Genomic DNA, 59,426 nt, shown 5'->3' on the forward strand with positions numbered 1-59,426 from the left:
TACTGTTATCATCTAATGTAAAATTGTAACTTATTTATTTATCGCACTTATTACGCCAAAATTGTATTTTATCTCATCTCTCTAGGTATAGATAGCGCAAGCTAGGAGTACCTTATTGTATTATAAATAAAAAAAAAAAAAGTTGTCCAGCCGACCAGCCCTGTACTATAATGTACGATTGAAATACTTAGCTGGTATATAATATATAGTTTATTTAATCATAATTTGATTTAGGGTTTTCCAAACCAAACTAAAGTACCTATATTAGATATAATGTGTGAATAGAAGATTTCATCTTTTTATCAACGTATTTTTCAAAAAACTAACATATTAGGTTTATAAGTTTTTTTTAAAATGCTCTGAATTGTAAAAATATTTTAACCGTAGTATGAAGTTTGTTTCGCTCCGAGACCTTTTTTCCACCAACATTTTTTTCCTTGACACTTTTCCCGATTCTTTTTTTCGGGACTTTTTTTACCAAGATTTTTTCAGAGTGACATCCACTTAACAAGTTTTATTTTTTTTTAGATTGGCCTAATGATGAAAATGATGATTATGATAGATATGAAAAAAACATCAAAACATTTTGTAAGTAATTTCAAATAGTACAAACATGCATATAAATATAAGTAACGTACCTATAGTGTACTTTATAAATAAAAGCTAAGATTACATTATACACGTATAAAAGTTATTAATTTAAAGAGTCATAGAAAATAACAATGTTACTTTTGTAGTCAATATTGAATAATAATTATCGATAGAACAGTTATTATTAGACTATAATTCTATATCATGTTTAAGCTAATTTAAAGAATATTGGCTATCGAGTTTGTCTATATGAGTTGGATTGGAATCATAATGTTAAAAAAAAAACGATTAAGGTTTACGTTAGTATAAATATTATTTTAAGTTCTTTGTGTACCTACATATAAAAGTAACATTTATTTTAGAAAAATTACAATTTAAGTGTATTTGAATATATTTTAAAAATGTATAATTTATAATTGCTTTTTACCAGTAATATTTGGATACCAGATTATTGTGTAATCCCAAATACCTACAATATGTGCATGTGTATAAGATAAACTGTTTTTCGGGAACTAATATCAATTAATTATACATTAATACAAAACTTTTAACTAATATTTATAATTGAATAGGTACCAAATTTAATTTATAACAATATATGTAATAGTAAAAGGCGCCATTAGGAAAGGACCTTGGGGGCTTGCCCCCAACAGGTTTAACCTAACCTAACTTGATAGGGTCTGAGAGCCTACGTTCTGTCCTCAACCGTACACGCTGCCCAAATGGGAGAGTATACAGAACTATAAAGGTGACTCACGGTTACACGTCCTACAGTCAGAAGACGGTTCAAATCCCGTACCATGCTTATTTTATTCATTTTATTTTCAGTTTCCATCCCAAGACTTTTCACAGCACATGTGGCTGCATCACACAAATAGTTTCTTAATCGTATTTTAGTTAAAAATATCAATTATCGGCGTCTATGCTACTAATACAATCATAGCCTCAACAGACAAATCTCCCTAGTTGAGCCTATGATAATAGTAGCATTTTAATTGTGTTGTAGTGTTCTATATTTTTACCGCTCAATATTGTACACATTATAGTTTAATAAAATGAAATAAATTTGCTTATGTTAACGTTATCGAAAAAAATCTCAAATGATGATTATTTCTATAAATCTATCCATGACAAAACATAACCATTATCAGATATAACATGTACCGAATTGTGTTGGATTGAATACATTAAGTTATCACACTCAACTTTCGTATGTATGATATCCTGGAAATTCTGTGTTCTTAATGGGATACCTACTATTGATTAACTACGATAATAGTATGAACCTTTTATCATCATATGTTTGTTATAAATATTTATACTTAGGCAAAAAGGACTATGTACCGTACACACAATTTAGTAAGTTTATGAAAAATCTATTGATCAATTAATTTAAGAAAGTGTAAGATTATAAGTGAAATTTGAATTTTGAACCATTATTTAAATAACTAAATATAAATGTACAACACCACAAACCACAGCTTCTAATAAAAGTCATAATTATTATTTTCTAAAATGGATGCTGACACGTATACAGTGACGGGGTTCAATCCCCCCCCCCCACCGAAAATTAATGTTGTGTTATTTATTTATATCAATAATTGATAATTACATGGTAGGTGACAATTTGTGTGTTGTATCCTAACACCAAACAAAAAAACATTTTGTTGTGTACGTGCCTGAATGAATGTATAATAAATAATAATAGATAGATGAACTATAATGTAGATGGGTTCCTATTGAAAAAAAGAATTTTGCATTGTCACAGGATCATCCTTAAGTGGTACAAAAAATCACAAGTATTCAAAAGTATTAGCCTTAAAGTGACGTTATTATGTTAGGTTTAAAAAATTCGAAAAATTATAATTTGAATGTATTATGTGTAATTTAATTGGATCGCAAACGAACAAATATTTCAACCAAAATATACCAATTTTTCGTCAGCCATATCAATGAACCTGTAACGTGAAAAGGCTTTTTAAACTGATTATATTTCGTTAAATTATATCTACTTGATATCGACCAGGCCGCTTGATTAACATTTGGTTTTTCTCGACTTTGATAAAGTTTGTTTGAATTTTAAAAATTTCAGAAAACTTTAATATTGATTAGGTATTAGAAATATAAATTGAACATCATAAAACGTGGCCTGTTCATACAGCCTTTAAACTCATAGACGGGGCATGCCAGACCGACAGGATTGGTTGTGGCGGACATATTAATGGATTCAAATCAGTTTTCAAAAGTTTATTTATGTATTTTGTATTCATACTCTCTGTTATCCGTATTTAACTAATGTTTATAGTAATTTCTATTAATAATACATTATCAATATAAATACATCATATAATCGTATAGTATTACGTATATTTTTTCATGATATGTATGAACACATTGAATATTATATATGTACTAAAAGAATTCCCAATACATGAATGGTCCCGTTTCTGAAGTAGGTGTGGTCCCAATTACAATCAATGTTCTACTGTATACTTAAAAGTATAAAAAACCAGAATTCCAATAAAATGCACTAATACAATGGGATGAAAATACTTTTATTAAGTATTCAATATTTATTATACCATATTACTTATTAGAGTCAGGTATCGAGTATCTTTAATAATTCTTTCATTTTTTTCTTTACAATTTAACTTAATTTCACAATCAAATTATGTCATCAAAATAATAATTCTTGATTCTATTTTTAGAAGTATCTTATAAAATCGTATTGTTTGGATCCATCATGAATGATTTCAGAGAGTGTCTATATAGTAAGTAATTAAAGATATGTATATTTATCTTGAAATGTATGAAATTTAAATCAGAAAAATCAAATTATTAACATATTATTTAACCTAAAACTTCTTTATCTTATTACAAATTTACCTTGTTTAATATATAGCTAAACGCCATTAGGGGAAAAGTATTCAACCACTCAGATGTACAGTAAATGTCTACTGTCACGTGTATTATTGTCATTGAGCAAGTCACTGTAATAATGCATATTATCTTCAATTATATGAAAAATGATTCTGTGCGAAACAAAAAACTGGAATATGAAAGACGAAAAAACAAAGATCTGGAAATGTTAGATTATTATATTAAGCCAAAAACTATATTGTTTTTAAAGAAAAAACGCTTGGGGATCTGGCGAAAATCCCAAAATAAATATCTACATCAAAAACTCCACAAAAAAGCGACCAATAAAAATACCTCGACAGCGATGGCTCGATAATGTGAAGAACGATACACACGAGTCAATAAGATTTGATGACACAGTGGACAGGAATAGATGGAGAAATTTGGTAGAAACATGCAGAAGGCCTGAAAAACAAATGTCACCCGAGGGCTGTAAACTAAATTTAATTAAACACGATTTTCTTTTATAACATATTTTTTGGTTTCCAAGAATATGGATCCGGGATCACCCAGCGGCGAGTGGTATATAAAAAATAACTTTGAATACAAATCGTAGAGGAGCTTTATATCAGAAAATAATAATAATTGAGGTTATTACTTAGGTAGGTATATCATTCTATAACAAAGACTGTGAATAGGTATTTAAAAACGTTTACATTAATTTTATGCTATTGGGTCATTACTCATTATAGTTTATACTGTATTTAAAATAAATGAACTTCTTTAATTATTAATATCAATATATTTATATGATACCTGCCAGATGATCGTCTCTGCTCAGATTAATTTGTGTATGCAATGATTGGTCATTGAATTCAAAATGAATACATAAACATTACAGTGACTTATACTCCTCAATGACAAGGCATGCACTATACACGACTTCTCTTGAAGCTCGGGGTAGTTATCTATTTTTAACCTTTTTCTATACATGTATGCAATAAATACATTACCATCGATTATCATTTTTAAAAATATCTGGTGTTTGTACGAACATAATAATAATTAGTAATATAATGTATTCACATATTTTTAGATTGTAAAAACGACGTGTCGATGTTAAAACTGTATTTTGGTCCAAGTAAGTTCCACGTTTTATAAGAATTAATCAAATTATTAATATTTTTTAATTTTAGAGTGGTTTTGTTAATCAATAAAAATTAAATTAATAGATTTTATCAAATTAAATTTATAAAATGTTAATACTTTGGTTTCTTTTTCTTTTAGATGCGTCCAATGATAACATACAGACATTTATAGGTTTGATATCAAGCGTATAATAATTTAACGTTAATTTAAATAATCGCCTCATACTAACTCATAAAAAAATATATATTTCTCTTGTAGTAAATTTATACCTAAAATGAATACAAACAATAAATATATATTTGAAAGAAGTTCCATTTCCAAAAAGTCTTTACTATAAGACTATCGATTTATAAATCTATTTTTATTTCACTCTCCCTGACGTTATACAATTTGTATACTTATCAAAAATACAACTGTAATTTCATAACTGTAATAAGACGTATCTATTGTGTACATAACTACAATATTTTTCGTATTAATTATAAGGAGAGTTAGATTGCACAATATATAACGTACATTTTCCACACAAAATCTATATGGCTAAAATGGAAATTACAGTAATCGAGTCCTGTTATATAAGTGACAATTCATAGAATCTAGTAAATAAAATCAGTTTGTTTAATATCAGTTTATCACAATCGTCTATACATGAGGGTTAGATGATAGCCTATAACCTATAACTTTTTTTATTTGTTATTGTTATTTCAAGACTGGTTCATTACGGATTATTGAGCAACATTGGAAATGTCATTTATTAAACCTTGGCTAATTTTTAATTTTGTATGATTTCTTTGAAAATTCACTGCTAAGTTCTTGCCAAGTTAGAGCCCAACTTTTTCAAAAACCTTCAAAAATAAATCAAAATTGCTTATTATATAGTTTGTTAGATATTATTGGAAAAGTTGTATCGCCTTCACATCGACATATTCATCGACCTACATCAATAATTATTTTCATTGTGAAAAAATAAAACACTTGTTTTAATTACCAATTAGTAGTTTTTAACATAGACGAATATGTCTTTAAGGAAAAAAATATTGCTAAATATAGATTATGTGTAATAATAAATAAATAAAATTTCTTATATATTTGGGAAAGGAACTGTGGAAGGTTCAACACCTAAATCTTCCTCTGTGCATACACTACCTTATAGTACACTCATCATTTATTATTATTATCTATTTCATCAGACTCCTGGTTTAATTTTTGTTGAAAGTGATTATCATTCATCACATTATAACCGTGTGTTCAATTTCACGGTTTTTTAACTGGGCACAGGATATATTATAAGCACCTATACTACTTTTTGATAAATTCCATATTTTACTATTTTTGACAGTGTGTGCGCAATCACTGTTTTTGGGAATGGATTTCTTTGTTTTTTCTAAGAAACTTCGACTTTTACAATTTTTATATTTTCAAAATTGACATTACTAATCAAAAGTTCGGTGTTAGGTCCTTCGTCATGATCGTATTTAGAATTATTTCCATATATTTTCATGAACTGTTGGGTAGATTTCAGTGTAAATTAGGTACGTTTTTTTTTTAAATCGAATCACTTTAACTTCTTCTATATTGAGGAGGCAGCCATGAAATTGAAAAAATAAAAATGTATTTATACGTAATTTTAAACGTAATTTTATAAATTATCTTTTACAATATCGATACTAAATACATGTAATGGCAATATTGCATAAGCAATCATGAGGAATCGTGTATGTGCTAAGTATACAGAATGTGCCACAGAAGTAGGGCTAAAAATATATACACATAACTCTACTCGTGTATACGTGTATAATTATTGTGTTTACATTTTATTTTAGGTGCCCATTGTCACCTTTAAAATAGGTCATACACTTGCTACCTGCAATATCTTTATAATATAATATGCACATGGATAAATACTATAGTAACAAATTCAATATAGAACAATAATATACTGATGGCTGATGATTGTATTGTACTAATTATTGTAATTAATATGATTGATGACAATTCGTAATATGACTTCACTGTTTACATTATTCTACATAAAGCATTTTTTTTTATTAATTATATACAGTAAGTTCCCGTTATAACGAATACCGATACAACGAAAAATCCCGTTATAACGAAAGTCATTGAAGTCCCCTTCCGAAAAGCTATTAAAACAATGTTAAACTAATCTCAATATAACGAAATGATTGATTTTTAAAAATTCCGATACAACGAACTATTTGTACAGCGTACAGGTTAAAATATATGTATTTTCCCTTCTTAATTTATTTAATCTAATGATAACAAGCATACGATTTTACGAAATTATCAAGCCATTAAATTTTCATTATGTGAGACCGTGTTATTCCGCGTCAATCGATAACGCTACACAATCAGTCGGGTGTAAACCTTCATAAAGCTCTCACGTTGGTAATTTTTATTTTTCCGTATTTTATGCTTCTTCTTTATGTACGTACGTGATGAGTTCTACTGTGAAAAGAAAGCAATTTTCGTTGGAAGAGAAGAAAAACATAATTTCTGAAGTAGACAAAGGATTGAAGAAAGGCGAGGTGGCAAGAAAGTATGGCATATCTCCATCAACATTGTCAACCATTTTAAAGGACCGAGAAAGCATCTTGAAACAACTGCAGACTTCTGTTTTTGACCCGAGCAGGAAAAGGATGCGTAAGGCACAATTTGAAGACGTTGATACGGCGGTTTACAAATGGTTTCAAGATGTTCGTTCCAGAAACGTTCCTCTGACCGGCCCTTTAATTCGAGAAAAAGCCTTAGAATTTGCTAAAATGCTCGAAGTTGAGAATTTCCAAGCAAGCGTCGGATGGTTAAATCGTTACCGTGAGCGGTATGGTGTGTTGTCCAAATGCATTTCTGGAGAGGCGAGTGACGTGCCAATGAATTCTGTTAGCGAATGGCGAAATGGAGAAGTTGCTGCACTCATCAAGAAATACAACCCGGACGATGTCTTTAATGCGGATGAAGCTGGAGTGTTTTTTCAGCTTGAACCAAAAAGGACATTAGCCCAGAAAGAAGACAAGTGTGTAGGGGGTAAAGCTTCCAAACAACGCATCACCGCTCTGTTCTGTTGTAACAAATCGGGAACGGAGAAACGAAAAATCCTCATCATTGGCAAATCTGCAAAACATCGTTGTTTTAAAAACTGTAAATCATTGCCATGCATCTATAAATTTAATAAGAAAGCATGGATGACCCAAATAATTTTTAATGATTGGTTGATAGATTTTGATACAGAAATGAAAAAGAAGAAGAGGAAAATTCTTCTTCTTATCGACAACTGCACTCCACATAATGCACCACCAAAATTGGATAACATTCGTGTGGAATATTTCCCACCTAACTGCACAGCTGTACTTCAACCTCTTGACCAAGGTATCACCAGAGCTGTAAAATCACGCTACAGAACCTTTTTGTTACGTCAAATTGTATGCGATTTGGAGAAAAATATCCAAAGAAAATGTAATGTGAAGGATGCTATCGAATGGATATGCTGAGCTTGGGATGATATCAGTCAATCAACAATAACTAACTGTTGGAAACATGCAACCACAACCAAAGACGCCAATTCTGTTTCAGAAGTGGCAGAATATGATGATACGCACGATATCCATCAATCTGAGTTAGAACAAATTTGGATCACTGCAAAAAAGAAAACGTCGCTTCCTGACGACGTGAATTTAGAAGATTATCACGGTGCAGATGACAACGTTTCAACATGTTATGAACTAACCGACGTAGACATCGTTCAATCCATTAAAGACAGCAAAGAAGAGGCCACCGATGAAAGTAGTGGAGACGAAGACGAAGAAGCTGTGATGGGAAATGATGTGCGCAATGTCACTTCATCAGAAGCCTTATCAAGTTTGGAAGTAATGCGAACATTCATTACATCACAGAGTAATGTACCAGACTTCATCTTTACAAACATTCAAAAACTACAAAATTATTTACTTTCTATTAAAATAGCAAACCTTGTTCAAAAGAAAATTGTTGATTATCTATAATAAAGTTATTTATTTTTTCGCAAATTATTTACATTTGTTAAAATTGTCAATTATTTATACGTAATAAAGTTATTAATTCTTTCCGCAAATTATTTACATTTGAATTATTTATTTATTACATACATATTTGTATTTGAATTATACATATGTATGTACATAATGTTTTTGAGTTTGTTTTTATTCGAATTTTTAAAATTTCGTTACAACGAAATGTCCGTTATAACGAAAAAAACATTCGGTCCCTTGGAGTTCGTTGTAACGAGAACTTACTGTATTATAGCTGTCTAAAACAGTGCTAACGGCTTACTCAATGCAGTTTACCTAATCACCACCTGCTACATAACCGATTCAAAATATACGTTACACTATAAATAATACTCAAATTATCAATACAACATTTATATTAAAAGCTTATGAGTTTTGTTTATGACTTCTGTACAATACGACATGTATGGTTGTATAATTTTTTACTGAATAATGTCTAATCTTTAATAGCACATGCACAAATATGTCCATAACATCTAATACATGATACAACTTTCTAAAGTTAACCCTAAAAAATTATTTCTATTATAGTTTTTAACAGTATAGTTGTATAAACATGCATTTTGCGTTTCTTCTAATTATAATTTTTGAATAGAAAGCTGGAATTACAAATCGGTGATGAATAAGTGTCTTGGTACGTAAAGTGTTAATTAATTGTATTTATTTATTTAATTGAACTCCCATGTGGGCTCAGCACTATACATAATATTATACAACATAATAATACATTATTTTAAAAAAATACCATAAAATAGACTTAATCATGTATTATCAAATACAGTTAAGAACAAAACTAAGTTTAAAAATACAATATATTGGTACATATGAAATTTATAAATTTAAAAAAAATTAATATCATACATAAATATCATAATATCGACATAATTTAATTTGCTTCATTCACAAGAGATAATATCTATGTTTGTATTATACTCATATGACGTGCTGTAGGTTTTTATTAAGAAAGATGGATAAGAGTGAGATGCCTATTGAGGGAAGTGACGTAGTACAAGTTCCAGTATCTCAGAACAAGATTACCGATATACTAGGAGGAATACAATTAGAATTTAGAAACAAATATTAATTTGGGTTTGATAGATTTAACAAAGGTAGCTAAATTTCTAATAGAAAAATTAGATAAAGTAATTACATGAAAAGAAAATCGATTATGAATATTTGTAAGTATAGGTACACCTTTCGTATGAACAACTATTTAAATTCTATATGATCTATATGATCTATCTATACGATATACAGCAAAGTCTGTCATCTTCAGTTAATTACTATTTATGCTACCAATGTTTCATTAAGCCAATTATAGATTGATATAATACATACGTTATGACTTATGGTTTAGTGAAACAAAGTTAAGGCATACATTGAATAACTTTTTTTTAAGCCACTCACGTTTGGTAATAACCGAAAAGAGTGTAACAATTATTACTATTTCAGATTTTATCACTGTAATAGTTATAGGATGCCTTCAATAAAATCTTAACAATATTGATTGAATGTTACTATGTATCATTTGGCCATTGTATGGCATAGAATAGACACGTCTATTTACTCAGAAAAATAGCCGACAATTGTTTATTTCCTTTTTCGAGCTAATCACATTGTTGAATTTTTTCCTGAAATGACGATGAATGGTTAACGGAGGAATATGAAGTCTTTTTTTTCACATCAAAATTATGAATACTCGTTAGGCGGCCAACCAAAGAAGCGTAAGAGGCAAACAATTTTATAAATCAGTTACTATACTGAAGCATAGACAAATTATCAAGTTATATTATTATACTGCAAAATTATATTTGTTAGTTAGCCTATAAATTGCAATATTAATAGTAAGAGACGGGGGCGTGTTGAAAGTGCATACTCTAGAATGAGGCAGTTATAAATTGTCCTCAGTGGAGGTTCATTACCAAGTTATTATTTTTTTATTTTATGTTACCTATAAGTTATTGCAACATCTATTTTTATAAAAAAAACCAAACAATAATATTATTGTTCGAAATTTTGAACGTATTTACGACTATAAGCCCAATTAAATAATTATGTCCCATACACTAGATACGATTTTTTTTTTTTTTACGTTTTAGAAGATTTGAAATCAAAAGTTTTGGAAAAATTAAAAGATTATACATCTGAGGAAGGTACATAATTTGTATTTATCTTTTTAAATAAAATGATGGTTTATTATTTAAGCAAAACAAAGATCTTTTTTAAATGCGTTAAATTATATATACTTTTTACGTTAATGGGTTCACTTTCAATGAAGTAATTCCCTGACTCAATCTAAAATCCTCGGAGCCGTCTGCTTATTGGATTGACTTGGTGATTTAGCCTTGTATCGTGTTTGCGAGAAAACTTTTGAATTTTGTCTGTTATTGTGGACAGCATCATATCACGGTGAATTTCGTTGTTTTTTTCGAACCATTAGGTTGAAGTGATGGTCCGAAGCTCGATGTTTTCACAGCTTTGAATTATCGATGTTAGACTTACTGGCCCGACCCCACAGTTCAGCTAGATAAGGTCATAATAGCCACACACGGAAGACTGTTTTCGATGGTTAACTTGGAGTGGGTTATGACTAAACAATACAAATTTTAAATAGTTTTCTTTAATCTGAATTTGGTTTTACGGACGTAGTGTTTTCCGTTTAGAGAGTTTTTTTTTTTTTATTAGCCATAAGTTTAGAGAGTTAAAAGGTGGGTTCCAAGATATTTATCTTTAAATTACTTTATAGGATTCGTTATTTATTCAGTACTTTTTAGATTTTTCGGTTTTGTGTAATGTATAAATAATATGTACCGATTTATAACCATTGATCTTAATTACCATAGATAGCAATCTGAGTTGCCTTTCTCGCAGCATTAACATTGTTAATATGTCATTAGTTAATTTGTTAGCTAAAATTTTAATATCTTCTATTTTTCATGATAATATAACACATAAGTAATTCTAAGTAATAATCACAATAATAGAAACTATAATAAAGTACTAAAAATGTTAATCACAATTAGATGGTAACAGCAATAAGTCAATAAATTAACAAAAATTCATCGAATGGTAAAATTTGTAATTTTCAATATTTTTTCATAGATAAAGCAAAATATAATTTATCTTCAGGTAAGCGCATTCAGTTTCATAACATTTACATAATTAACTATACAAAGTAAAAATTAAAAATCTATTTTGTTAAAAATGAAGAATCAATTTTATATTTTAGATACTGTTTTAGAGCAAAGAATGTGTTAGATCTTAGATACATAATTTTAAATATATAAACACAGTTTTTTTTTATAGAGATTTTAGTTTAAAATTGGGACAAAATTATATATTTAAACGAAGAATAATTATTTTAGTAGTTTTCTAAAAGTCAACATTTTTATGTGATGGTTTCAAGTAGCTATGTAATTATATTTTTAACTCAAAATGACATTTTAAAATCTAATGTTGTAGCAAAAATTAAGTATACATAAAGTATTTTTGTTTTGCTTTCCATATCTTGTATACGTTTGGTAGCTTCTACAGGTTCATTCTATCAATTTCTGTTCCCTGAGTCATCTATAAATGATTTTTCTTAAAAAAGTATTATTTTTCTAAACTATCTGTGGCCATGAAAATATTTTGATTTTTCGAAGTTTATTTCAATTATTGACGATAAATAATTTATTACTAGATCAAAAAACTGTAAAATGTAGTATAAGGTTAAACATAAGTTGTTAATAGGGTAATGAAATACAAATTTGAGAGTAAATCTACAATAAATTGTTCTAAAATTAGATTTCTTATAAAAGTCGCGAATATATTTAATATTCAAAATAACTAAAAATCTTATCCTAGGTTTTAATATGTATTTTTGCCACAAATTTGAACTTAAAATGTCTGTAAAAAATAACTGAGTTTATTTATTTTTTAGAATTTTTATTTACAATACAAATTAATTATGTAAAACATTGTTTTTCATTTGAATTCTTAGCTAATATAAAAATTTGAAATCGAATAATATTTAAACTAAAAAATTATTTCACAATAATCATTATTTATTATAATTATTTCACAAAAGTTTTGTCAACTTGAAATAGTTATTTATAAAAAAAATTGTGCCATGGATTTTTTATATTTATCGACTGCTATTATAAAAACTTATAAGGAACTTTGTATCAAATATTCAAGTTTTTTGACCAAACTAATAATATTTTATTGACAATTATGGAATGAAGAACTAAAAAATAAAATGATTTTTTACTAAAGAAAAATGTGAATTCTTACGTGTACATTTTTTTTACCATTGACTAATTATAAAAGATACTTTTAATTCAAAACTTTTTTTTTATGAACAATTTTCACACTTCAGATTTTCAAAATATTTTGACTCTCTTTGAATGACTCATGAATAGTTTTTGAAATCCTTTGAGGAATACTTCATCTAATAATAATAAACTTACCATAAAACATAATATTAATATTACTACTATTTTGTTTAGAAACGGGATTAGGAGAAAAGGCTAAAATTGCATTTATGATTGTCATGAGTGAGTGAATTTAAATTGTATTCATATTTTAACTATCAAATATTAATAAAATATGAAAATAATTGTTATTTAAATTCATATTTAAACTGTTTACTGATCCATGATATGAGTAGATTCATTTTATGTGTATAAGAATTGTAATAATTTACCTAATTATTATTATTTATTACAATATATTTTAATCATCAGGTTAACCTGAATTGTTTGATCACTGGTATTTTTATTGTAAAGAACCAACTATCTATTAGCTCTATTCCACCATTATGTTGGACCTCAAAAAAGTTAGCAGCACAACTATAACAGATACATATGAAATACATCCAACAAACTTGATGGATATTGTTGGATACTTCCAGACTTTGATAGTGTTTCATTTTTCTTCAGACCTTAGGTAATGACATTAATTAAAACCAGTACATGTCCTGAATAACACTTTTATTCTTAAATAAATAATAATTATAATAATCGTAATATAATAATATGTCTGAGAGACTTATATCATGGACATGACAATTGACAGCACATGACGACTACCACTAAAATACAAAACTAAAAATGATAATAGATCTTCTTCTTCTCGTGTGGTCGACAAAACTCATATACCTATCTCTGACCAATATTTTATAAAATCGATTACTCGATCAGTCAGTGTATTAAACAAATCATTTTTATCTTGTATATTATATGGTGCATTCGTGCATTTCAGCAGATGCTCGTCGTCCTGTATTTCTCCAAAGTCGCATCTTGGGTTCTCTTAAAGATTTACCCGCGTGCGGGCTGTTCCTGTCCGTATGCGATTTAACATCTTCCAGTCTCGATATGGTAGTTGGTATCCAGGGGGTAATGCTTCTTTAATCAAGTCAGGGTTGGCTGATTCCTCCTTCCACTTTTCTAAGCGTTCATCTGTCGGTCTTTTTGTTAGCGGTTCACATGTTCCAAGGAAACTTTCTCTTGACTTTAGCCGTTTATGTGGTGTTACTTGTCCATTCATTGGGTGTCGTTCATCTATTAATTGTGTTTCATTCTTTCCTTCCTGGTGTACACTTCTCTCCTAATGTGAGGTGGGGCAATTCCACTCGCTATGTATAATTTTGATATTGGGGTAGGTCTCAGACATCCTGTTATTAGACGGGTCGCTTCATTCAACGGAATAACTACTTTTTTGCATGTGTTGATCTGCTCCAGGCTGGATATGCATATTCCACCGCCGAGAAACATAATGCTTAAGTGGCGGTCCGTAGGATGTGAGGGTCTGCCCCCCCATTTACTACCCACAAGCTTTCGTAGTATATTGTTTCTCGCACTTACTTTGGCTTTTGTCTGTGTGTTTTGTACGTTAGGCTTCGATCTAAATAGACTCCGAGGTACTTAGGGTGGTCACAGTGTTCCAGGTCTACGCCATTCCATTTGATCATAAGCTTTCTGTTTGCATCTCGGTTTCTTAAGTGGAAAGCACAGACCTGAGTTTTAGTCGGGTTTGGTTTCAGACGGTTGGTGTGATAGTATCTGGTCAGCTCTTCTAGGGTTTTTTTTAGTGCATTTTCAACTATTTCAAATTTTAGTACCTGTACTGTTAGGGCAAGGTCGTCAGCAAATATGAAGTGTTTCGTTCTATCACAAATTGGTTGGTCGTTCGTATACACGTTGAATAACATTGGTGCTAGTACACCCCCTTGCGGGAAGCCGTTTCTCTGAGTCTTCCATCTACTTTTATTCCAATTCAGGCTAACATAGAATCGTCTATCTTTTAGTAGCATATCTATTATACCGACAAGTGAAGGATCTTTTGTTATTTCGTAAATCTTTCTGCGTAGTATCCCGTGGTTGACCGTGTCGTATGCCACTGATAAATCGATAAAGACAGCACCCGTTATCATATTTCCCTCAAAGTCATTCTCTATGTGTTGTGGTATGTTAAGGACTTGACTGGAACACGATTTCCCGCCTCTGAAACCTGCTTGCTCCTGAATAATATTTGCATCGATAGTAGTCTTTATCTGATTCATAACTACTCGTTCGAATAGTTTATACATAGTAGTGATATGTGGCGGTAGCTTTTTGCTTCGTCTGGGTTTTTGTCCGGTTTCAGTAATGCTATTACGAGCGCTTGTCTCCATGGTTTTGATATTTTTTTGAGGCGTATGCAGTTGTTAAAAAGTTCAGTAATCCATCTGATAGTTTGTGCGCCAAAATGTTTAATTTGCTCCGTTCTTAATTCATCTACTCCTGCTGCTTTCTTGTTTTTAAGTTCCCGTATTGCTGTTTCAATTTCCGATGTTTCGAGGAGGCTTGTGAACATATTGTTTTCCTCAGCTGTTCTTTTTAATCTTTTTGAGGTTTTCTCTACTCTTTTAGTTTTACCGTTCATTATTAGCTGATAGGATATCCCATTTGCAGATACATTTGTGTGTGCGAGTCGTCGTTTATTCTCTCCATTCGACTTCTTCAGCAGTTTCCATGCTTCACTACTGTTTTGAGCGAGGTTTAGTTCTTCTATAGTATCTCTCCAGTCTTTTCTTCTCTGTTCTGAAATTTCAGCGATTAGGAATTCGCCCATCTCTATTGTTTCATCGTCGAACGGGTTTTGTGCACATTTTTCCTTGTAGCTATCATACAGGTTTTCCAAATTTTTGTACATGCCTGCTATATAGTTTTGATGGCATCCCCGTGGCATGTGCTTTCTAGATATTATCTTCACCTTTTTTATGATATGGTCGTACTCACTTGGGATAGGTTCAATCGTGGTAATAATATTTTCTAGTTCGTTAGTGAAAGTTTCCCATTTTGCTTTTTTAAAGTTATAGCATCTTCGAAAGGGAACTTCAATTCCACGAATTGCTGTAGGTATCTATTTCACATATTACTGGTCTGTGCTGTGTTCGTGGTATTGGTTGACCTATTCGTTTTGTACACAGCTGCTCAATGTTTTCACTAACAAAAATATTGAGTGGGTTATATCCTTTCTTCCATCTTTTACTGTTTAAGGAGCTTTGTAGTTTTGAGTCATGTACCAGTTTCATTTGACATCCGTCAGTCCATTTCTCTACAAGCTCTCAGTCTTCATTAGTATCAGCGTATCCCCAGTTGAGGCTATGACTATTAAAATCGCCAATGACTATTCTCGCATTTTGGTTTTGGAAATTTGGGGGCTCTATAAACTTAAATGGTGTATTTGGCAGTTTATATATCGAGGTAATTGTGATATTGCCCAGATCTACGGTGATTATTTCTATATTGTCCTCGTCCGTTATGTGTACTGATTCGACATTTAATTTGTCTCTGACAAACATTGCACTGCCATACTTATTGTGTGGACGTCGACCTACTATCTTCATGTTAGTAATAGATGGGTTATGGTCACACTCTTTTCGGTGGGTTTCCTGTAGGCACAGTACGTCTACATTGTTCTCCTTCACCAAATGTAATATTATTTTCTCTTTATCAGATATCAGTCCCTCAATATTAAGTGACATCGTCGTCAGATATGGTTCTGATGAGTACCTTTTTTGGTGGTTTTGTCGACCGGTGGTTGAAAGATTGGCCGTCAGCATGTTGATGGTGTACGTCTCAGATCATATACACTGGATAGAGCTATAGCGTATATCACGCGTAGTCCGTGTTTGAAGCAGACCTGTCATGCCCGAAGTACTTATTGCGCATGCGTGAGAAGTGAAATAGATTGCGCGGGACGGGGAATGAACAATAATGTGTTATAGTGATAAGGACGATTAGGTACTGAATGCTTAGATCACATACTTTGCTCATGCGCAGTGATGACTTCAGGCACGAACAGCAATGCTTCAAGATTTTAAATCATAGCTCTATCGAGTGTATATGATCTAAGGTGTACGTCTCCGTTCGTGATAAAAAATGCTGCCGTTGTCCAGGGGGCGCCACGTGGAGACTATTTATATGCCCTCCATGATAATAGATAACAGTTAACAGATTAGTGATTACCCAAGAGAGTAATAAATATGCTTATCACACTGATGGATTTAATTTTTGCGGAGAGCTTCACGCACTTCTATGCTGCAATCTATACGCTAACAGCACAACTTTATATCAGCAATATTTCACCCGAATAAAAAATGTCAATATTTTGTTTGTTGGATATCTCTAGACTACGCTTAAAGTTTGGTAGACATTATTTTCGTGATAGAGCTTTTTCAAAGTTGTGCTGTTAACATAGGTACATAGTTTTTTTTTATTGTTCTAAAGAACGGCAACTATGACCATTGGTTGTTCGTGGGGGGAAACAGTTACTTTGAAACACTTATTGTATGTGAGGCACGGACTTCGTCGCTTAAAATCCCAGGTGATCATTCATCCGGGAGCTAGCCACGCTGTACACTCGGAGCATAAAAACATAATTATTACATACATTAAACATTGTCTGGTAATAATCCAATAGTGTCCAACAAGTTAGTTGGTTGTATTTCATATATGTCTGTCATAGTTGTGTTGCTAGCTAAATTGTGTTGGGTTAATACTCTTGTAGTGGTGTATTTAAACGGGTGCAATACTTAATATTCAATAGTCTATTGGTATTTTTTTTTTAAATAATAATACATACAATTCTTATTACATTCACAGTTATAACATTATTAATCATGTTTAATATAGGAGATGATAAACGTTATGAATACACTGATAAGCAATTTGAATTAATGAAGACAGATTTTGAAAGTAATATTATTCTTATACACTAATACTTTATCGCCTATCGGTTATCACTATTGTTGAATCGTATTAATTATTCTATAGTTTTTAATTTATTTAACCTCTTTGGATAACCACTTAAATTCTGGTTCTCACTAGTCATATTAAATATTTTATAAAACGAACTAAGATATAATGGACCGGTATCGACATAATTTCGGTGGACCAAAAAATATGTCTGGTGTTATGGGACCTTAATTTTAACTATCGCGCATGGTATCTTAAACATATTGATAGTTGCAAAATAAAATATAATTTAAGAAAACAAATAAAAATAAAATTATATACCTAGTACCATTTGATATGCATTTAATACATTTAAATAAAATCATCGATAAGTATCATTTAAAATGTATGTATTTTTTTGTATTCCATTTAGACATTACAGGTGAGCACTTATAATATCTTCACAATATAGAACATACAACAATGCTTTACATAAAAATGCTGGTAGTTTCTTATTTTGGATACTGGGTTTACCAAAAATTTAGTTTTCTTGCAATAATGTGTTTTTTGTGTAATTTTTTTTTTGAATATACAATTGCTTTAATATTCCATTCGAGGGTTATTTTTGGAAGCAAAGTCGATCAAGTTAGTACTTTGTAATGGTCGAAAGTAGGATTCTTAAATTATTTTTCGAATTAATTGAAAAAACTTTTAATTAGAGCAGGAAAGCAATTGTATTGACTCAAGTGTATTCCACAAAATTGATTTTGTATATAGTTGTAGTTCGTAAAAGAATTACTATAAAGGCTTGACTTATTGACCAAATATTTATATTATGTAGGTTTATACATTATCATAAGATACCATTTTTAATATATATATATGTTACGGGTAATGTTAACATTCGGATAATGTCGACATTATCCGGCTAATGTCGACATCAGCCATCCGTGTTGGCTAATGTGTAATTTTTCGTTTATAAACTTGAAACATCAACATTATCCGGATAATGTTAACCTTAGCCAGTCAATTTTGGATAATGTTAAAAGTTATGTACTAAATAGGCTATATAGAGGTTTTTTAGCATTCTATGGTGGTGAGCAACTTTTTTGGTGCCAAGGACCAAAAAATAAAAAATAAAATTCACGGGCCTATATATCACACTTCATTATATTATTACAATCTAAATTTTAAAAGTTATATCAAATTTAATTTATTTAAGTTTCATCACTGCTTGGTATTATTTAACGTGGTATATATTAACACAGCTTTAATAATAACACATAATAATAATAATAAAAAAAATTAAAAATATGAAAATACTAATAAATTAATATGATTTTTAAATTTAGATAAATTGTAATCGCAGGCTTAAAATCGCAACACAGGCCGCGGGTTGCTGACCCCAGCTAATAATATCTTATCTTAACTTATAACTGAGTTAGTCAGTTATATATCTTACCGATAAAATAAACAATATATATGAACTTAATATTTATCTTATTTCATCTTTATACCTATGTGACGTCGCGCTTCGATCTGTTGTTAGTCTGTTTCAGTTTTCACGTGTGACAGTTTCCAGTACAGAAAAATGTCTGAAGATCGTACGAAACATTTTTCGTTTTTAATTTTAATTAAAATTGTTATTATGATTATAAAATGTTAATATTATCAAGTTTTCAACTATAGTTTACAATAATGAAAGATTTAATTTTTACAAAGTGTTTCGTAGGATCTACAGACATTTTTCTGCTGAATTCATATATTTTTACAGAATCAAAATCGGGCAACATAAACTAACTTTAATTTTGTCAAAACAAAAGGTCTTTTGAGCTAAAATTGACGGCAGTAGCGAGGCCCCTTAAGTGTTTTAAATTTAATTTTAAATAAAATGGAAACAAAAATGGAATTTTATAATTTATTTGAGAAATTATTGTCTGAAAAAAGAGAAGATAATTCATCTTATTTATCAGATGAAAAATATTTAAATATAATTAATGAATTGAAAGGCAACCATAAATCTCGTCGTTTAAATAAAAAATTTTAAAATATAAAATAAAATTTAATATTGTATTATTAGTATAAACTCATTTAAATTATACTCGTATTATGTATTTTATGGTAATTAGTAATTATTGTATCTTTTTTTTTGCATATGGTTAATTGTATCTAAAATATATTTAATATTGCTAAAAATTTAAAATGATTTCATATCATGCATGATGCAATTTTATAGTTGTTAAGACATTATCCATAAGTCCTTGGCTAATGTCATATTAACCGGTTAATGTTAACATTAGCCAGCATTTAATAATATTCATGGCGGGTAATGATAACAGTTGGCTAATGTTGACATTAGCCGGATAATGTCGACATTATCCAAATGTTAACATTACCCGCGACATATATATAATATATATATTAGGCCCTTTTAAGATAAGACATAGACATTTGAAATGTTCGATTTTTTAATCTTTTACTGAGTTAAAATTTAAAGACCCATATCCATTTAGTATCATTTTTGGACCAGAAGACAGGTTCTTCATTGAATTCAAATTAAACACATTCATTACAGTGACCAGATACATCAATTATTTTCAGGCCACAAAGTATGTTTTAAAAGTAGTTCAGACGTTATTCTCGAATGCAATAGTAAGTAATATGATAGTTATTCATTTATTATAAATTATAATATTTTGAACTGTATGGACAACATAATACTATATTTGATAAGCTGTTTTAACACACTCATAAACGTAGTTAGTTTTACTAGAAATCATTATTCATATTTTCTAAGTGCCATTTCATAGGTTATTGATAGTCCTTCTCTATTGCCACTAGACTCCCGCTTAGAGATGGGCAGTATTCGTATTCTACCCATTTTTGGTACTTGATTGAACTGATCCAAGTACCATCACAAAAGGTTGTTTTTGGGATTTCGATGAATGGCAGTATACATTTAGTATACATTAATATTATTTACATCGAGCAAAGTCCCTTGACTATAGCTCGTGGATGTATAATACTTTGGTAAAGTTCGATTATTCACTTGAACATACACAGTTTGCTGTTCTTCGTTGAGGTTATCAGGTTATTCAAAGAAACCTGCAACCTTATATATTCAAACGAATATTCCATCATCTGGTTTAGGTTACCAAGTCTAGGTATACTGATGATAGACTAATTGTGGCAAATAACAACTCGGAGTACAATATTTATTATAAATGCATAATTAAATGTAACCATTTATGTATTTTAAAATCTTGAGTTTTTCTACTTGATCTGTAGTATACAACTTGCTTAGAATCTATATAAAGGTAATAAAATAAACGTATGTTTTTTTGAAACAATGCAGCTTATATACTAAACAATTACTTGATGACAAACATTTCAAAGATTGTACGCAAACCATGTTGTTGTAGTTAATGTTTTTGGTGGTGTCTGCAGTCTTTTTGTCAATTTAATGGCCATCTCGGTACTTCTATGAGAACACCCCAACATAGTTGGAAATCAGGGAATATTAATACGGTTAACTTGGCAAATGTTGTTGTGCTCTTGCTCGTTGATGTATCAACTCTCAATGACGTAGAATTTTGCTTGGTCGTAGATCGTAAATTATCAATTTGACGTAGAACTGTGATGAACCAAAATCTCTAGGCTTCAAAATTGATGAAGCATTGACATAAAAAACCATTGTTAAATTATAAATAAGAAAATAGGAACAAGGGGTTATTTAATTAAAAAATTAGTTTACTCTCTGTGGTGCGCAGGATCCTTCTATGATCCAAGAACAACAGTTATTAAATTATTCTAAGCTACTTGTAAACCCACGTATGCTGCATAGAAAAACTTAGTAAATGCTTAGAAGATATATGCTGAGTTCTGTACGCACCTTGAACGGAACATTAATAGACTGTTTGCCCAGTCATCGATTTGCTTCGTGCTTACACACCGACCGACTTGTGTGTATGTATGTAAAGCAACTAACGAGAGGTAGACGGGATCGCCGAGTGAAACTCGAGAGCGCTAGTGCGTGGTGGATGTGTAGGTGAGTATTTATGTGTATGTGTAAGCTTAAGACTAATAATAGAAGGGTAACTCAATAAAATAAATGTATGATATGTTGTGGGTGTATGTGTGTGTCGGTCGGTGGCTGGATTTGTACTTAGTATTATACTCATACAAATAGACTATAGTGAGGTCGACGAAAAGTAGACCGCGATCGTCACGCGCCTAACGGCCGTTTTTCGTAAATCCAGGGGTTCTACGTTTGGGAGTACTATTATTATTATTATTTTTTTTTTTACTATAAACGTTAGTACATTACCCGATTTGAAATTATATTAGGCGGGAAAACGTTTGGAGACCCATGCCGTAAAACGGCCGGTAGGCGCGTGACGATCGCGGCCTACTTTTCGTCGACCGCACTATAACTACGAGAATCTTGAGACTTACTCAACTTCAGAAAGTGCAAGGTAACACCTACAAACATAACACGAGAGCTAGTGGCAAAAATAGGAAAAACGAAATCAGACATGAGGTATCTTCTATGAGTTAACTTCAAGAGAAGTCGACTTAAGTCAATCAAACCCTTTCTGAAGAGAACAATGTTGTTATCCTGATAACTACACCCTAAGCGACAAGTATCAGTAGACCTATAGAAGGATGGGATGAGAGATTTAAACTCACAGATATGGAAGGACCCAACAGAAAACTTACGACTTGATACCTATATCTATCATGATTAAAAATGAAGATAAAAAATAAATGTCTCACAAAAGCAAGCTACTATTTCGCACATGAAGACTGTGGGTCATAAACCACTTGCCGAGCCGTCGAAGCACTATGTTTTTTTTTCACGATCTATAATTATTAACCATTAATCTTTATTAATGAAGATAGGTAATACTATTATAGTAACTACTCACTATTAGTTGACTTAAATAGGTAACTGAAACATTATATAGTATTATTATTATTATATTGTACATTTGTACTGCATATAGTGTTATTTCATTTTACAGTAAATCATAACCTATTTTTTTTTAGAGTTATTTGAAGGCAATACTAAAGACTTGTACAAAAAACGTACTAAGCGTAAGTTATTTCATTGAGATTTGTAGCTTATTAATGAATACTTTTGAGTGACTTAAAATACATTCTATAAACTTAACGCACATCATTAGTCATAAATGCATAATCATAATACGAATTTCTTATCGAGTTCCCTAGAAGTTTTCAAGAAAATAAAAAACCAGACTGTCGAAAAATGTGTGCCTTTTTAGTACAGACATGATTTTTTTAAGAAAAATATCTTTTTTTGTTTTAGCCAGGGTGATATATTTTTGTTTTAGATTGCTCTGACATTAAAGAAAAATGAATGTTTCAGTTTAAATTGTAGTGTACTTTTCATGCAAACTTGACCTTCGTGATTTCATGTAGACACCCGTTTCGCAGAACGCACTTAAGTTATAAGAAATTAAGTTCGAAATGCATAAAAATGATAAATTGATAACAAAGTATTTTAGTATATTTATTTATTAAGCGTTACTCAGAAGTAGAATAGGAGAAGCTCATAGTTCCAAAAAATTATTACTACTAACACTTTTTTTAATTTTTAATGTTATTACAATAAAAAACTAGAAATCAAAATATCAAATTTTATTTCCAAAATATATTTAAGATAATCATATTTATTAATTTATTATTATTGCAGTCGAATATTATGACTGGTATTCTGATTTTAGAATCTTCGTCAATTTGTAATTTTTTAAATGTTACACAAAATTATGTAAAAACTGAAAATGACATAAAAAGTAGTAATGTTGAAAAAATTAAAAGTATGAAGGAAGAATGTGATGAAAACACAATATAACAATGAAAAACATATATCACAGTAAAAATATAAAAATTCTCGATTTAAGAAAAAAAACTAATTTAAATTACTTTGTAATAATTATTTATACTGATGCTTTGGAAACTGGTAGCTCTCTTTTTCATAAAAATATAATTTATCCATAAAAAGTTGAAAAATAAATATTTCGAGCAATACTATTACAACCTATCATTTTTATTTTTTGTATTATGATTTTAAGCTACCATTGCAATTTAATTCACTAACATAAAAATGTAAATTTGTTTTATTATATTATAATGGCGTTATATTTAAATACAATTTAACTAAAATAAATATTTTTTAAACTTTTGATAAAACATAATTTAAATTATATAATTTTGTAAATAATTAAAAACTTTTGTTTAAAATACATTTCCAAGAAAAAATTATATGAAAATTATATAATTTTAAATAAAATTTTCGATTGTTAATTTTTTTCAATTTGTAAGCAGAAATACATTTAGGGAACAATATTATTATTACAAGCTTCACTTCCTCTCGATATTTTCTGCGTTACACAAATTTAAATTCAAATACCTATGAATATATTATTTTATTATAGGCATAGAAAAAATCTATAAAACGAAATCTTTAATTACTTTAAATTTATTAGTGGTTTAAAATAATATATACATCATTATTCTATTATTTTATATATATTTTTAAGTACAATAACATTAACATGATTACATATTTTTTGTACATGAATAGAATTCTATGGTAAGTACCTATAAATTATGTTGTTCTCGTATACCTTAATTCATTAAAAAAATACATACAATTTATTATGCTTTGCTAATAAACATGTACATAGTATTTGTGTTCAATTAAATTTGATACCTATGTTACAGTATTAAGAGGATTCGAAGACTTCAAAAGATTTTCAAATCAAATAAAAGCATCATGTATGTTGACAATTAATACTTACTACTATCAGGAATATATTAAAATATATACTATAGAGTATAGATAACTCACGCTATGGAAAAACGCTGCAACCAGATATACGGATAGTGTTAAATTTTAATTCAAAGATATAAATTCATTGTATACAAAAAACGATTCTGAGCGGAAATACAGAATAACTTTTGTAAACTATAATTTCTTTTACTTTTGCCAGTTATGATAATAATATTAATATTAGTAGGTGAATTGACGAAAGAGTTAGAAATCGTGTAGTTGCTGCTCATGCCTATAGTGCGGTCGACGAAAAGTAGGCCGCGATCGTCACGCGCCTACCGGCCGTTTTATGGCATGGGTCTCCAAACGTTTTCCCACCTAATATAATTTCAAATCGTGTAATGTACTAACGTTTAGAGTAAAAAAAAAAAAATAATAATAATAATACAGTGGTCGCCGCTTATAGTGTTCACTGGTTATAAGAATCAGCCGCTTTTAGTGATCAAAAATATCAGGAACGGAACAAACAGCCGTCTTCAGTGCATTTTTCACCGCGTACTGTGATCAAGTTTTCGGTTATTGTGATCAGAAATAATTATGACGTCGGAAATAAAATTTATAATAAAATTACCTATTTTTATGTACACAAAGGGGGAAAAACGATTACGAACGGCCGTCCTAATCTTATCTAATGTGACCCACGTAATGAGTGTACTTCATATCGTAATATCGTATATGTTTGAAATCTTTTGTGTTCCCGTTATTACCGATATGTAAACGGATGACAGTATACTTGTACGTATAGACTTATAAGCAGTTTGGTTTCGTCCGTCGCGTTGTTCGGTGCACTGTATGTTTAGCGTGTATTGTATTGTTTGTATAGTGTATTAATGTATTATGGCTAGTAGAAGTGCGCTTTCAATAAATGAAAAAAAAAGTATCCTATCCAATTATGACAAGCTTCCCGAGAAGACGAATCAGAGATTAGCAGCACAACAATTGGGCATTCCGCAGTCAACATTAAATAAGTTACTGAAATCCCGTAACGAAATAAGTGACTGCACTGAATCTCAAAATAGAAAACGTAAGCGTGAGAGCAAAAGTAAGGCAACCGATGAAGCTCTTTTCATGTGGTTTAAGCAAGCTAGCGCTATGAATGCTCCTATAAATCGCAGCATATTAATGACAAAAGCCAATGACTTGGCCAAAAAAATGGGAGAAATTAATTTTAATGCAACTGATGGTTGGTTGACTAGGTGGAAAGACCGCCACGATATTGTTTACAAAAAACTTCATGGAGAAAAACAAGACGCAGATGCGAGTGGTGCTGATTATTGGATTGAAACAACGTGGCCAACTGTTCTGAATAAATACGGTCCGGAAAACATCTTTAATTTAGATGAAACAGGGCTGTACTATAGAGCAACACCTGACTATTGCATGGTTTTAAAAAATGCACCGGCCTCTGCAGGGAAAAAGAATAAAGCGAGGATCACTGTGGCCTTGACGTGCAATATGACGGGTACTGTAAAAAAAAAACCAGTAGTCATTGGTAAAAGTAAGCAACCAAGATGTTTTAAAGGTGTCAAGAACTTACCTGTTGACTACTTCAGCAATACAAATGCTTGGATGACATCTTTTATTTTTGAAAGTTATTTGAGAAAATGGGATTCAACACTAGATCACAAAATCGCTCTAATTTTGGACAATTGTACAGCGCATCCCAACTTTTCTTTAAAGAACATTGAACTGGTATTTCTTCCTCCCAATACAACGTCTTTAATTCAGCCCCTTGATCAGGGTATCATCAAAGCTTTTAAGACTTTTTACAGGTCCGATATAAGAAGGCAAATTATTGACGCAATCGATGACGGACAAGGGAATGGTAACGACATAGCTAAGAACATGACAGTGCTACAGGCAATTCACATGTCACACAATGCTTAGATGAAAGTTACAACTTCATGTATAGTGAATTGCTTTAAAAAGTCTGGTATGGTTCCCATAACCACGAATGAAGCCCTTGAACTCGATTTACCCGATGTACCAGTAGATATTTCAGGACTCCAGATAGACAAAGAAACCTTCAATGAGTGGCTGGATGTAGATAAGGACGTACCAGTTTACCAGTTGATGAATGATGACGAAATAGCTGCTGAAATAGTTTCACATAAGGAACAGGGAAATGATGTTGAAGTGCATGATGAAGACGAAGTTGAATATGCAGAGGACCGAGTACCAGTAACCAGGAGTGAAGTATTCAATGAAATTAATACACTGAGAAGAGCTATTGAAGAGCATGACATAGGTACAAATTACTTTGATACGTTGAACAACTTAGAGCACATTATGATGGTTTCCATACCAAAAAAACAGGGGCAAATTACCGACTTTTTTAAAAAAACCTAAGTTTTAAATTTCGTATGTATGAATGTATATTATTTTATTATATTAATTTTTAAATTTAAATTTAATTAATATGTACTACTGTATTTTGATATTTTGCACAGTATTTTTAATGTTTTGTACAACATAAAATATGTATTTAAAAAAATTTTCGTTATTTTTTCGATATTTTTTGAGTCGCCGCTTATAGTGATTTCCGGTTATAGTGATCAAAATACTCTCGGACGGATGTGATCATTATAAGCGGCGACCACTGTAGTATTCCCAAACGTAGAACCCCTGGATTTACGAAAAACGGCCGTTAGGCTCGTGACGATCGCGGCCTACTTTTCGTCGACCGCACTATAGTAGTGAATGTTCGAATATTATAATTTTATTTAATTTTTATTTAATATTACAGTGATTGTTCTGATAATATTTATATTATATTATTCTTCACCTACTTCTACAATAGGCATTAAAATAGATTGTTGTCCACAGCCACTATAGACTTGTTTGTGAACGTTGACGATTGTTATTCGCATTGAGATTATTTCATTATTCATTCATTCCGTATCTTAATTTATTATTATTTCAAACCGGTCGAAAGGTACTCTATTGTGACGTTGTGCTATTAATCGCACTTTTCAGCAGTTCCATATCATCTAATATGATACCGGTGGCTTATCTGTAGTATATATTTTAGTCTATGCTACTGGTTACTAAGATAGTTTTAAAATAAGTGACATTCTGTAGGCGATTACATACTGAACGGGCCGGGAACGAAACAATGATAGTCCGCGAAGCCCGGTCACCAAAATACTCCGTACGCATCTTGTACGCACCGACCTGTGTAATAGCACTAATAGGTGTGTATATATGTGTAGCGACTCTGTAGAAGTGGACGGGATCGCCGATCAAGACAAGACTAGAGAGTGCTAGTGTGCGGTGGGTGTGTAAGTGTGTATGTATGTATGTGTGTGCTTATAATTAATAATAAAATGGTAACACGTTTATGGTAAATAATATGTTGCTGTATAATACACAATCTAAAAAAATAAATTTACAAATATAAAAATCACAGCAACACTAAAATATAAAAATATAATATAAATAATAAATCAAAGGCTTTATGGCTATTGCAGTATAATATATTTCTACGGCCCTTTTGGCCCAACAACTAAGTATGTAAAATAAATGAAGAAATAATATAATAATAAAAACTCACAGTTTTTGGAGCGCAGACTGGCCAGCTGGTCCTGTAGCTAAATAAATAAAATCGACATACAACAATATAATAGGAAAATCACCGGCAATTTGCGCTCGGTAGAAAAATATAATAATTTTATAACAAGGACCGGCGATTAGCGCACGATATAATAAAGGTGGCGAATTACGCCTATACAAATTGTAATAAAAATGCAGCGAGTTGCCCTTACAAAATATGATAGTTCGCGCCCCAACATAGGCTCCACTGGCCATTAGTATTATTTTGCTAATGTTGGTGACACTGTTCTTGTTCACCAGCTCCGGTCGTGTTAATCGTCGTATGCTCTGGCACACAATACGGAGCCATATCATTCTTCATCGTTTTTTAACTGCCGTTCTTGGCCATGACATGTGCCTTCTGTCTGTCGCTCCAGACCTTATGTACTTGAACAGCAAGTTTTGCAATTAACTCATAAGTGGTTTGTATTAAGTTGAAATTGCATTTCCGTTGGTTGCAATTGTCAACTTTATTGCACCTCCAGTTCGGCGTCAGGGCAATAAGAGTGACGTCTCCATTGTTTCATCAGCTCGGATTCAACGTGGCCTGATCGTCCATGCGTGGTTGCTCGTCTCACCGTCAGCTCGACAGACGCAGGAAGTTCGTCCGAATTTATCCGGGACATCGGCAGCTCCTCCTTTCCCGTATATTATGTATATTGAATAGCTCTGTTATTTGATTAATGTCATTTTATTATATTTGTAAGTTATGTCAGGTGGATTGGCCATCCCCTGGTAAGTGTATTTGTATTATTATATGTGTTCAATAAATCTTGTTAACAGTAGCCTAATTTCAGAATTGTATTAATTCAGTGTGGTGCGAGTCGTGGATGCCAACCTTTTGCCCAAGGAGCATCTAAGGCGCAAACATTGGTAGTAGAGCGTGGTTATTAAGTCAAAGTGCAGCGCCATTACTGGATTTGAGGTATATTGGTTGTATTATTGTCAAATAAGGTCATATATCTATTAGATGTAATTCCTATTTCATTTATGGTTTTTTTATATTATTATAAGAGTTATATTATATTTTAATATTTCATCAGTTAGGTGTTAGTACTTTAATAATATATTGGGATATTGTATTAGGTCAGGGTCTTTACACATGGCTTATAGTTGGCACATAGTTATCCTTGCTCACTCTTATAATAGTAAACTGAAAGCACAGTTCGTGTCTTACTAATAGTAGGTCTTCCATATGTACTAATTACAGTTATTAATATTTTACTCTGTATGGTTATTAATATTTTACTGTTACGGAGTAGATTGGCTTCCGTCATATACTAATATATTATCTTATAGCTGACAGTTTTTGCTATTATAACCATTAGTTGTTGTCAGTTCTTATATGTTATATTGTTATTAGTTTAAATGGTTGAATATTTGTATTAATTTATTCTCTATTTCACTATTGGGTCATTAGGTAGTGACTGATATATTTAATGATATTGGATTGTATTTATTTGTTTGTTATTTTATTTGGCTTTAACTTTGCTCATTGTTAGTTGTTCAACTTAATCTAGGTTGGTTTTATATTTGTTACTGATAGTTGAATATTTTAGATATTATTTCAGTCTTATATTTAATAATCTTTCCGTTTGGCTTTAATTATTATATTTTAATTTTGTTTTGTTTTTTTTTTTTGATTTTATTAAGTTTATTGTTCTAACTTAATAAGTATTTGGTAGTTATTAATATATCAGTTTATTTGTTGTGTTGACCGTTATTCAACATTTTTTATTTTTCTATTTAATCAAATTGTCTTTTGCTATATATTTTGGTACTCTCCTACAGATTGTGATAGGCGTTGGTTTATTGTTCCTATTATTCTAGTTGTTCGGTTGTATCATTTTCCTTATCATGGCTGATGTAGAACGCCTTACCCGTAATAAGCAACGTGCTACTTGTAAACGTGATGCGGCTGCTAGCCATATTGAGGCAATTTATAATTTGGGTTTATCTGCTTCTACTGATCGTTCTATCATTCCAAAATTCCTTTTAGCCATCTTTCTGACTATTGGGCATCATTTACTCTTGAGACTGACACCATGTTAGAAGCTATGATTGAATTAGGTACGGATAGTGAGTTTTCCAATAATGTTGAGTTAGAGGTTCGAAATACTCTTCTTAATGCTAAAGCTTTAGCAAATACTTTTCGCATTAGATCTGATACCGGTGTTGCAGCCAGTGAAAATAGTAATAATGATAAACCTGATGTTACTGACAACGTTGAATCAGTATCAAACCCTACAGCTCAAGTGGGTCCGGTCATTGAAAGTGTAGCTCCTATTGGTGCCAACGTTCACCTACCTAAAATTCCATTGCCTACCTTTGATGGCCGCCTTCAAAATTGGCCAGACTTTAGGGATCGTTTCACTACTTTAGTTGGTAATAGGACTCATCTCAGTAATATAGAGAAGTTTTATTATTTATTAGGATGTCTACAGCCTGGTCCTACTGATGTGGTCAAGGGTATCACAGTGTCTGAAACCACTTATGACTTGGCTTGGTCTGCCTTAGTTCAACGGTATGACAAGCCTCGTCAGTTGGCTACTACCTTGGTAAATGACATGCTCAACGCTCCAATTAACCTTCAAGAGTCCCCAGCAGTATTAATTACCTTTTTAAATACCTTCTGTGAGAACATAGCTCTTCTTCGGTCATTGAATATACCTGACTTAGGTTCATTTCTGTTGTTTGCAATATCAGTTCGTTGTTTGCCTTCAACTACACGTCGTTTGTTTGAACAGGAAAACGCTGTTGAGTTCCCTACTGTTGATAGCTTGCTATATTTTGCTAAGGATCGGGTTGAGGTGTTGGAGAACTCTGGCTTATCTATGGTTCATGCCACAGTCAAGCCTCATGCTAAGCTTACGAGTGGCAAACCTAAGTCTATAAACAACCCCAAATCAACTCAGTCAAGTTCCAAGGCTTCTCGCAGTCACAAGGTTCCCCAGTAGCATTGGTTGCTAACAAATCAGCTGGAGGCTCTCAGTGTTGTGAGCAGTGTAAAGGCAACCATTCCTTAACTTCTTGTTCTGACTTTAAGGCTTTGTCTATCGATGATCGCTACACTCTAGTAAGCAAGCACAGGTTGTGCATGGTATGTTTCGGTGACAACCATTGGGCTAACATATGTAAGTCCTCATGTTCTCTTTGTCATGGTCGTCATCACCAGCTTTTACATAGAGATAATTCACATGCCAAGATACCACTTGTTAAGGATCCTGTAGCATTGCTAGTCGGAACTCAACATACCAGATCGGTATTGTTAGGGACAGCTTCTGTCAACGTTTGTGACGTAGCTGGTTGTTTGCAGCCAGTTCGGGCTTTAATTGACCCTGCCTCTCAGGTGAGTCTCATGACTTCTGATTGTGTTAAACGCCTGGGTCTATTTTGTGAACGGTGGACAGTCCCAGTAGCTGGTCTAGCAGGTCAGTTGGTGCAATCCATAAAAGGCAGAGTGCAGATCAGCATTCAATCAGCTTCAGATGGTAGCATGATTGACCTTTCTACATGGTCAATGCCAAAAATAAAAGGGTCAATGCCTTCAGCACAGCTACCTGTCTCCGTTCGCGACAAGTGTTCTCATCTGGTTTTGGCAGATCCTAATTTTGATTCACCAGCTCCGGTTGAATTGCTGCTTGGTGCCGATATATTTCCTCAAGTGCTCCGTAGCAGAAGACATGACTTGGGTGTCGGATTGCCTACTGCCTTTGACACTATCTTTGGTTGGATTCTATTAGGTCCGGTTGATTCTCATCCACCAGCAGCTCAGCAACAGACAATGGTGACTTCTTTATTAACTACATATATTGAATCACTAGTTGAGAGGTTTTGGGAAACTGAAGAACCAGATGAAGCTCCTCAATCATTCACTGAAGAAGGGAGGTGTGAGGAGATATTCACTCAGGAAACTTATCGCGATAGTTCGGGTAGGTTTATTGTGCCTCTTCCCTTTCGTATTCCACCTTCTTCTGTCACTTTCCGTGGTTCACGCCAGCTGGCACTTGTTCGCTTTGAACATTTGGAACGCAAGTAGATGAAAGACAAACCCTTGTACCTAGCTTATAAGCAATTCATGGCTGATTATGAGTCTCTCGGTCATATGTCAGTTGCCAAATCTCCTGGTACTTATTTCATCCCTCACCATGCCGTTCACAAGGTGGAAGGGGACAACTTGAAGTTGCGGGTAGTTTTCGATGCGTCAGCTCGACCTCCTTCGAATACCTCCTTGAATGATGTTTTATTTGTGGGTCCTAAGCTCCAACAGGACATTGTAGATATATTACTTCGGTTTCGCGTCCATTCAGTTGTGTTTACCGCTGACATCTGCAAGATGTACCGGCAGATTTTAATAGCTCCTAAATACCGAACGTTCCAGCACATCCTATGGAGGGAGTCTCCACATGACAAGGTTCAAGAGTTTGAGTTAAACACGGTCACCTATGGGGTTGGAACAGCTCCTTATTTAGCTCTGAGGGTGCTGAAGGAAATCTCTGTCGTCTATGGTCAACAATACCCTGCGGTACAAGCAGCTCTGATGTCTCAAACTTACATGGACAACATTTGTACGGGTGCAGGCAGCATCCAGGAAGCCCAAGCCCTTAAAGATGATTTGATCTCTATTCTCGGCAAGTTCGGCCTAGAGTTAAAGAAATGGGCTAGTAATTCTGCTCCCTTGTTGGAGAATATACCGACAGAAGACCGGGCAGCTGGGTCACTCACTTTCAACATCGAAAACTTACCTCAAGTTCAGATCTTAGACATGAAGTGGAATCCGAATGTCGACACCTTCAACTACAATGTCAGTTCGACTAAGTTTGTCTCATCCAAACGCAGTATGTTGTCAGTTATCGCTAGGATCTTTGACCCTCTTGGTTTTTTATCTCCGGTAATTTTTCATGCAAAACATCAGTTGCAATGTGTTTGGTGGTTTGGTGTTTCGTGGGACGAGCGATTTCCATTAGATTTGGAAGGTCCCTGGCTGTCATTTGTTGATGAGTTACATAATTTATCTCTGATTCAAGTACCAAGATTCGTTGGTACTTCTGAAGGGTCATCGTATGAGTTATGTGGGTTTGCCGACTCCTCGATCAAAGGCTGGTGTATTTAAGGGTATCAGATCGCGACAGTGGAGTTTCCATGTTTTTGCTAGGTTGCAAGACCAAACTGGCACCCACCAAGACGCTTTCTATACACCGCCTCGAGCTCTGTGCAGCTGGGTTGCTCGCTCGCTGGTTAAGTCATATCAAGAGCATTCTTTCAACACAAATAGTGATTCAAAATGTTTTTGCTTGGTCAGACTCTTCAGTGGTGTTGTCTTGGCTTAACACACCCCATGTGTCATATAAAGTTTTTGTATCTAACCGTGTCCATAAGATACATGAATTGTTACCGTCTTGTTGTTGGTTTTATGTCAGCAATGAGTTGAACCCGGCAGATTGTGCCTCCAGAGGTTTACGACCTGGTGAGCTAGCTCAGCATGTACTTTATTGGAAAGGTCCTACTTTTCTCCATCAGTTCGGTGAGGGTTGGTCTTCAGAAATTAATCTGATTCCAACAGACCAGTTGTCTGAGGTCACAGGTGCTGTCTCTCATGTGGTTGAAACAACGGGGGAGCCAGTAGAGTGGTTCTCTCGCTTTTCTTCCCTAAACCATATGTTGAGAGTTATAATTCGTTTACAACGCTTTGTCAAATTGTGTCGCAAGGTCCCAGTGGACACAAGTTGTTTCTCACTCCAGGAGTATAATGATGCATTGACAGTTGTTGTCAAGTGCTCTCAAAGTGTATTCTTACACTCTTTGTTTCTCGAGTTATCATCTGGTAAAACTGTCTCTTCCCAACCACTTGCATGTTTATCGCCGTTCATCGATGAGTGTGGTGTCATTCGGGTAGGATGTCGTCTTCGTCACTCCTTGTTGTCAGATCGACGCAAGTACCCTATTCTGTTGTCTAAGGCATCATATTTGTCATTATTAATAGCTCGTCATTGGCATTTGTTTGCGTGTCATGCAGGTCCACGTCTCATGTCAGCTGTAATATGTAGACAATTCTGGATCATGGGTGACCGCCTCGTTATTCGCCGCGCAATTAGTGAGTGCACTACTTGTGTCAGGTTATCTGCTCGTAACCTCCAACCAGTCATGTCCGATGTACCTGACGTTAGAATTCAGCAATGCCACCCTTTTTCTTGTGTAGGTATTGACTATGCGGGTCCCATCATTATGAAAGAGACCAGTTTGCGAAAGGCTAGACAATATAAAATATATATTGCTGTTTTTGTTTGCATGAGTGTCAAGGTAGTTCACCTTGAACTAGTGACAGATCTGTCAACAGATGCCTTTTTGGCAGCATTTGATCGATTCGTAGCTCGATGAGGAAGGCCATCTGCAGTATATACCGATTGTGGCACTAATTTTGTCGGTGCCTCAAAAAGATTATTTGATCTAGTTAATGATCCAAAGAATCGCGAACAGCTCAGCTCAGCGTTTGTGTGCTCTTGGTATTTTAATCCTCCCAGTGCCCCTCATTTTGGGGGACTTTGGGAGGCGGCTGTGCGTTCTACAAAGCTCTTGTTGGTACGAGTGGTTGGCAATCAGGTATTATCGTTGGAAGAATTTTCTACAGTTCTGTGCAGAATAGAGTCAGCTCTGAATTCAAGACCACTTACACCATCGTCTAATGATCCAAATGATCTAGATTGCCTCACTCCAGGTCATTTTCTTGTTGGTCGTCCCTTATGCGCAGTGCCTGAAGCAGAGGTCCCTATCAGTTCGGTACACCTTAGAAACCGTAGGAAGCTCCTTCATCAGGTGTTTCAGGCATTTTGGCGTCGTTGGTCTAACGAGTAATTACACACTTTACAGACCAAGGGACGTTGGTTAGTCAACAAGGAGAACATAAAGGTCGATGATTTAGTTATTATAAAGGATAACACTTCGTCTCCATTAGTGTGGAAATTAGGTCGTGTCCAATAGCTCCTCCCAGGTCGGGATGGGGTTGTCAGAGTAGTAAAATTACTCACCAAGCAAGGCATTATCGTTAGGCCAGTAGTGAAGCTAGTTCCACTTCCTATCCAATAAATATAATTTTTATGCACCTATAGTAATTTATTTTAAGCCTTTTAATTCTGTTTTTACACTTAATTCTTATGCTCCTTTATAAAATTACAGAATTCAGTTATAATAATATATTGTAATATTTTTTTTGTTTAACATTATTAACCTTGTAACCAATTGCTGGTTCAGCATTTAGTTACTATTACTGCTCTTATAGTTTTTTTTTTGTTTTTAATTTTTTTAATGGTATGATATATGACAATAATATGACAGTAATATGACAGTAATGTGTGAAGTCTTAGCTTGTAGTGAGTTGTTGCGTTGAAAGGTTGGCTCCTATGACTTCACATAATCACATGGTATTAAGGTAATAGATCTATATAACTTTGTTATTTTATTGTAAATTTTGTTTTTGTTCCCAGTTATTTGTTATCAATTGTTATTTGACAGAAGTTATTTTTGTTTAAATTATGCTCATAGAGACTATTCAATTATTATTTTAAAAAAACAATGTACTATCCTTTATGCCCCTGATAATTTGTATCAACGGCGACAGTTCCAGTTCAGCTCTACCTTAGTCACCTTTCCAGACCAGCTCGGCCATAAGTTCGATCGCCCATCTCCTGATCAAAACTCAGCAGTTCGCATGTTCCACCTATGTACTACTCAGCTCAAGTATTAAGTTGAGATACACCTTATGTATCTGAAGGGGGAGTATGTTCGCACCCCGACATAGGCTCCACTGGCCATTAATATTATTTTGCTAATGTTGGTGACACTGTTCTTGTTCACCAGCTCCGGTCGTGTTAATCGTCGTATGCTCTGGCACACAATACGGAGCCATATCATTCTTCATCGTTTTTTAACTGCCGTTCTTGGCCATGACATGTGCCTTCTGTCTGTCGCTCCAGACCTTATGTACTTGAACAGCAAGTTTTGCAATTAACTCATAAGTGGTTTGTATTAAGTTGAAATTGCATTTCCGTTGGTTGCAATTGTCAACTTTATTGCACCTCCAGTTCGGCGTCAGGGCAATAAGAGTGACGTCTCCATTGTTTCATCAGCTCGGATTCAACGTGGCCTGATCGTCCATGCGTGGTTGCTCGTCTCACCGTCAGCTCGACAGACGCAGGAAGTTCGTCCGAATTTATCCGGGACATCGGCAGCTCCTCCTTTCCCGTATATTATGTATATTGAATAGCTCTGTTATTTGATTAATGTCATTTTATTATATTTGTAAGTTATGTCAGGTGGATTGGCCATCCCCTGGTAAGTGTATTTGTATTATTATATGTGTTCAATAAATCTTGTTAACAGTAGCCTAATTTTAGAATTGTATTAATTCAGTGTGGTGCGAGTCGTGGATGCCAACCTTTTGCCCAAGGAGCATCTAAGGCGCAAACAATAATAAAAATGCGGCGATTTGCGCTTACAAAATATAATAATATGACGTCCGCGGTGATTAGCACACACGGCAGCAAAATAATAATAATATAAATTTAATTATACGATTTTCTAGGTGGCGATTAGCGCTTGCACTAGAAAATATAATAATTAAGAAAAACGCACCTTTAAGGCGATCGGCGCCCTCAATAACAGAAAATACAATCGGCGATATTAACCGGTAAAAAATATATAAAAAAAACTAAAGGCGTTTTTAACACTTCGTAACCATAACGAAAAAGGTACGATCGCGAATGGTTAAAATTACGACGGCCGTGTTAAATAATAGTCGCCAGCCGATCCGGCGGCGAGAGATAGCGCTTTAATCTGCATAATATTATATAATAATTCACAATATTGACAAAATATACAAAAATAAAGAAAATAATTATGTTGTGTGTGTGTGTGCCGTCGGCCGATGTGTTAAACAATAATAATCGCGCAGACGGCACGGCGGCGATGATAATCTACATATTAGATAATAATTCACAATCACGCAATTAATACAAAAATAAAAACAATATAATAAAAGGACAATAAAATTATGTGTGACTGTGTGTGTAGTGGTCGGTGTGATGTACTAGTATTGGAGTGGCGGAGACGACGGCGCGAACACATACCGATTTACAATTAGAATACAAAAAATCAATAAATAAATATCTTATGCAAAATATGAAATATTATTTTAACATGAAGAAAAAGTTACAAAAAATATATATGTTAAACTATTTAATATAAATAGTATACATTTTAAAATATTTTTTACTTAATTTAATAATCTTTTCACATATTCAATAAATATATTATAAACATCAACTCCTGTAACTAATAAATTACAACTAAAACAGAATTGGGTATTAATTATTTAAATTAAATTTACAGTAAAATTTCTAGGTAAGTAAACTTTAACTTAGCTTTGAGAAAAAAATACATTTTGAGCAAATTTAGTTAACATTTGTGACATCCATACAATGTTTTTTTTTAAAGTTCTGTCTTCTCAGGATTAAAGCATATTTTAGGATATAGAAAGGTCCATACAAAATATAATAAATTATATTATACGAGATTAATTTAAATTTAATACCTAAACTGAAAATCTATTATTTTGATAAGGAATAATAGTAACTTTTATGTAAATAATATTAAGTTTAAAATAAATAGTGACTGAAATATCAAAATATGAATGATAAATTTGTATTTTACCCAGATGTAGCTTATCTACGTACATAGTTCTATTATATAAAATTATAAAAATTAAATTTTACTCATGGATATTAGGTATATTGTAGCCTGTAGGTAATACATTAATATACATTGTAATTCACCATGCATGGTTACAGATTTCTTTCTTCAATAATGCAGTTATAAAAAATCTGAATTTTAAACATACAATAAGACAATAATTTTAAATTCTTGAAATTTTTGTATTATTTATGGATCGTCCTGTGGAGATTCAAACTTCTGTTTTTCAAACGAGAACACCCCTTATCATCTAAAAATCATACAGTGGGTAATTTTTCTGAAAATATTGACGTATTTGAATCCAAATTTGTATCGGTAGTTTTTGAGTTATTTAACTTTATGTTTTAAAGATAAAAGATACATGGTAATATATGATAATGGGCTTATAAGAAATGAGGAATTTTACAGTTTTAGTCATTAATATTAATCTATATTAAGTATAAATAATTTATAAAAATAACCTAAGTAAAAGTAATAAATACTAGGCTAAACGTTAAGTTTTTTTTATTTTTTAAACAAATTTTAAAGGACTATTATCCTTAGTATATACAGATTTTAATGACAAGAAATTAGTCAATCAAAATTTGAATTTAATTTATCAACATTATCTCGCACTAAACAATATACAGTAAAAGAGGGTTTTTCTTATTTAAAAAATAGAAACTTGTATGACCTCATGTGCCATGACAATCCGTGTACAAAATGATTTCAGAATTTAAAAACATGGTTTGAGTAATCAGTATATTTTATGAAATTCCAAAAATCAGAATTTGAATAATTCATTATAAAATTAAAACATGAGGGGTGTGCATGCTTGGTGAATCACTCTGTATAATATTTTAAAATCTTTATATTTTAATATTAATATACATTTTACTGGCATTTTAGGTTTTATAAAAAGAATTAAAATCTTAAACTTAAAATAAATAGTGATTTAAAATACCGGAGGACCAGACATCGTAGCTTACTATTTGACGAGATCGAAATGCCCATGGATTGGTTTTTTAGATACTCTGTAGTCATGTTGGTTTTAGAACTCCATGCTTGGAGTCCCGATCTTTTTACTAGTTCAATATTGAACTTTGCAACATTAACTGTTCCCGTCAACTATACCTACTAATTTATAGAGTGGAGTACATAGAGCACTCGTCATACATACTCATTTCATAACCATTTTTTATACCACTGTTTGATAAATAGATTCAATTTATGATGTTGATCTATACTAATATCGTTGCCTATTTTGTAATATAAATAACAACTATGTCATCTAATTCGGAAACTATAATAATTTTATTAATAGCAAAATGTATTTTTTAATTGTTTGTTTGTATAGAGTACATAGGTAGGTGAATCACAATCAATTTATTTGGGTAGTATTTTATGCATTTTTTGTTTGTTATTATTTCTATAGTTATTTGAAAAACATACCCATCAATTATATATTTTAAATATTTTAATTTTTTTTTAATGTCATGAAGTAATAAGATACTAAATATATAGATATATAATTCTATCCAATTGAAATTATTAAATGAAAAAAAATTATTTATTCCTTGTTTTAATTACATATCATAGAAGGTAAACGTAAGTAAACCATTAAAATAACATTTAATAAACATTCTAGTCCTTTTATTGGCACAACTAACATAAGTGAAATGTGCACTAACGAAATGTTAGAGGCCTCAGAACTAAGCTATGCTAAGCCTCTGAAATTGATGTATAACTCCATGTTTTCACTTCTGAACCATATTGTATGCTTTTTATTATGACCGATTTTCACAAGATTTCATTATTTTTATTTTTTTTTTTTAAAGCAACGAAATTAAAAATCAAAATTCAACTAAAGGAAAATTAATATTATTTTCTGTCAAACGAAAAAAAATGAATCAATTCATACCATTCTACTATGCATGAGAGTTTTATACGAAATTGCATTATATTGCCTGACTTAAAGACACAAAAGCAGACCTAATTTTGTTTTGTAGAAGATGATCTATTACAAAACAACAATAGACTATGTGCATATTTCAAATGATTAGTAAATTACTTAATGACACTAATCGTTATATATATATAAATTATTCTAGTTATAAATAATAAGGAACCACATTATGATGAATACAATGCACGTAAGTTATTATAAAAAAAAAATTAAGATTTATTTCTAACTTAATGTAAATATAGTGCCATTTATATTTAATTAATATCACTAGGAGTAAAATAATAATTTCGTTACAATATTAATATGTATGTAATACAAACTGTCCCAGTGTTGACAATCTCAAAAATGTTCAATAAATTTATTGAAATAACTTTTATTGACAACGGTCCACAACGATCTAAACGGTTGACAGGAAAGGCGTGTTTAACGGAGGGCAAAAAAGGCATTAATCTGTAGTGGAAACATTCTAAACAATTTTTTAGTTGGCATTCAAATGGAATATTAAAATTTTTAGGTATTATTTGAAACATATTTTTAATAATAATAAAATGTATACCTATAAAAGTGCAGATCTAAATAAGTTATATACTTGAATGAATAGTTTGAATATAAATTATAATGCATCCATGCAATCAAGGCTCGAGGAGTAATGATTTAATATTATATAATACTTTATAGAGGAACATATTAACAAACATAAATATAATATATAATATGTGAAGATAAACATAATAGTAAAATAAATAAAATAGGCACCTAATTTTATTCATTTGTATAGAAATAACTCACACTACTCAGATGTACCATGACGTAATGTTGTTACAATTGCATTTTCATTTGATATAGGTACAAAAAAACATTTATATTTTACATCTTTAACACTTACTATACATTCATCTGATAATAATGCCGTATTTACAATAAAAGTTCCTAAGTTAGACGATACTGTAGGAGTGTAGGAGAAGAAAAAAGAATAAAAACTAAGGCGATTTAAAAATTGTTTGAACTATTATCTTGAACTCAGATTTATTTTGTCGTTTTACTACGAAATTTTTTAGCATAGCAAAATTATCTTTTATTTTAGGGGTGCTAATAGTTATGTTTAAATCATGTAATGTTATTTTTTCATAGATCTTATCTGCTAACGATTAACGAAACATACGGAGGAAAAATTGTAATACTGTTTTCTTTCCCTAGAGTTACTGTATTTAATATTTAATATTTTTCAAATAACAGTGTAGTTTTTGTTTTTCAATTATTCGATTCGAGATTTAATGTAGTGGATACATGGCACTTAAAAGGATTTTTCTTATTTCCTAAAAATAGTTTTCACACTTAAAATTACTGAAATTATAAAGGATCTATGTATCCTCACTACCATAGTAAGATTTACTAAGCTATAAAAAACCAACTTAACTATTAAAAAAGCTATAATTTTTTCGGCCCCCAAAAATTTGATACTTTGGGCATTTGCCTCCCTTTTGGTATTTCCCTAATGACAATTTTGTATTTGTATAGAAAAATTTAAATATTGTAATTTAGTTACATTGTAATATCGCTTCTGTGTTACATGTATCTAGGTGATGTTACTTATACCGACGTACACAACTTTATTTTTATGAAACGGCTATAGAACATCACACTGATGTTAATTGGTGATGTTTTTTTGTGATCTAAATTCAACCTCTCGACGATTTTGAGTAACTCGCCATGCACAGTGGGTTAGTGGTATTGTATAACAATACAAAGACAATTAATTTAACTATTGGTATTATTGGTTAACTATAAAAATTAAAAACATAAATGTAATAAAGGAAGTCAAGATTTTCGCATAGCAATTATAAAATTAAATAAAAAAAAATAAAATTACATACATGAACCAAAAAAATAATAAGTTACACTGGTATATAGGTACACACTACCCATTTACTACAGTTTTATCAAAATATATTTATTATTGTATTTTGTCATAATATTTGATTACCTAATCAAATATGAAAGTTTTTATTTTTTTAATCTTGACATTGTATGTCAAAATATTACGTAGATGTATTACTAATTATTATTAATTTAAGGAATCATTAAACTTTCAGATCCGATTACCATAGAAGATTACCAAGAATTACGTAAACGTAAGTCAAATAATTTAATTGTATTATTTCTTTAGCCTAATTCCAACACATAAATTCAATGACATTATTATCATAATATTTCATTTTTCAAGCTGTTTAAAATATGTGTAAAAACCAACTTACATTTTATTTTAATCTCACGCGTATTCAGTCAGACATTTAAAGGCTTTTCAATTCATCTCGAATCATAATTTATGATTTTTAATTTTGTTGCTATAAAGCTTATGCACTAAATTGTGTGCATGTCATAAATTATGACTTGTTAATAGAATAATAACATTTTATAATATTATGTATAATCTAATCAGTAAATTATGACATATTTTAGTGTATTATGGTCTGTAAGATATTCTTTTAAGATTTCATTATTAAAAATGAAACCTTGATTAACAACACAATTCAAGGCACTATTTTTGGGAAGTAAAAATGTTACCCCATTTAGTTAACTTTTATAATAATTGTTTATTACCTGAAATGGTTGATCCACGCTATGATAGAAATTTACCATTGAGAGATGGACTGAAAGAGTTAAGCTAATAAACTAGGTTCCTATTTTTTTCAGTTTATGTTTTGTATAAATTGAATTGTAATTATGTCCAACATTAGTTTTTTTTACATTTTTATATTTATTTACTAGGTACCATAAGTTATTCTTTCTAAATAATATTTGCATAATAATATATAAATATGTAAGGTAGGTAACGGTATACCTATATATATTTATTATTATTTTTTACTATATTTATTACTATCTATTATAAAATAAAATATGCTTTTACAAGATAAATCGTTTTTAAAAATATGTATTTAAAAAATATGAATTGTTTAAAAATTTAAAAATTAAAAACGCTACACTGAATAATTATTATCACACTATAGCAACTTAAATTTCTACATACCTATATGTTGATATACTAAATCATGCAATATTAAAAAATAAACAGATCACTGATCTTGATTGGATTTATTGTGTATTATCTTTATCTATGCATTTATAAATAATACAAAAATAATATTATATTATATTAATAATATGATAGTAGTATATGTCGTATGATGCGTGTGGGTACCCGGTAGACTAAAAGTAATGTAGTCTATTGTTTGATTCTTCGAATGCGGATACGGGTCGTAATGCATTATTGAGACACATTGTACACCAGCGCGCACACACACTAATGATCATTTACACTCGCACACATTGATATGACCAGGTTTACTTGACACTTAATTTGCCTAAATCTTACTCCTTAGAAAATGACCGACTAGAACCCCCTTAAACGTACCCCCTTGGCGCTTTAATAAAAGTATAATAGACCTAAGCTTATCACTATCTAACAAAAACACAACTGATAAGAATATTTATAAAGGTCTTCATTACGAACTTCTGCAATCGTACCCGGAATACATACAGATATACACCGACGCGTCGAAAATTGATCAGAAATCTGGACTAGCCATAATATCAAATAATATAAACATCCAATTAAGAACTAATGAGGTATTTAATATTTGTACCGTAGAAGCCCTAGCGATACTCACAGCGATTCAAAGCATTCATTATACTAACGATAAGAAATATCTATTAATGATAGATTTTCTAAGTAATTTAATCAGCATATACAATTTAAATACGTCTCAACCAGTTATCTGCCGTATAATCAATGAACTATATGAGCGTAAAAATAGTATATCGCTTGCATGAATCCCGGGACACGTCGGCATAAGAGGTAATGAAGAAGATGATCTAAAAGCAAAAGAAACAACAGGTACCTCCGCTTTTGAAGTATGTCCCCTCATATCTGACAGAGACTTGTTAAACTCAACCAAATTTAAGTACATGGATGAATGGAAAAACCTCTGGGTAAAATGTGATAACAATAAGCTAAGAGAAATTAAACACTCTATACTACCATGGCCCAAACCATTTGAAATGTCTAGAAGGGACGAGGTAATTCTTGTCCGCTTACGAATAGGCCACACTCGCATGACTCACGGATATCTCATGGCCAAAGAAGACCCTCCATCATGCCCGACGTGCGGAACAATCATTACAGTCAAACATACACTTACAGAATGTCGAAAGTTCATTGAAAGGCGCATTGAGCTAAGACTTCCTGAGACACTATACGAGATGCTAGCACCCACTCCTGAGACGACCAGAAGACTCTTCAATTTTGTCAACTCAACAGAACTGCGTCAACTGATTTAAATATTTGTACTTTAGTTAAAATTAATTTGTAAATATATAGGTAACTAGTAGAAATTAAAATAGTATGTAAGCAATTAATGTAAATGTAAACATGTAACGCTGGCTAATAACCTCGCATTTGATGCCATAAACAAAACAAAAAAAAAAAGATATTCTTTAAAATCTATTAAATAACTAATATTAGACTAATCAGAATTATATTTTTCAGCTATACCACTGCTGCATGAAGATTCTTATGAATTATATTTGATGAGATTAAAACGTCTAAGTAATTATTTTCGTAATTCATTAAAAAAATGTAGCATAATATATTATATTATTAAATAATTGCAGTTATGGGTTTTCTTCACTATTTATTTGCGAAATTTTCAATTTTCTAAAAAATTTGGGCACCATTACCACCGTTCTCCAATCTTCTCGATTCTTTATTTTATTTTTCCAAAATGTCACTTCCAGTTTTTCCGGATCTTTCCTCGCCACATCTATCCGTTGAAGCGTTCCAAGCCTATAAGTAACCCAGATCTTACTAATTTATTATGCATATATATATTATGTTAAGAATGCGTTCCATTTGATGAAGAAACATGGAGCACAGACATGAACGAATTAAAGCAGGATCATGAAAGTAAGTGCTGATACAAAAATGATATGTAAAATATAATTTTGATAAAATAAAGCTTCATAAAGGGTGTTAAATGTCCGATCAAGTTTATGGTTCTGAAAACTATTGCTTACTTGACCAGTATACTACGCATCAGATTTTGGATAAGTAACTTACAGATCGATAAAATATCTTACTCAATGTCATTTGTGGTTTAATTTGTTTGGTAATCAGGGTTATCAATCATGTTTATGCACTCATAGTAGGTGATTTATACAGATTTTTTACCCCAATAGCCATTGCGATCTCATTTGCAAATACTTTTAAGGGCACAGATAAGCTGCTCGTTTACGATCCATTAATCTTAGTCCATTTTATGCATCGAACTTTGTCCGGTCGGGAGGCGTCTTGATAAATTATCACTGATAAGTGATTACAATATTACAGTAGTACATTTGTAAGCACGGGAAGAACTCAATGCTGTATCACAGAATAATGTTGTATCGGCATCTTATCAGTTTGTCAATTTCTTTCAAACAGTAATTATTTTGTGTAGACTATTCTTATTTATTTATTTTATAACTCAATTTTTTGCTTTGAAATTTTTTGTCGGTGGTAGTTGATATTAATTGTATTGATGTTTTTTTTCATATATTTTAATACGAAATACAAAAATATTATTTTTATTTTTATTTTTAATTCTACATTTTATGTGAAAAAAGTTCAATAGCTTATAGGCACTACAATCCAGGAAAATATTAAGGTCAGGAAGGCCTCTTACCTTAAGTCATGTGACATTACTGTCGATAACAGCGTAAAGTGCAGGCCACAACCTGTTACCGCTGCCGATTCCTTGACCTAATTTCGCTAAAATTGGAATGCACCGAGGACATCTTTTTTCTCTTTCATAAAAGTCATTTAATACTGTAGTATTCTATCTACATTTTCGTTTTATTCCACTGCACCGAACACAATGCATGCACAAGCACTTTAACCACATAACAATTTAAGAAGACTTTACACTGACATTTGTTTCTCCGTCTGACAGCCGTTCATTTTTACCTTCGTTCCTTTAAAAATTAAGGCGAATCGACCTATTATAAATAACGATAAAAATTATGTGTGTTTGTTTAAAATAATAATGTAGTTTTAAATGAGTTATGAGCACTTTTCTTTACGTGGCTAAGTTATTTAGGCCTTTCCGCGTTCATGGCGAATTGATTAATTAATACCTATGCTCAGGGTTTGGGACTTAAAGCATTTGCTTATTTTTTATGGATTGACTTAAAATGTAGCAGATCACTATGGAGGTGTATGTCATGCTACAACACGTTCATTTATGAAATTTGAAAGTGCTTTTTTTTGCTTTTTTCAGCGATTTTTAAAAAAAATGCTAATTTCCAGTTTTTATGATTACTTTTGCTTTTTCGATCAGTTTTTTTAGTTTTTTATGGTTTTATCCTGCAAAGTTGTTTTTGATAGAATTAAAATTAAAAATAATTCTTATCTTATCTACGTTGCCGCGTATTTAATTAATTAATTAATTGTTTTTCAATTATTTGTAAATATTGTTTACATTTTATTTTTCAGAAAATCCATAAAATCCTTAAAATCTCGAATGTGAAGTTTTTTTTTTGTAATATAAAGATAAAGATTTATTTATTTTTTGATTTTTTAGTTTTTATTTTTGTTGAAATTTAAGTTTTTTAAATGCTTATTTGAGTGCTTATAATGATGTTTTTTAACGCTTTTTTTAAGCGCTTATTTGAATGATTTTAAGTGCTATAAGTCCCGAGCCCTGCGGCTATGCTACAAAATCAGAAACTATACTAAATGTTTAATTTATTGTCTACAGTATATTGAAATTCATAAATTAACTATATGGAGTCTTGGGTGTACTATTAAAGTGTACTACTAACCTAACATCAAAAAATCCCCGACTTTGTAAAAAAAAATTTTAAGAAAATTAGTGTCCCCACTGCCCTCATTAGTTTGGACTGTTTGGAGTGAATTCTAGTTTTGGATGAATGAATGCTGATATAACATGTTTTTTCTCTGGATCTGTTGCTAAAGTTTCAACTAGTGGAGATGAAGTCTCTATTACGTTCATTATTATAATACTAATCATTGCGACTCGCCCAGTGACAAAGTATATATTATACACTTTTGTTTCTAGTTGACCATAGTGTACTTTTTGTTTCATTTCTTCCCTAATTTGATCTTGAGTGTACTTTATGTCTTTTAAATAGTAAATTTGACTTGTTTTTATGCGATGATCCTACATTGTTTAAATATCATAATCTGCGTGTGGTTTCTTCCCATAAATCCTTAATAACAGAATTTCAATAAAATCAGTATATTGTGATTTTTTTTAGAGACGATCTGGAATTAGGACGACTCGATTTGCATAACCCCGACAAGTCTCATTTAATGCAATTATATCGGCTTTTTCCAGGATGTGGTTCTTGGATTATTTATCTTCATCACAAGTCACAAATAAAGAGTCATTATTAGTAATATATAACCACTCGTTTTTAGGTATTAGTTTATGGAACACAGTTGTTTCGATTACCATGTGTCTCATTCCACAACTTTCTGGTATTTTTCTCGGCTCGTGCATCAAGAATATTTCACACATTGGTCTCATACTCCTAGAATGTGAAGAGTGCATTACGATAACAGGATATGTCTTCTTTGGGACAAGCGTATTAATTATTAATAATTATTATAATTTCAGATCAGAACTTTATTGTGTACGAGTTGTGAATGTTGTCAAAAAATAATTGAGGCCCATCCATAGCATACATATACGTTTTCATAAAATTATAATATATATTATAATTATATACATGTATACATTTATATTATAATTATGTACATATATACATGTATATATAGTTATTAAGAAAAAAACATTTTAAAAATTTAAAAAAAAACAATTGTTTATTAAAAAAAAACTTAATTCAACTTTATCACAAGATAAACCATTTAATGTGATTTTTGACATGGCTTGTTCTTCACGAGAAAGTCAATATCTGGATTAAAACTTGTTAGTGTTAGTTTTAGTCTTAAATCATTCTCAACATTCAGCTTATTCCTATATTTATTTTTTAAATAAATTAAAGTAGAAAAAGCACAATAATATTATTTTAAATATATAAAATATTTAATATTATACCTATGGCTCGCGGCCCATGGGTTGGGAACCGCTGGGCTAGAGACATGTTTGTAACAGGCAAGCGTTAAAAATCTACTAAAGTATAAGTTATAATCAATATAATATTTGAATGTTAACGATATTTATTAACCTATTTAAATTCTGATTAAAATTGGTTCAATTAACAACTATATAACTGACGTTTTATTATTTTTTAATTATAAATAAAAACACTTATAAATTCATTAAGAGTTTACTTAATTTAAATACATGTGGTTTAGTACCCACCAGCATGAATACTTGAATACAGAATCAGCCACTGATTAAGTATAAACTATACATAGATAGCTCATTTAGTGATGAAATATAGGCGTATGGCAAAGCTGAAACCAAAGCCACAGAAGGCAGAAATCTAGTAGAGTGCCAGTGGCTGAGTGAGGGCAGGCCACCGGATCCACTAGAGGTGACGGTATTTTTTTCCTTTGACATTTCTATATGATATTTAAAAGGGTATGAGTCGGGATACCGAAGATATACCGGTATTTTCGACATTTTTCGGTATACTCGATATCCGGTATAAACGATACTTCAGTATTATCGATATTTTCGATATTATCGCGGTATTCTGCAGATATTTTCAATATTTTTGTGATGTCATAGATTATAGTTATGATTTAATTTATTTCTTATTAAATTGATAAAAAAAATTAGATCACCAATTCGTATTTAAACATTTTTCTACTACTATCAGATCGTATCTGCTCCCGACAGTAAAATTGTTTGCTGAATTATTTCTATACTTTAAGAGCCCAAATTTACTATATTTAGGTTTTCAAATCCCGAAAACCCCGTTTTTGAGAAAGAGGTAGCTGATATTGCAGTAGATAATTTAGTAGTTAACGTATCTCAGGAATTACAAAAGGTAGGCAAAAGTATAATCTAAGTTGTCACAAACACGAACCATTTAACTTTAGAATATTCTGAGCATACAGAAAATCATGAAAATCCAATATAAACAGAAATTTCAGAACAACCCAAGGACTCCAAAATTCCAAAAAATTCTGAACAGCAAAAATTAGAGGAGAGTTACTCAAAGATCCAAATTGATTGGACTAAAGATCAAATACTAAGATCATCAAATTTCTAAGATTACCTCTTTTACTAGCATTAGCTCCGAAAAAATGTCAAGAGCTTACTACTAAAAACTTTGGTGGCAGAGAAAATGTTAATCTGTATTTCGATAACAAACTTGTAGCGGGAGAAACAAACGAGGAGCGTGATTTTCCATTAAGTGAATTAATTAAAAGAGCAAAACAGTTCGACATTGAATTTAGTCCCAAAAAAATACAGCGTTAAGTTTCTAAAGTTAAGTTTTGGGATTTATACTTAGTGCTGAAGGTATGCAACCAGACACTGAGAGGGTAATATTAATAAGAAAAATAAAAAAGTTACAATCTTTTTAGCATGGTTAATTATTTAAGAGATTATTTATTCCTAATCTTTCTGAAATAGTGACAAAATTCAGACAGCTGTTAAAGAAAGATGTTTTATGGGAATGAACAATGAGTGAAAATATATTTTTTGAGAAAATTAAAAAGATTTTGTGTGAAATACCTAGTTTAAATAATTTTTATCTAAGTGAAAATATTGAAATACATACTAGTGCTTCAGAAAAAGCAATAGGATGTTGTACATTTCAAAACAAAGAAACTGTTCATTATGCTTCAAGATGTCTGATTGATTCTGAAATAAACTTTGCTCAGGTAGAGAAGGAAATGCCAGATATAGTTTTGCATGTACTAAATTTCATAATTTAATTTATGAGCAAAAACAAGTATCTATTATCGAACTGGAGACACTAGGATGCTCATTCGAGGTAGCAGTGTAGCATAAGCACTTAAAAGATCAATAGAAACCCTACATGAATCCGTTGAAATGATATGTCAATGAAAGGAGCACTTATAAGCACACCAAATGTGTAACATGGCAGTCAGTGATATCTATTATAAAATCTTGTGAACTTTGACTCCAACAATCTGCGGCAAATATAATTACCTTATAAATTCAATGATCCCAATATGTCTAGAAATTAACCAATCCAAGAGGTCTTAAATAACCCACCATGACAACAGCTAAAGTCTCGCAAACCAATAATATGGGATAATATAGCAATAGCTCACCCTTGCACATTTAACCTCGAAAACTCTAAGATCAGCTGGAGTGAGTCCATAAAATATAACCCTCACAAACAAATCAAATTCCAACAGTACCTCTATCAGGATTAAAGCTCCCAAGAAATGGTTGGTGAAGACTAAGTAGGATCAGAACACTACATGCAAGATGTAAGGAAATGCTGAATAAATAAAGAATGGTGGACTCCCCCAATTGGGCTATGATAATATACAGTCAATTTCTCACGTATCATCAATGTGGATGTGGTACATAAGGCCGAATCTCACTAATCCGAATACCGAAGAGCCTACTTCATTTGGCCGAATTTCATATCGCGAGGAATAGGCCGAATTTATAATATTGAAAAATAAATAAATAAATAGTTAAAAAGTTAAATTTATAATATGTATTGTATTAATGTATTAAAATTTAAAATGCATATAAAAATTATATGTGATGTATAGAATAATATATATGAATATTAATAAAAAAAAAATTTAAAAATTTAAATTGTAGGAAATTCCTTTTAAAAAATCGATGGTATTTCTATTATTTTTATCTTCAATAACATTTTGTATTTGAAGTTGTCGTTTTATACTTGCTAATTTAGGTTTTGGTCTTTGATTTCCAGATACAATCAATTCAATTTGACCTATAAATATGAATTGTGCCATACTTAAAATACATTTTTTTAAGAATAAAAATAAGTAAAATATTTACTTAAAGTATTTTGTTGTTCTTTACGCATTTCAATGATTAAACGATAAACTCCAACGTGTTCAGCGCCTACCAAAATTGTCCATCGCTTGTGCAAGGACTCTACATTATTTTGAGTTCGTGGAATTTTATTTTCGTTATTGTAATAAACCGACCAAAATGAAGGGGGATATAATGGTGCTGACCGAGATACTGATCCATTTCTAAACGTTCTTTTGATTTTTCCACGGATGTAGTTTTCTTCAAAATACGTTATTATTACGTCCGGAACTGAATAATTAGCCGATAAATTATCAAATGCGTCTGGAATTTGTTCTGGAGGTAAAAATGCTAAGGACCACAAACAACGCAATTTTAAAGCAAACTCAATATCGTTTCCGTAATGGGTGAACAGCCCACTCGATTGAATTTTTCGCCAAATGCTTTGACCTAAATGAAAAAAACAACCAGTTTGTTCACATTCGGGAAATATATTGGAAACGGCATTAATTGCAGCCTTTTCAAAGTCATTTATAATACATTTTGGTAATAGCTCATATCCATAATCATCACAAATTAAAATTAAACCTTCAAATAACTGCTCATAACACTGTTCACTTTTAGATGTCATTAAAGTGTAAACAAGAGGTAAAATTTTGTTATTTATTTTAGTTCCTACTGTGGCGTAAATCGTGAACAATTGTAAAAAAATATTCGGAACCGTCTTAAATGTTCCATCCATAATCCAGTATGGAGCTTCAATCAAATTTTTAATTTCATTTTTTGTAGAAAATATCAAAATTTTTTGATTAGAAATTGAAATTTCTTTAAGTAAAAACTGATCACCATTTAAACATTTTTTTAAATTATCAGGAATATTTATTTCTTCTACACTACTTGGTTCTAGAGGTAAGAGTCTTCTTCTTGTTCTTAAAATTATTTTTCTTGTTGCTTCTACTGAAGGCATGTAAGGACGAGCAGTAGTTGGAACTGCACTGTGAATGTCTTGAATAATTTGAGACGGTTTTTCCCTAGTCGATTTAGCTTTATCGTTTATATTTGCAATAACTGTTTTTACAATTAAACGGCTCGCATCTGGTGCGTGATTAATATGTATAGGAAATTAACCTCGAATTACATGTTTCCCATTTGTCAAAAGTGTAACCATTCGCGCATTACAATTATAGTCAAAATCATTTTTTTCTTTTTTATGACTACATTTTTCACAATCCCAATAAAACACATTTTCACGTTGCTTATTTTTAATCATGACATAACCATTATAAAATAGTTTATTTTTGATTATTTTAATATCAATTTGTTCCATTTGTTCACCACAACTCACGACACTACAATAAACATTCGCGACGGAAACTTTACAACTGAATAAAATGATCAAATCTTATTGATGTATAGGTATTATATTAGTTACTCTACCAGTAACCGAGCTAATCAATACTAAACCTAGCTACATTTATCTTATCTTATCGATCGATAAAATGGTGATATAGAATATTATTACTATACTATAGCTAGTATGTACCAAGATCTATAAAGGATAATCTCCTTTATAGATCTTGAGTCTATACCTTCTATAATCACGTAGATTCTCACCATGTTATTTACCTACCGTCACATTTTCGTCACTAGCTCATCAGTTCATCACTATAGATCAGCGGTTCTCAAACTGTGGTACGCGAAAGACTACATGGTGGTACACGTAAGGCCAAATGGTGGTAAAACGAAAAATTATTAATCATATTGTAGTACCTATTTTACTGTCATATTATTAAAAATAAATGTAATCAACTAAAAACTATGAAATAATTAAAAAATAAAAATAAAATATTTAACTGTACAATTAAATGATACACCTAAGTGGTACGCAAAAAATAAAGTTTGAGAACCGTTGCTATAGATAATCATGTCGGCTCTTTGGATTCGGCTAAAATCATGTCGGCTCATGGATTTTTCGGCTCTTTGGATTCGTCTAAAAAGTTGTCGGCTAATTTGATTCAGCCCATTGTCCGCCTCCCCATCAATGTATGACCCAAAAGGAAGTTGACGAAAATTGGAACGGCGTTTATAACTTATAAGTGTCAACCCTAAAGCAATTAAGTGGCTCTCAGAACTAGGTATTAATCTGGGACAGTGGTGCGTGACCTTTTTTGACCTCTTCCTACCAACATTATGTAAGTGTTTAATATATATTTACTTCATAGTCTTAATGTATATGTCACGAGTAATGTTAACATTTGGATAATGTCGACATTATCCGGCTAATGTCAACATTAGCCAACTGTTATCATTACCCGCCATGAATATTATTAACTGCTGGCTAATGTTAACATTAACCTGTTAATATGACATTAGCCAAGGACTTATGGATAATGTCTTAACAACTATAAAATTGCATCATGCATGATATGAAATCATTTTAAATTTTTAGCAATATTAAATATATTTTAGATACAATTAACCATATGCAAAAAAAAAGATACAATAATTACTAATTACCATAAAATACATAATACGAGTATAATTTAAATGAGTTTATACTAATAATACAATATTAAATTTTATTTTATATTTTAAAATTTTTTATTTAAACGACGAGATTAATTATGGTTGCCTTTCAATTCATTAATTATATTTAAATATTTTTCATCTGATAAATAAGATCTTCTCTTTTTTCAGACAATAATTTCTCAAATAAATTATAAAATTCCATTTTTGTTTCCATTTTATTTAAAATTAAATTTAAAACACTTAAGGGGCCTCGCTACTGCCGTCAATTTTAGCTCGAAAGACCTTTTGTTTTGACAAAATTAAAGTTAGTTTATGTTGCCCAATTTTGATTCTGTAAAAATATATGAATTCAGCAGAAAAATGTCTGTAGATCCTACGAAACACTTTGTAAAAATTAAATCTTTCATTATTGTAAACTATAGTTGAAAACTTGATAATATTAACTTTTTATAATCATAATAACAATTTTAATTAAAATTAAAAACGAAAAATGTTTCGTACGATCTTCAGACATTTTTCTGTACTGGAAACTGTCACACGTGAAAACTGAAACAGACTAACAACAGATCGAAGCGCGACGTCACATAGGTATAAAGATGAAATAAGATAAATATTAAGTTCATATATATTGTTTATTTTATCGGTAAGATATATAACTGACTAACTCAGTTATAAGTTAAGATAAGATATTATTAGCTGGGGTCAGCAACCCGCGGCCTGTGTTGCGATTTTAAGCCTGCGATTACAATTTATCTAAATTTAAAAATCATATTAATTTATTAGTATTTTCATATTTTTAATTTTTTTTATTATTATTATTATGTGTTATTATTAAAACTGTGTTAATATATACCACGTTAAATAATACCAAGCAGTGATGAAACTTAAATAAATTAAATTTGATATAACTTTTAAAATTTAGATTGTAATAATATAATGAAGTGTGATATATAGGCCCGTGAATTTTATTTTTTATTTTTTGGTCCTTGGCACCAAAAAAGTTGCTCACCACCATAGAATGCTAAAAAACCTCTATATAGCCTATTTAGTACATAACTTTTAACATTATCCAAAATTGACAGGCTAAGGTTAACATTATCCGGATAATGTTGATGTTTCAAGATTATAAACGAAAAATTACACATTAGCCAACACGGATGGCTGATGTCGACATTAGCCGGATAATGTCGACATTATCCGAATGTTAACATTACCCGTAACATATACACACATATTATTCATATAAATTAATTGTTAATTTCAATATTTCTTTAATTTAATTAATCCAAAACATGAAAAAAAAATACAAAATTAGAGTTATATAGAATCTAAAATTAAAAAACTACTGAAATTATTATAATGATAAACAAAATTTTAATATTTTTTAAATTATGAAATTACTAATAAATTATTTTAATGAAAAACCTGAGCTTTCATTGTAGACATGATTGATTCTATGTTTGGTTTGATATTTGACACTACTACTCTTAAATCAGCTTCAAAATTTATTGTGGAGCTATATTTGTTTTTAATTATAGCAATTAACACACATATTGACCAGGGAATAGTAATATATAACTTTTTCCTTTAGCGTAAAACTATTGGCGATCCCCTAATAAAATTTCACGACCCCCTTAGGGGTCGTAACCCCCAGGTTGCACACCACTGATCTAGGACACCTATGACTTATTTTATGAATTATTATTATTTATTACTAGCTGATCACGTGCACTTCGTTTCCCGTTTAAAATGTCAAATCTATGCTGAGACTCGCTTGTTATAATGCAAGCAATATATTATCAGCTAGGATATATATATCCGACTATTTCTTATTAAAAAAGATAGGTATAGGTATACAATTTACACGTTTATTTTAGTTAGTAATAAGTAATAACTAATTATTTGTTAACTTTATCGGACTAAATTTATGCCTAAAACCTTCTCTGTGATGTCCTCTTTAATTTAAAAAAAACTGCACGACCATTGAATAAGTAGTTTGGGATTAAGTTTATCTCGAACAAAAGAAAGCGACTTCATTTTATATTGAAATTTAGATATAGATTATTGTTATGTACTACAGTTTATGTTTCGATTTTACTTTATTTAAAAAATGTTTTAATGATACCTTATATTTAATCCATATGTTTAAAATATTCGAGGAACGTATTTATTCCATACAAGAAAAATAAATATAAAAATCGAGCAAAAAATATTTACATGAACCATTATTTTAGTTATATTAATTCCGAAACTTGCGATTTTAAATGTTTACATACTTTACAGAGCCTAGCTAAAAGCCTCTATTAACACCTCTCTTTTCCTACTTAGAACTTTATTGAATACACGATTTTTATTTAACCTGACCTCCAGGTAGATGGGTAACCCAACAAGTGAACTTAACCTACAATTTGATCGTAATTGCGTGGTGCGCGATGCACGTTTGAGTGATCATCCAAAAGTTGAAGTACCAAAAATCAGTATAAAATTGAACATACTAAAAAAAACAACTAAATTAAGTTTAGACTACATACCTATGTACTCATAATTTTTAAAAAATAACCAAATAAAATAGGCAATAACATTATGTCAACTAGTCCGCGTTACATGTTTTTGCTGCCAGCTCACTGAGAACAACCTGCTGTTGAAATAATATTTGAAAGTTTCTCTGACTCTAAAGCTTCGTGTGTCAAATGTCCTCTTATTACACTTAACTGTATCATGTTCGTTTGTAGGTCCGTTATGGGATCATTTTCTGTTGAATCCGTAGAACACTCCATCCTTTCATCTTGTAATAGATTATGGGTAATGAAGGCGGCCATTATTAAGTTGACGACTGTATCAAGAAGAATATTAATTGGTATAAAAAATACTCGAAAGTATTAACACATTATGGCAAACGGATTTTCCGTTGTTGTCCGTGCCCGACTTAAGAGGTACTTGAAAATAGCGTCCGTTGAATCTGATTTTGATTTATTACGAAAGTCGGGCCTCATCATGTTTTCCCTTAGTTTGAATGCTTCATCAACAACAAATACACGAGGCAAGACTATATCAGTATTTGGTACACATTTTGGTTCTAGAAATTTGAATTCTCCGGTTAAAATTGATTTCCCCAATTTAGATTTAGGGAAAATTCCTGCATCGGCTTCTCTTCCTAACCTAACCCTACGTCGACCACTAGAAACTTGTTATTAACTAATGCTAGGCTATCAACTAAAACTAACAGAACAATGGAAAAAATGATTTAAAATTAAAATACAGTGATCCAAAGTTATCAGGGCAAACGATCCATACCTATGTGCTTCCCGTCAATGGCGTCACAGCAATTTTTAAAATTCCACATTTCATAAAAATCATTGAATACTTTTGTTAAACTACTTTTCGTTGGTTCAGGCATTGCTATGTTTTTCAAGGATGCGACTCGTTTGCGCACATTTACCTTTTTTACGACACATTTGCGCACAAAATCACAACTCGTTTGCGCACACACATTTTAGGTTTAAATGATAAAGGTACAACTCGTTTGCGCACATTTACCTTTGAGCAGAACAGCGCATTTTCCTTCTCACTTTAATATAGGCTTAGGACTATCTGTTTTGTACAGGCGTGATTAGAAATGTGCATGACGTGTGTGTGTCTGTTCTGAATAAATATATAATTATTATACTATTAATAAGAAGTAATAGTAGTCTATTAGTTATAAAGTTACACTATTAATAAGTTGTAATAGTAGTCTATTAATTATAAAATTATACGCTATATTACAATAATAATTCAGATAACAATGAAATAATCATTGGAACTTGGAAAAATCGTGTAAAAAAACCGGAAAAATAATGCAAAAATTCAGAGCGACCACGCTATAGGTCACCGTGGTGTAGACGATGGCAATTAATCTGCCGCCGGGCTTCGAACTCGCCTACCCTATGACTTTAACATAACGCCTACATCTATGGGACACCTACTCAGAAGCTTTTAATCGGGAAAATTTGAGCATTTAAGCCGTTTGTATTCATCAGCGAATACTGCAATAAACATTGTTTAACCGATGAAATCCGTAGGATATGGCCATTATTTTTATTGCATATAGTTAACAAAATAGATGTAAATATCATGCTATTGAATGCAAATATATAGCAATTTCTGCTGTAATAAAAAACTAAAATATTTCTATTGCTATTATTATGCATAATAGTATATATATGTATATGGTTCTGCATCAAATAAATAGTTTATTTATTTAATATATTAGCAATATACAATTGAACGTTACTCATTCAATTTAGAGTGTATTAATTATGAAATCCAATATTATATATATCACAGCATTGAGCACTAATGGTCGGGTTAAAATATTGTCTTTTATTTATTACATATTTTGTGTTTTTGAGTAGATTTATTGAAATCAAACCACATGATTGTGTGTTGATCTCATCGAAATCGCCTAATAATTTTAATTTAATATACCACATTCGGACGTTCCACAGTCGCAGAATTATATAATTAACGTGGACTTGACCGTCGACGAAGAGTTCTGTTGTATATAATTTGTATTACACAGTCGTTGTAACACATCGTTAGTTGTATTACACAGAATTTAAGGGGTCACTCAGATATTTAACTGCCGACATGGGCTATTCTTACAGACGTTTGTAACACAGTCGAAGAACAGTTCTGTTTCATTTGATATTTAACCGAGAGACGGACAAAACAATATAAAAAAAAACAGTAAGTGTAAGGCTCCGTTCGGCGACTTTGGTTCGGTCTGTAAAAGCGATTTCGAAGGGTAAGAAGCACGGGCACGGATTTTAAAAGCAACAAACCCGAATAGGGCACAGAAGAAGGCGAACGGAGGTCGAAAAGCTAAAATTTTGAAGGAATCCCGGTGATAAGGCGAAGACGATATTTCAAAACGATAACGCCGCGATATTTTTTCGCGGTCCCAATGGCCGGGAAGCGAACGCCCGTGGAAGAAACGGAAAAGAGTCTTAGGTTCCGGGAGGAAAAGACTCTAGTCCTTACCATCATGATTCATGAACTACTACGTGTAGTAATTTATGCTTACCATTATAAAATACCAACCTGTGTCATCAGTTGTTAAAAATTGGGAACCAATGATTTTCTTATCACGGTTTGTATGTAGAGGTGGATATTAATCAAACCAGGCCCGTGCAACTCAACTGAAAATACATACTTACAAAAACGCTTTTATTACGGAGCAAACCGGAACGGGCGCTCTGCTGCGCTCTAGCGGTTTATAAAACTACACAATATTTGACATGATAATATAAGTAGTCAACATTTAAATAAATAATAAATATACGATTTTTAAAATTTTAGTCGTTATGGTTTAATGTTTAAAATTTATGTTAAATTAATTAAAATGTAATTCCTATCAATATTTTGTTTAAAACTATGTTGTACTATGTTGTAGTTTTTTCTTCTTTGTGTTCGTTTTAACAATTTCCCGATTCACTGTTCTTGACCATTGTTTCATTCGCATACTCAAGTAATACTTAATTGCATAGGCAAAAATCTCATATTTGTGTTCGGGACATGGAAAATTAAATCTTTGAAAATGTTCAATTAAATCATCTACAGTTTTATTATAGACGTCTGGGCTTTTAATATTTTTCATGAAGCAATCTTCTACAGCACTTATGAATTTAAAAAATATAATATTTGGGTGAGTAAGTTTTCCTTTTGATTTTAAATTTGTTAATTCTGCTGCATTAACATTATTTATAGGTGGCAAGTGTGTGACAAATGCTAAATCATCATTAGTGTCAAGTTCTTGTATAATATTTTCACATTTAATGCTGGGGATGGCACCCTGAAGAAGAATAGCATTTTTATACTTTTGCTAGAAGTATAATTAATAATTAATTAAAATTAATACTGTATTAATAATCATTGAGTAATAAGTATACC

At 31.4% G+C, this 59,426-nt stretch overlaps 1 protein-coding gene across 1 annotated transcript; it reads left to right on the forward strand.

Moving 5' to 3' along the window:
- The first annotated feature begins 498 nt into the window (after positions 1 to 498).
- LOC111042088 lies at positions 499 to 46,567 on the forward strand. Its single transcript, XM_022326576.1, has 22 exons — positions 499 to 588; positions 1,918 to 1,950; positions 3,300 to 3,362; positions 4,547 to 4,591; positions 4,738 to 4,770; positions 9,256 to 9,294; positions 11,763 to 11,789; positions 13,151 to 13,198; positions 17,822 to 17,884; positions 18,297 to 18,305; positions 20,465 to 20,515; positions 22,913 to 22,960; positions 24,471 to 24,479; positions 24,611 to 24,664; positions 37,695 to 37,706; positions 39,391 to 39,399; positions 39,633 to 39,641; positions 40,145 to 40,186; positions 42,093 to 42,131; positions 44,549 to 44,608; positions 44,900 to 44,965; positions 46,532 to 46,567. Exons 3-22 carry the CDS (start codon positions 3,335 to 3,337, stop codon positions 46,540 to 46,542), a joined length of 702 nt encoding a protein of 233 aa, XP_022182268.1. The 5' UTR covers positions 499 to 588; positions 1,918 to 1,950; positions 3,300 to 3,334; the 3' UTR covers positions 46,543 to 46,567.
- Positions 46,568 to 59,426: the final 12,859 nt, after the last annotated feature.

The sequence above is a fragment of the Myzus persicae genome, unplaced genomic scaffold (genome assembly GCF_001856785.1).
Source record: "Myzus persicae strain clone G006 unplaced genomic scaffold, MPER_G0061.0, whole genome shotgun sequence".
NCBI lineage: Eukaryota > Metazoa > Arthropoda > Insecta > Hemiptera > Aphididae > Myzus > Myzus persicae.

Excerpts from the sequence above, each read along its gene's own strand:
- LOC111042088 (XM_022326576.1), top strand. The coding sequence starts at position 3,335 with ATGAATGATTTCAGAGAGTGTCTATATA. Across the intron at positions 13,199-17,821 it reads TGCATTTATGATTGTCATGA|GAGATGATAAACGTTATGAA; the intron begins GTGAGTGAATTT and ends TGTTTAATATAG. Across the intron at positions 40,187-42,092 it reads TTATGATGAATACAATGCAC|ATCCGATTACCATAGAAGAT; the intron begins GTAAGTTATTAT and ends TTAAACTTTCAG.